This window comes from Sminthopsis crassicaudata, chromosome 2, assembly GCF_048593235.1.
Source record: "Sminthopsis crassicaudata isolate SCR6 chromosome 2, ASM4859323v1, whole genome shotgun sequence".
Taxonomy (NCBI): Eukaryota; Metazoa; Chordata; class Mammalia; order Dasyuromorphia; family Dasyuridae; genus Sminthopsis; species Sminthopsis crassicaudata.
This window is the reverse complement of record NC_133618.1, coordinates 255,611,653-255,667,814: the sequence shown is the minus strand read 5'-3', so window position 1 is coordinate 255,667,814 and position 56,162 is coordinate 255,611,653. Positions and strand designations below refer to the sequence as shown.

At 40.6% G+C, this 56,162-nt stretch overlaps 2 protein-coding genes across 7 annotated transcripts; both read left to right on the top strand.

The window, feature by feature from the left end:
• The first annotated feature begins 570 nt into the window (after positions 1-570).
• LKAAEAR1 (LKAAEAR motif containing 1) lies at positions 571-20,625 on the top strand. Its single transcript, XM_074288928.1, has 5 exons — positions 571-665; positions 16,640-16,705; positions 18,310-18,863; positions 19,295-19,417; positions 20,486-20,625. Exons 3-5 carry the CDS (start codon positions 18,321-18,323, stop codon positions 20,540-20,542), a joined length of 723 nt encoding a protein of 240 aa, XP_074145029.1. The 5' UTR covers positions 571-665; positions 16,640-16,705; positions 18,310-18,320; the 3' UTR covers positions 20,543-20,625.
• A 6,118-nt stretch (positions 20,626-26,743) lies between these two features.
• Positions 26,744-50,259, top strand: RGS19 (regulator of G protein signaling 19). Of its 6 annotated transcripts, none has more exons than XM_074288933.1 (8): positions 26,772-27,079; positions 36,233-36,398; positions 46,105-46,189; positions 46,598-46,705; positions 46,919-47,033; positions 48,351-48,425; positions 48,636-48,870; positions 49,343-50,259. In XM_074288933.1, the coding sequence occupies exons 5-8, from the start codon at positions 46,948-46,950 to the stop codon at positions 49,529-49,531; spliced, it is 585 nt and encodes a 194-aa protein (XP_074145034.1). In that variant the 5' UTR covers positions 26,772-27,079; positions 36,233-36,398; positions 46,105-46,189; positions 46,598-46,705; positions 46,919-46,947; the 3' UTR covers positions 49,532-50,259. The 6 variants fall into 6 exon arrangements, with proteins under 6 accessions (XP_074145030.1, XP_074145034.1, XP_074145032.1 ...); XM_074288931.1 differs by having other exon boundaries at positions 46,912-47,033; XM_074288929.1 differs by lacking the exon at positions 46,105-46,189 and having other exon boundaries at positions 26,744-27,079; positions 46,912-47,033.
• Positions 50,260-56,162: the final 5,903 nt, after the last annotated feature.

Below are 56,162 nucleotides of genomic sequence, written 5' to 3'. Positions count from 1 at the left end.
TGTGTTGGATTGGAGTTATTTGATTGGCTAGAGATGAGGGGAAACCCCTGAAGACTCTGCCCAGATAGCCCTGCCTAACCCTATCTATACTTCTTGGCGCTGACCCAGCCCCTTTCAGCCAGCCATAAACTATTGGGGACAAAGTTTGGGAAACAGAAAGGGCAACTCCCAGGAAATGTCTGAATGTCTGAGCACTCAAGTGCTGGAATATCTGAGACCTGAGGGTCCAGGTTCACCCTAGCACGGTGAAAACACCACTGGTTTAGCGCAAGTGACTGGATTCAAATTCCATTTCTGCCACTCATTGCCAGTATGGACTACTACTATTCATTTGATCTCTCTGAATTTTTCTCCTAGGATTATTTTTAACTCTAAATGTATGACCGAATAATCTCTTATAATCAAGCCAGGTACTGAAAACAAAAAAAAAGTGTAATTTTCGTGATATTCTCACTACCACCTCCACCACCACCTCCTCAAACTGGAGCCACTGGCAGGTTGGCTTGGGGAAAGCAAGGGCTCAGAGGCAAGGGGAAAAGGAAGGGGAAGGGAGGGTTGCTAAGGCTGGGGTTGCCAGGCAACCAAGCACTACTATCAACAGCCTGAGCCTCTGACCAAGGAAGGAAGAGGCTTCCTACAGACCAGACAGAAAGACACAAGGGCAGGTAGGGACAAAGGGATTGGTCTGGGGGTCACCAGGAAAGGAGTTTATGCCTTGTAGATTCTGGGAGACATTAGGGAAGATTCTTGGTCCTTTCTCAAGGCTGCCACCCTTTCACTGCCCAACCACAGAACCAGTCAGATTTGTCACCTCAGACTCAGCACAAAGGTTTCTCTCTCTTACCCAGTATCCAGAGGAATAACCATTACTTTCCCTAAAACCTCTTTCTCAAATCATCTCCCTGTTCCCAAAGTCACAAGCTGAGGGGGTCTCTCCCTGCTCCTCAACCTCAAGGACAATTGTGACATTCCTGTTCCATTGAGCCCCATCCACACTCTGTCCTTTTAGCAATTTTGCATTATTTTCTATTCTCTGTCCCCTCTAGTAAGAGTCAACAAAGAGTCATAACGTAATGGGTTTGATTCAGGAAGGTCTGGGTTTTCAATTTTCTGTGTGATGCTGGACAAGCCCTCTAACTTCCTAAGCCTCATTTTCAGAATTTGTAAAATGGGAATAATGATATTATAGCACTGAGCTCACAGAGTCATTGTGGAGCAGTTTGTAAGCTTTTAGAAAGGTCAGTCTTCACTACTACTCCAGCCTTCCTAGCATTGGGGTCCTCACTTTAATGCCATCTTCTCTCTGTACTCCCCAGAACATCATCTTTCCTATATCTCCATCTGAACTATCACAGCATCCTCCCCAAAATGACATCCTTGGAAATCTACTCCCTGCCAGTTCCTTCCATGTACTAGATTTCTTTTATGCCTTTCTCCTTCCCAAATACTCCGTAATTCAGTGACAATGGCTTTTTCGCTATTCCATTCAATCTCCTGACTCCACGCTTTTTTTTTTTTGGGGGGGGGGCTGTCCTTCATGCCTGGAACTCTCTCTCCTCAGCTCTTCCCTCTGGACTTCTTCAAATCTCACCCAAAGTTCCACCTTCTATGGAGGCCTTTCCCAATCCTCCTTAATCAGGGGGATCTGAGTTCCTGTCTGGTCTCACACACTTTCTAGCTGTGTGACTGGGAAAGTCACTCCACTCTGTTTGCCTCATTCTCCTTATCTAAAAAATGAGCTAGAGAAGGATATGGCAAACCTTTAGTATCTTTCAAAGAAAATCCCAAATGGGATCACAAAGAGTCAAAGATAACTGAAATGATTGAACAACAATGAACATATATATGGTATAAATATATATATGTGTGTGCGTGTATGCATACCATATATGTATGTTTATACATAATTGTTTGCATGATATCTCCCCTCCCCTTAGTATACCCTTCTTGAGAGTTATCTATTTTTTTGTATCCCCAGCACTAAGCATAGTTTCTTTTTTCTTCTTTTTCTTTTTTTTTTTTCCCTTTGAGGCAACTGGGGGTAAGTGACTTTCTCAGGAACACACAGCTAGTGTTGAGTGTCTGAGGCCAGATTCGAAGTTGGGTCCTCCGGGCTCCAAGGTGGGTGCTCTACCACTGCACCATCTAGTTGCCCCATTAGCATAGTTCCTATCACATAATTATTAATAAATGCTAGCTGACTTGATTATATAGATCATCTTTTTTAGTAGCAGATACAAAACAATCCACCCTGCACTGCTAGTTCCCTTCCACAGGAACAAGGTGATCTGAAATTCCGACACTCTTTTTGGAAGCAAGTGTGTCCATATCTGGCCAGTGACCTTATCCTTCCTCCCCCTGTTTCTCTGCCCTCACCCCAGAGGTGGGGCTGGGGATACTGCACAGCCTTCACTGAAATTTAATTCACTCTCATGCCACAGCATCACTTCTCTGATGTCATAGTCCTCTCTGAGAATGAAGGACAAACTATTCTCACCCCAAAACACCTTTTTTTTTTTTCAACAAATGCCAAGAAAATCCCAGAAGTTTATGCGTAATTTGGCTACAATGTACTGGAAAGAATCTGATCTTGGAACCTTTCATCATTGCTAACTCTCTATTGACTTTACAATAAGGAGAAACATTAAGAAGAAGTAAGAAGAGCTCTAGGAATTGGATGATAGCCCTATCCCCATGGAGTCTAATTCTAACTAGGTGGTACAGTTGATAGAATGTTGGGTCTGGAGAGGAAGACCTGAGATCAGATGGACCTCAGACATTTTCAAGTGACACTGGACAGGGAACTCACACTCTAATGTGATAATAATAGCATCTGCCTCTTAGTAATTTCTAAGAGAGTCAAATTAGGTATCCATAAAGCACTTAGCAAAGTACCTGGCATATAGTTGGTGCTTAATAAATTTTTGTTCCTTCCCTCTACGCTTCTCATAATTATACTCATACCAAGTCCCCAGGGCCCTGGTTCAAGCTACAAATTCACACTCCCCTAATTCTCTAGCCTTTTCCAATTCTGCAAGCACCATCCAACAGACTTACAAAATCTCTGCTCCTACACAGCAATCACTGACTCCCTCCAAATGCTATACTCAGAGCTCCCAAGTCAGTGTTTCAAACCACCAATAAACATCCACCAACCCCAAGGCTACTTCCTCTTTTTTAAACAGATCTAAGATTTCATCAGTGTAGGAAGTTTCGGGTGAAGAACTTCCTCCATCAAGCTCGGTAATTTTATAGTCTCCCAGAACTGCTTGGGAGTTTGGGGGTGGTGAGGCACTGAGACAGGCTGAGTGAATTGCCCAGGGCAACACAGTCATTGCTTGGCAGGAGCCAGATTTAAACCTAGTTTTCCTGACTCAGAAGCCCTGCTGCTTCCTCATCCTCCACAATACCCACCTCTAACCCCCCACATGAATCGCAGGCACTTCCTTCCCTTTGCATCTGTGCCCACTTGGTAGGAGATGAGGGGGGAATCTTCCATGATACAGCAGGTACCTGTCAAGCTTCTCTCTTCAAATCCTGGCCTCCCCCTCCTCTGAGAAGAGAGGATTACAACCTGAAGCTCCAGAGAGGAAGCAGACTGAGATTCCCACTTGCCTGATGGATCTGTCTGCTTGAGGAAAGAGTCTTACTTATCTGAATGTTTCCTTGTGCAGTATTTTTCTTCCTTCAGGTAAGGCAGCTACAACTTAAGAGTTCTTTACTTATGCCCTCCTGAAAAAATCTCCAAGAAGATTTCTTCTACCCTTATGTCCCCCCCCAAAAGGGTCCTAAAATGAATCTTTCATGCAGTCCAGCAAGGATTTCTTATACTCTCTAATATTGCAATTGCAGTAATCCATATTCAAATGAGTGAGCCAGACATTACCCAGAAATCTGTCTCAAAGTGTTGGCAGTTTCCCAGCAAGAGATTATCTTTCTCCAAATCACCATGCAATCAAGTATAACACCTTTCAGCCTGTCAGTGATGAACCCCACCCTCTGCTGCCTAATAAAAAAAGGAAAAAATTGCAGGACTGCATTATGGACACTAGATGACACTACTCCCAGAAGAGCCAGAGTACTCTCTGCTCCCCATGAAAAATAGGCAGGGCTCTAAAGACTGGCTCCTGTGACAATAATCAACAAAGATTTGGGGCAATTCTGTTACATCAAGAGTTTAACTAAAATGAAAAAAAAATGTAATGTGCAGAATTATAATAAAACACAGTTCTATCCCCCTTCCCCTCTCCAAAAAAAAGTTTAACTGTGAGGCTTAGCTTCTCCAAAATAGGTACCAAATCATCCAAGCTTACACGGAAGGGGAGTAATAACTAATGCATTTTTAATGCATTTCCTTCTCTCATCTTCTCATAGTCTGAGAATTCTTGCCCCTTCTGGCTAGTTAGGGCCCCCCCAATTTTACACTCTCTGCCCTTTGTTATTTGGGTGGTTACAGCAATGGTGGCCAGATGAGAAAACAGGGAGAAAGAATAGCTCTGTTAGCCTTGTTCTGATTCTTTTAATATTTGGAGGATACTATTCCACAGTCTTATTCTTATTTCTCAGACCAGCCCTCCTTTTTTCTGATCAACTCATGCTAGATTATTAATTTTATACCAGTTGTCATATACAAGGAGAGAGGCAACATGGTGAAGCATGTGTAGAGTCAGCATCAGAGTAAAACATGGCTTTAATTCCTACTCTCACATATCCTGGCTGTGTGACCATGGACAAGTCATGTAATCAACTCTGTAAGTCTACAAATTACAGAGAAAATGCAAATCTCTAATCAGTAGAGGGAGTTTCCTCACCTGGAAGTTCTAAACCAGTAAAAATCATTGGTCTGCTCCCAATATCTCACCTAAGTTGTCATTGGTGTAATCTACTTAGATTTAGAGTTGTAATGACATTAAAGATCATCGAGTTCAATTCCCTAATTTTACAGATTAAAAAACTGAGAACCAGAGAGGTTGTATCAGAGTTCGAATTCAAAGGCAGATGCTCTAATCCATATACATTTTCCTTGCCCTTTGGGTCATCTACAATTAACAGTCATAATCATAATAATTAGCATTTATATAGAGATCATTATATGCCAGGCACTGTAGTAAGTGCTTTACACACATTATTTCATTTGATAATCACAACAACCTTGGGAGGAGGGTACTATTATTATCCCTATTATCCCCAATGAGGCAAACAAAAATTAACTTACCTGCCCAGGGTCACACAGCTAGAATGTGTCTGAATCTTTTCAAGTCATAGTAGCACTGGGAAAAAGGCATTGATGTCAAAATGGTAGCCTTTTCTGTCAAGGACTAGCTCAAGATGATTAAAAATGCCACACCAAATTTAATCCAACTTGCTCTTCTCCCCCTCACTAGTTCTGGTCCCATTTGCAGTGCTTTTGCAAGGTATTTTCCTTATAAACTAAATAAAAGAGGTTTCCTCTAACTTCATGTGATAACCTTGGAGAAAGATGTTTTTCATCCACTTTGTTTCCTCTATGGATGACTAGGCTGATCTTTTTTTAAGAGTCTGTGAATTTCAAAAGAGGGAAAGTTACATGACTCACTTCGTACTTGCAATGTAATAAAAAAAAAACAAAAACAAAAACAAAAAAAAAAAAACCAGGTATCTAGATAGCCCCATAGACAATTCCTCTTCCATTTGGACTTAGCATAGGATATTCTCTCATAAGTGTTGCATCTTTAGTTAACACAGCTCTTTTTGGGGGGGCCTTGCTTGATATTGATAATCAAAGGATCACTGAACAAAGATAATCATAGAAACACAAGTCATTGAATATTATATGTGTGTAAAAAATTTTATATATAACTTTAGCATAGGAAACTAAGGCATCTTGTTTAAGGATGAATTTGAGGCAGTAGTTAACAAATAAACACAACTGAACTTTATATTTTTTAAATAGTCATTTATTTCTATAATTTAGTATATGGTTTCCCATAGAAAATTACAGAAACCTGACTATTTTATGTTTTGATCAAGTATATGTCTTTAACATATGCATATGACATTCTCATAAGGATTTATAGACAGCAAGATGTTTAGTGCTGAAATCTCCTTTTCAATCTTTTTTGGTCAGAATATCATTTGTGATATTTTCCATCTTACAGAATCTTGTTCTTCTTTGAAAAAACTTGTAAGTCAATACCATTTCTACTACCTAGACAAGTCATTTAACCTATCTGAGTCTCATTCTCCAAACTAAAAAAATGAGGAGGTTGGACAAAATGATCTTTAAGGTCCCTTCCAACCCTAAATCTGTGATCCAAAGAATTCTGAATGTCTTCTAAATTTCATTATCTGCAGCAGGAAGATTTTTGGTCAAGTCCATCATCTGGTCTCTCTATGTTATTGTGAACTTCTTTACATCAGATACTGAGAAATGGAGAATCCAAAAATGATAGTTCCCTTGTCCTTGCTAATGAGAATAAATTACCATGTAAGTGCTAGCAGAGTTGTTTTATTTCACATATATTTGTTGCCCTCTTTCTAGTTTCGATTACTTATGGCTATACTGGAACAAATATCAGTCAACAAGCATTTATTAAATGTTTGTCAGGTGCCAGGTACTATGCTAAGTGGTGAAGATGCAAAGGCAAAAACAATCCCTATCCTCAAAAAGCTCTACTTCTAAAGAGTGAGACAATCTGTAAATAATTAGGTACATACAAAAAATGTACAAAATTTGTGGATTATAAGCTCAGGAAGGCACCAGCAGCTGGGGGGGACAGGGAAAGGCTTCCTATAGAAGGCAGGACTTGAGGTGATTGTTGAAAGCCAAAGACACTAAGAGACAAAATGAAGAAGTAAAGTCATACAAGACAGGGTATGTGAAGGCAGAGAGATGGAAGATGAGATGTCATATGTGAGGGACAAGTATATCAGGGTTAGGATCTGGGAGCTCAGCATTAGAGAGGATTCTTTTTAGAGCAACCAACCAAGCTCTTTCTGTGGACTCATTTACCCTCTTCTGTTTTTCACTGTTTTATAGGATAAGACGACTCATAAATCTTTCCCCATCCTCCCCCACAATATTTTGAAAATGACCATTACTCTAAACTCATGCTATCCTTGGCTGACTGTCTCTCCACATACAAAGCAAAGGTGATTTCTGAGCTCATTCTACCTCCTCATTTTGGCCACTGTTTTGCATCAGTTTAATTTTTTCTAAGTATAAAAATTTTTTCTATCTGATAAACTATTGTCTTTTTCATTGATTTCCCTTTTTGCAATCAATAGCTTGTTTAACCAGTCCAATTAGAGTTGCTATGATTAACGGAAGTATCTTCTCATTTTCATCCTTTCTTCTAATTTGATATTGATTTTTGACCTTTGCTCCAATAAGCTTATGGTCTGACTACCCAGAGAGCTGACTCTAAAATTACTCCTGAGTCATTCCTTATTGTGAACATGTAGTTCAATTTCACTTTTTGTGACGTTGTTCCAGTCTTCACTTTCAAATTCTTTTTGAAGAAACTGTTTATAATGTACCAACTTCTGAATTTTATATGATGTTTTAATATCTTTTTTAATACTAAAATATATTTTCTAATATAATTTTCACTACCCTCACCTTAGTGTAAATGTTGATTTTCTTTAGAGGAATTTGTCAAAGTCCATGAAATATGCCCATATCTTCATCCTCTACAGCTGGTATTGGGATGTGTAAAACTTAGCTAAGATTTTGGAGTAGTCTGTTTGCTGACTGACACTCATTGTGAACAATGCAGTGAAATGATCATGTATTCCATGAAAAGATGTTTGTTATTGCCTTTTGGCACAGGATGGAACCAATCTTTTGTCTCTATTTAACTTCAACAACTTCTCTTCAGATTTCATTTCTAGCTAGAACATCAGTAACTGTGCTTTTGTTTCCTCCAAGAATGTAGCATTTCATTGGTAGTTGGCCAAAGATGACAAATTACAAGTGTGAATAGTCAAATGAATATAGTCTATCTTTGGAACGCCATCCTGGCAAGGTGGATAAAGAGCCAGTTTTGGAACCTCAAGTATTCAAATCCTCCCTCTGACGTGATGTTACCTGTGTGATCCTGGTCATTCCTTAATTTCCCAGCATTCTGTAAAACCCTCCTGTTTCTAAGTTTCAGAGAAGGTGCTGAGCTGCATGTATAAGTGAAATTACAGTGCCAGTCATTGTCATTATAGTCTAAGAGCTGTGTAACACAAAATATCTTTATTTTTAATTACCTCTTTAATTACAAAAGGATTCCCATATTGTTTCACAACTGTGATAAATAATATACACACATATTTAAAAGTGTGGCTCTATTAAAGGTCATCACCCAAAGAATGCATTTCACTATTTTACTATCATTAGTCAGCCTCAAAACCAGGAAAACTGGATTCAAATCCAACCTCTGACACTCAGCCTATACAGTCCTGAGAAGAATCACCGATCCTCTCAGTGGCCCAGCTAATTCTCCAAGGATATAGATCAAAAAGAAAGCCTTGCCTTGCATTGGTAGAAGGAGCTCCCTCACTTGTATATTTTTCTTTATGAAAAGTGCTGAGTTTGCCTGATGGCTTTCTGCCCCAGTTAGTTCCCCGAGGTTTTCTGCTCTTCTCTCTTAGACCTTTCCTCCATTTCCTGTTAACACAGGAAAATATGGGGAAGACTGCAGAGGCATAGGAATCCTGACGCTGAGTTCTCTGTAATCAGGGGAAGTAATCTCCCATTTTACTCTTAAAGAAATAGTCCTTATCCATCCACTTTTCCCAAGGAAGCATCTGACTCATAGTAACCTGACATTTACACAGAGTAACATTCCCAGCTAGGTCTGCTACATTGCTTCAGCTACTCTGCTGTTTGCTGAAGGAGCCTGTATTCCTCACAAACAACATAGCATTGTAAGTGGAATTTAAATAAGGAATAGGAATCACGGACTTTCAGAGCTGGAAGGAAACCTCAGAGTCCAAACTGAACTTGGAGAATTTTTCTACCTTGTAACTAACAAGTATGCCCAAGCAGCCCTTGACTGAAAAACTAAGAGTGGGAAAGAAGCCCCTCCTGAGGGTGCTTCATTCCACTTTAGAGCCACTTAGATTATTAGGAAGTTTTTCTGTATATCAAGCCAAATCTAACCGCTATAATTTTCATAAACTGCTGCTAGATTTCTCCTCCTGGGTCAAGTAAAAGAAGTCTAATACCTCTTTCAAACACTTGAAGATAAATGCCATAGCTCCCTACATCTTTTTTCTCCAGGTTAAAAATAATCAGTATTGCAAGTGATTCTCAGAAAGCTCCCACATGAGTCCTAGACCCGATATGATTCCTTTTTAGCATCTGTTCCATGTCTCTCACTACCCCAGTCTCCATGCTCTAAAATGTCCTCTAATTCATCAATATTCTTCCTAAAATATGGCATCCAGAATGAAACACAGTATCCCAAACTGACAGGGATCTGGCAGCTACAATGTAATGCAGTAAGTAGAATAGCAGTCTTGGGGTTACTATACTATTTGAATTCAGATTTGAGTTCAAATCCTGACACTTAATACATGATCCTGGACAAGTTAAATAGCCTCATTTAGGCATCAGTTTTCTCATCTGTAAAATGGAAATTATAATAGCACCTCCCTCACTGGACTTTTATGAAGATCAAATGAGACAAAGCACTTTGCAAATCTTAGAGGACTATGCAGATGCTAGCTGTGGTGATAGTGATGGTGTTTTTTTTATTGTTGCCAGGACCAAACACGATAGAACTTTCACCTCCCTGGTTTCTTCCAATACAACCTAAGATTACAACAGCTCTTTTGGCTACCACATCCCAACATTGACATATTCAAAATGAATTGGCCAGGTTTTTTTTTACATGACATTTTGTCTAGTAATTCCTCCCCCTTCTTGCTCTCATACAATTCTTAAAAACAAGTGTAATCATTATTACATTTCATCTTACTAGATATTCAGTTCATCAGTATAGATGATTGAGATAGTTTTCATTTATATTGTGTCATCCGAGACATTAGTTATTTCTCTACAAAGTTGATTGGCATGCCATTTATGCCTTCATCTAAGTCATTGGAAAATATCATGTGTAGGATAAGGTTGAGAACAGAGTCCTATGGCACTTCACTGAGACATCTCTCTCATCTATCTATATTAGTCACCATTGTCTGGGACTGCTTCCAATCCAATCTAGCAAGCATTGATTAAATACTTTATTACAAATGAGACACTGTTTGTCACTAGAGATAGTATTGTTTTGGGGTGTCCAGTTATTTCAGTAATATTCAACTCTTCATGACCCCATTTGAGATTTTCTTAGCAAAGATAGTAGAGTGATTTACTATTTCCTTCCCCAACTTATTTTACAGATAAAAATAATAAATAATAATAAGGTAAACAGGGCTAAATGACTTGTCCAAGGTTACATAGAGAACAAGTATCTGAGACTGGATTTGAGCTTAGGTCTTTCTGACTCAAGACTCAGTGTTCTATCTAACCAGTAAAGGCAATGCAGTGTTCATTTAAAAAAAAATCTTACTCCTGACCTCAATAATTGAGGCTTATTGTCTACTAAGAAGAAATAATATGCAAATAGACCGATATATATGGGATTATCAGAGGAAGAAGAATATTCCAACAACTAGAGAAATCAGAAAAGGTAACATTGGAAGTTGTTCCCTGAGCCTCTGACACTCAAGGCTTGAGACAATAATAAGGAAGGAATTAATTATAGTCTTGGGGATAAGTTTTGCAAAGGCATAGAGTTGGAAGTAGAAGATGGAAAAGTAGACCAGTTTGGTTGAAAAAAAGAGTGTACAAAAGGAGAATAATGTAAAAATAACCCTTAAAAAGCAGACTACAGACATGTTAGGAAGAATATTAAAGGTTCTTAAAAAGGAGAGTAATATAATCAAATCAATTCTGAATAATCTTGTCAATCTATATATCCTCCATCATTGGTAAGAGGCAGTTGAGAAAAATTTGAAATGTTTTGATAAAAGCCAAAAATGGGTCTATCAAAAGTCATGATGCAGTTTCAATCTATTAGAGCTGACAGCTTTAATATGAATATTATTCATCTTTATGTATGATAGTCTATCCAAGTTGTACATACTATATATTTACTTATATTATTTATGTGAGCTCTATATACTATTAGATATATAAATAAGCTTATGTATACCATGGATATAAATATGTATATTAACATATATACCTTACTACACTGGTATACCTTGCATATTATGTCTATGTCGTTCCTCTTATCTGCTAGTCTAGTGTGACTTATTTTTCTTGAGAACCAGTACTGATTTTTAGTGATTATCTATCCCCTTTCTTTATTTTCCTAAACTATCTCTTTAGTAAAAGCATTTTGCCCCAAAGCAAAATCAAGGTATATAGCATGAAGTTTGAAATCTCCACTTTTTCTTTTTTTGAAAATAAGGATAGTTTTTAATTCATCTGCAACCCTCTGACATCTCTCCTATACTCATTTCACAGTTTTTCAGAGCAACTTAGCAAACACATCTATCAAATTTTTCAATGCCATGCATTAAAAATGAGATAAGTTTATTCAGGTCTTATGGCTTGACTCATAGAAGGAAACTAGGTGTTCTGTTACCCTTTCCCCATTTGTCTTAGGTTTCAATTCCCTCAGTCAGCTTTACGATCTGAGGATCATTCATTCAATTCAACAAATATTTAAAAGTGCTGGTTATACTCAAAGCAATGTACTAGCTAGGAAATGAGAAGATAGATATAAAACAGAAAATAAAAGCTTAGTGTATAGTTCATTGGATTGGACACAGACTTCAATGAGTTTAGAATCCTAAACAGAGAAATAACTATAATAATAATAATATATATGAGTATATGTATATATGTATATATATATATATGTGTGTGTGTGTTTGTGTTTGTGTGTGTGTGTGAGTGTGTGTATACACACACACACATACAATATGAGGCAGAAAGGAAAGATTTAAACAATGTATCATGAGAATTGTGATGAGGAAGCTACAGGATCAGGAAGGCTTCAAGGAGAAGGTAGCAATAGAGATGGTCCTTGAAGAAAGGAAAGGGATTTCTCTAGAAATAGATGATAAAAGTAGACAAATAAATGAAAGAAAGAAAGAGAATAAAAACTAGGGGGAAAGGCTGATAATTGAGAACTAGGGAAGAAAGAGGGGAAGAAAACTTGTGGGAATAGGGTTATTAAATATAATCTATTCATCCCAAAATGGAGAACTATTAAAGTCAGTCAACAAGTCATTAATCATTTATTAAGCATCTACCATGCACTAAGCACTATTCTAAGAAGTGGGGATACCCCCCCAAAAAAAGGCAAAATACTTTCTCAGCTCACACTCTAACAAGGAAAACTACACCCAAATAACTAGGGCCTCATAGTTATGACTGTACAAACTAAGTACAAGATAAATGAGGAATAAGCAAAAAAGCCAAGGGATTAGAATTAAAGAGGATCAGGAAATACTTCTTTATAGAAGATGAGATTTTAGCTTTGACTTAAAGGAAGTCAGGAAAGCCAGGAGTCAAAGATAAAGGGAAAGAGCATTCCAACTCCAGGGGACAGCCAAGAAAATGATCAAGGTAGGACAATAGAGATGACTAGTTCAAGTAAGTAAGGAGTCAAGATGTCAGTGTTAATCAAAAATATGTGGGGGTTATAAAATGTAAGAAGACTGGAAAGGGATGAGGCGCAACTTGTAAAGAGTTTTAAAAACCAAATAGAGAATTTTATATTTGAGTCCAAAGGTGAAAGGTAACCCCTAAAGTTTATTATATGGGGATTTGGATTCTATCATGGTCAGACCTGTACCTTATAAATATCACTCTGACAGCTGAGTAAAAGAATTGATTGGAGTAGTGAGTATCTTGAAGCAGGGAGACTAAACAGCAGGTTATAGCAATAGTATAGCCATGAGGTGATGAGGGATTGCACCAAGATTGTGACAGTGTCAGAGGAGAAAAGGGAACACATGCAAGAAATAGTACAAAGATAAAATTTCCAGGACTTGGCAACAGACCTAATAGGAGGAAAGAAGGCAGGAGCTAGTAGTCTAGGGACCTCAATGATAGAAAGCAAGGAATCAAGCATGACACTCTGGTTTCAAGCCCAAGTAACTGTTAATTATCCTCAACAAAGGCTACTGAGTAAAAGAGGCATAATCAGAGCAATGTATTAGAAGATTACCCCAGGATTTTGTAACTGATTGGACAAAGAGGATGAATGAAAAGTGTCAAAGATAATATGAAGTTTAAGAACCTGGTAAACTGAGAAAACACCAATGATTCTGCTACCAGCATAACAGCAAATTCCATAAGCACTGTTTTCTTATATGTATGTAAATGTATGTAATGTGTATATAAAATGAAAAGATTTTATTAGATAACCTCATGGAGCCTGAGGTAGAAGGGATCCCTAACCTCAAGTTTTTCCAACAACTTGGTTTTGGAGCTCTATGGATATGGCATATAAATCAAGGTTGATGAGTTTAACCTCTGCCAAAGAATGGCTGTTACATATTCTTAACAATAACTAATATTTCTACTGTAGTTTTTAAAAAACACTTTCTTTGCAACAACCCTGGGAGGTATGGATTACAAGTGTTACTAATATTTTGCAGATTTAAAAGCAATAGAGTTTCGGAGGTCAAGTCTTATACCTTGTAAGTATAGCACCAAAAGTCAGATTTTGGGGCTATTCTTCTTGGCTCTAACTGTATTGCTTTTCCTACTGTATCATACTATCTATAATAACATTTTAGGCATCCTCAGGTAAGATGTGATTTTCCTCAAAGCAAGATTCTAGGAGAAGTGTGCAACTACAGATGCCATGAAGGAATATAATCATGATCACCAAGGATAACATGCTAGTGTTGGCTATGTAATTCATATATACGTATGTATATATACATATATATTCAAGTGATCTTACATTTTATTAAGAGATACATTGGGTTTCAAGAATAAGGAAGTGGTGATTCCACAGTATTGTACCCTGGTTAAGATTAAACTCTTGAGAATGGTATTTAGTTCTGAGTAATTTAATTCTTTTTATTTAATTTGGGGGGGTGGGAATTAGGATTAAGTGATTTACCCAAGGTTACACAACTAGTGTCTGAGGCCATATTTGAACTCAGTTCCATGAAATGATAATGCCAGTGCTCCAAGCACTGTGCCAAGGAACTACTCCCACCTCCAATTATAGATTTTTTTTTAAAGAATCAAGAGTATCACAACATTTGAGAGTTGGAAAGAACTTCAGTAACCATCTAATTTAAACCAGACATGAAATAATCCCAACTACTACATACCTAAAAAATGATCATCCAACTTCAGCTCCAAGATCTCTAAGGACAAGCTCACCTTTTCTCCTGGCAGCCTGTTTTTACCATTGAACAGCTCTAATTGTTAAGAAATTCTTCCTGAGATTAATATTAAATTTATTTCCTGGCAATTTCTACCCATTGATCTTATGTCTGCCTTTAGGACCAAACAAAACAAATCTTTCCTCCTGTGACAACATCCCTTTTACTATTTAAATACAGAAAAATCCTCAAATCCATATCATAAAAATAAACTAAGGAACTGGGAAGGTTTAATCTGAAGAAGAGAAGATTGGGAGTACATGAGAGCCTCAACAAGTATTTGAAAAACTGTCATGGGAAAAAATAGACTGAGCTTTTTCTGTTTGGTTCCAGATGATAGGATTAGGAGTAATGGAATTTGCAGAGGGAGGCGGGGGGGAGGAACCAATTTTTTTTTTTTTTTTTTTTTTATTAACAATTAGGGCTATCTAAAATTGGAATGGGATATCTTGGAAGGTAGTTAGGTTACTTCCTCAATGGAAATCTTTAAGCAAAGGCTAAATGACCACTTGTCACATGTACTAAATTGGAGAATCTTTATTTGGTATGCCTTGGACAAAATGGTTTTTGTCATCCCTTCCAACTTGCATGCTATAATCTTGCCAAATGTGAATTTCTTATAAAATTATTAAATAATGTGATATTATTCTTGTTACTTGTCTACTCCTTTCTCTACATCTGAGAAACTATCTTAGATTAAGAGCCCCAGGCAGCATTTCAGGGACTTGTCTCTTCAGAAGAGATTGAAAGAAGTTTTGCTTTTGGCCAAGACTGCTTCTTTTAGAGTTCAAAATACTCTTTCAATTCCCTCGCTTGACCCAACTCTATGCTCCAAGACCTGAAGCCCTCATTCCTGGTCCCTGAGCCTGCCTAGGCTCAGAGATCTGCCCACATTCAATCCCTCATTAACATTTCCCCTTCTCCTGCCACCATACCAAAAAATGCCATACCACCAGCATTCCCTTTTCTTCTGCCCTTTTTCCCTCTAACAAAAAAAGTGTGTTTTATAAGGTTGATACACAAAGGAAAAACAAATATAATCCCTGAATTTATGTTCAAGGACAAGAAAATCTAAAGTGTATCTACTTTACACTACCAGATACTTCTACCTTAGGATGGTGGGAAAAAAAGAACAAAATCATCTATGTAGCCAGATGGACAAAACACTAGTTCTAGAACAAACCCTACGACATCTTATTCTGTTGACAAACTTCTAACCCAAGCCATAATCCCTTCCCAATCCCCAAACAAGTCTATAATGAAGATACTGTGAGTAAAAAAAATCGCAAGCCCCCAATACAGTAAGCCTTCTACTACCTGCTCCTCCCACTCCACCAAATGGATCACAGAATTTTAAGGTAGAAAAAAGAATATTAGGGATAATCTAGCTCAGAGTTTCTTAGCCTTTTTTTTTTTAGTATCATGGATCCCTGTGGCAGCCTGATAAAGGCTGTAGACCCTTCCTCAAAATAATGTTTTTTGCATGCAGAAAATAAAATGCATTAGATTACAAAGGAAACTAATTATATTGAAATGTCAGAATACTGTTTTTTAAAAATAACTTCATGATTACCATGTTAAGAACCCTTCATGATCAAACCTCTTTATTCTCTATATGACAGGGTTGAGACAAAGAGAATTTAAGTGATTTGCTCAATAGTAGATAATAATATATTAATAATAATAATAATTTACAAATTACTACTAACTCAATTAAATAACAAAGCCAGGAATCAAACTCACTCCTCTGACTCTGTCTGGTGTATGTCCATTCTACACTTTTTCCTCTACACCAAACTGCCTGGCCTCAGGCTTCCTGCTCTTGTCCTGCTATGGGTCAATCTGAACATTAACATCTCCATTTCCCAATCTTCTATCCCCTAAATCTTCCTGTCAGAAATGCCAGCATGATTATCCTCCAACTGTTCTTCACAAAGTCGCTACATAGAACATTCCAGAGCTATTTCCCACTTCCAATGAGAAAGGCCTTATTCCCTGTACCCACAGCACTTTGCCATCTCCACTACATAGAAGCTATCACCTCCTTAAAAGTCATTCTCAACTTTTACTTTAGGGGGCAGAGGGAAGGGAGGGTTAAGTCTAGCACCTGCAAAAGGCTTTCCTTTCTTGACATTTTGTGCCATAGTAGAGCCACTGTGTCTTACTGAGCTGATGTCATTGCATGTGGAAAGGTCTCTGGGCCTGCCCAAGGGCATTTTTGTGCAATTCTCTATAACTTTTCTTCTAGAGAATCATGTGACTTTAGGATATGAAGCTAGAAGAGGCCCTAGGAATCATCTGGCCCATCCTTTTGGTCAGTCTACTTTTCTATACCTTACTACTTTATCTAAATGACCTTTTAATAACTTAAAAAGCCAAGATCTCCCATTCACACTTCTCCAGTCACACTGATCTATATTTTGACACTGGACTCAGATGGCTTTGGAGGAAAAAATGAAGCTGATGACTTTGTTTTTTACTTTTTAAATAGTTTAAGCTATTTTAATATTTTTCAATTATATGAAAAATTATTTTTAACATCCATTTTTTTAAAAAAATTTGAGTTACAAATTCTCTCCCTTGCTCCCTTCTTTGCCCCTTTGTTAAGAAGATAAACAATTTTATATAGGTTATACATGGGCAGTCATTTAAAACATATTTCCATATTAATCATGTTGTGAAAAAATATGGACCAAAAAAAAAAAAAAAAAAAAAAAGAAAAGAAAACAGAAAAATAAAGCTTTTTTAAAGTATGCTTCAATTTGCATTTAGATTCCATCAGTTCTTTCTTTGGAAGTGGATAACAGTTTTCATCCTAGGTCCCTTGAAATTGTTTTGGATCATTTTATTGCTGAAAATAACAAAGTCATTCAGTTGATCATCATACAGTATTGCTGTTATTATGCATAATGTTTTCCTGGTTTTGCTCATTTCATTTTGCATCAGTTCATATAAGTTTTTCCAGGCTTTTCTGAAAGTTTCTTGCTCATCATTTCTTAAAACACAAAAGTATTCCATTATAATCATATGCCACAACTTGCTCATCATTCCCCAATTGAGAGCATCCTCTCAATTTCCAATTCTTTGCCATCACTAAAAGAGCTGCTATAAATATTTTTATATATGTAGGTCCTTTTCCTTTTTTCTTGATTTCTTTGGGATACAGAGCTAGGGTGATATTGCTTTATAGCCCTTTAGACACCATTACAAATTGTTTTCCAGAATGGTTGGATGAATTCACAATTCCACCAACAATGCTTTTCCCACGTCCCATCTACACATATCATTTTCCTTTTGTCATATTAGCCAAACTGATAGGTACCTAAGAGTTATTTTAACTTGTACTTCTCTAATTAATATAATGATTTAGAGTATTTTTATGTGACTAGATAGATTCTTTGTTTGAAAACTACTTGTTTTCAAACAAATCCTTTAACCATTTATCAATTGGGGAATAACATATTCTTATACTTTGACTCCATTCTCCATATATTTAAGAAATGAAGTCTTTGTCAGAGAAACTTGCTTTAATTTTTTTCACAGTTATGATTTTTGTGTATTTCCTTCCATCCTATCTCCCACTTTTAGGATATGAAGTTGCTTAAGTGTCAGAAGAAAGGTTCCCTCTAGCAAGAGTAGGGATAGGAGAGAAGGGATAGTCAATATGAAGTCGGAAGAAGAAAGGAGAAAGTGAGAATTGGAAGGAAGGCTAGGGGTAGGACACTGGGTGGACTGAGGAGGAAAAACAAGTTTTGCTACCTACAAGATCAGCAAGTTCCTCTTAGGAAGAATAAAGTCTTCGACTTCAAATCAGGAGCTCCCTGAAGGCAGAGACTTGGCCCTTATTAATTCCATAATACTTACTCTTAAGCTAAGAGCTATGGAAGTCTTGAAGTCACACTCTTTTCTTTGATTTAGGGACCAGGAAGATGCCAGGAGCACAGTTGTTGTCAGAGAAGAGGAATAAACAAAAGAGGACAATTTCCATAAAGAAGGAAATAGAAAAACTGGCTTCAGCAGCGAAGGAGGCAGTGGCAGGAAATGAATCTGAGAAAAAAAAGGCAGCAGCAACTAAGAAATTACCCAAAGAATGGAATAAAATAATGGCAGCAAAGACCGCAGCGAAAACAATGCTAACCCAAACAAGAGAAGACGCCAGGATCCGAAAGCTATGGAAGCTATCTGCCTCCAAGGAGGCCACGGTTTTGAAAACGTACCCAGATGACCTACTGCCCAAGGACATAACTTCCTTAACACCAGCCGAGATAAAGCGCTTTTTGCTTTTTGTAGAACCCACGAAGGTTAGCGCCAGTGATTCGATTGAAACCATCCACAGCTGTCAAGAAAGCAAGCAGTGGGATCTGTTTGCGGAGCCAGTCTCAGAACAGCAGAAACGCCTCATTGGGGTGCTGAAAGCTTCTGAGGCTCGAAACCGAGTCCGAGCGCTTCGACTTCGATATGCACGGATGAGGGTAAGGGATGCAGGTTAGACGCCAACTACAAAAAAAAAAAAAAAAAAAAAAAAATCTACTTCAAGGGAGGCTTCTTAGACGTTACCAACAATGGGGAGGAGGAGGAGGAGGAACAGAAGGATGTGGTAAGCTTTGTCCATTTACCAACCACTCCAGGAGTTGTGAATCCTTGATTCTTCACACCAACCATTCCTGGAGAGCGTCAAGTTTGAGAGGTTGGGGAAGGGGAGTGGGGGCGGCGGGAAGAGGGTGGGGATAGGGGAAGGTTGGAAGGGGAGATGAAGAAGGTGGCTTGGAACCAACAGGCACAGAATTCAACTTGCCAGTCCTGGGAGAATTTGGCGAGGGATGTCCCGTACAGGGCGTGTGTCCCTAGGAGAATGGGGCACCAGATGCAATACTGTCTTGGGTGGTGGGGATTGGGTCCACAGGCTGAAGAGATAAAGCACCTAATTAGCAGGCAGAAAACAGCCCGGGCAGCAATCCGCCTTGAACTATTCCTGCCGCCTCATCTGAATCCCACGAAGATCCCGGACTGTCTGGACAGACGTGAGGTGTCCCAATCCCCAGGGAAGCTGGGAGGGGGTAATAAAAGTGGAACCCCAGTGAAAGAGGAAATAGAAGTTTTGGGGGAGGGGAATAGGTAGAACATGTGAAATAACTCCATTTATACAATTGGCAGAAATAATGTGTGAATTGTGGGGGTGGGGGGAGGAGAAAAAACCTTCTTCCCCCACCTCTACCCAACAAACACAATCCCATTCCTAATCTCATTGTTTCAAATCTGGTTTTCCTTTTACTTAAAGAAGGACCAACCTTTAACCACCCCCCAGAAATATCCTCTAGGACTTCCTACCTCAACCCCAATAAAGCCAAGCAGAATGGAGGGATGGGCTAGAATTCATAACTATCAGAGAGAGATATTTTGCTTTAATTTAGGATTCCCTGGGGCAAATTATCCTTCCAAGTTTTCTCCTAAACCCCAAGATTTCCACAAATCCATAACATACTGATTTGGGCAGGGGCATTCCCACAGTCACTTTTGTCCCTTCAGGCTCTCTGGTTTTCTCCCGGTTAGCCCAATTCCTCCTTAGTCCTTCTGTCCCCTTAATTAACTCTTATCTTTCCTAAGCCATTCCTGTTACCTCAATTACTCTTGTCTTTCAAAGAGATCCTCCTACTTCTGCTTCTCTCCCCCAGAATTATTACTGTCATCTCAATCATATCAATATGGTACCTTGTTGACCAGTCCCTGCTAGTTACTCCTTAACTCTCAGATTCTCCAATCTCACCTTATATATCCATGTTCTTTCTCTTTTATGCTCCTAAAACTCCAAATCACCTTTGTCACTCTTGTCTCTTCAATAACTACTGTAATTCCTTATTCATTCCTGTTAGCTTGAGCTATGCCTGCCTTCCAAAGTCATTTTTTGTCACTACAATCATTCCTGATTCCCTCAGTCACTTTTCCCCTCTTCAATTATTTCTGTCCCTTCTCAGTCACACCTACCTTCCTTATATACAGTTGTCGGACTTTAATCATTCCTATTCTTTAATCATTATTTTCCCCATCCCCATTTAATTTCTTTTCTGTCTTCAACTTCTCTTCTCCACCATCCTAGAGGCATCGAGTAGAGGCCATCCTGGAAGAAAAGAACAGCAATGCCAAGTTCAGATGATTTGGAGGAACCAGCTAGGGATCATTTTTCCTACCATTTCAAGGTCTGGATGAAAAAGAAAAAGTAAAAAAAAAACAAAGTTCTTTCCTCTGTGACTCTTTTTTTTTTATCTTCTATCATAGTATCCTTGATGGCATGCCTAAAATCCAAATTGATAACCATAAATTGGGTACCCATGCCCATATTCTGGTTTAGCATCGCACAAACAAGCCTCCTTGGTCCAAGCAACATCACAAATAGGCATAATGGATACAGGCATCAGGCAACACTTTACTGAAATCTAGATTAAGAATGCTTATAGAAAAAAAAATACATGCATTTCAACAGAATATCTGACAAAGTCTCTTACACTTGTGGATAAGGAGGAGAAATAAGGGCTAAATGACTGTCCCAAACTAAATTTGGAACTAATCAAATGACTGGGCCCAAAGGTTAGTTCATCTGATGGAAAGTCTCAAGAGAAATACTCTACAGATCAGTCCTGAGTCTTGTACTATTCAATATTATTATCAGTAACTTGAATAATGCTATAGAAGGCTGATTAAAACAAGCTTTGTAGATGAGCTGAAGTTGAGGGAGATAAGCAACAGGTTGGGTGAAAAAAGTCAAATACACAAATTCAGGAGTAGGGGAAACTTTTCTAGACAACAGTTCAAGTGCAAAGGAGTGAATACAACTCAATATGAGTCAAGAAAATGATATGGCAGCCAAAAAGGCGACTCTGATCTTGGAGCAAATTGATAGCAGAGTAGTCTGATCATCATCTACATCTGGGGCATTATGTGCTGAGCACCACATTTTAGGAAAGGCATTGATAAGTTAAGAGTATATATAAATGAATATGAAACTACATAAGGATTAGTTGAAACACCTATAGAAAAAGTGAAAACTTGGGGAGAATATAACTTTTCAAATATTTGAAGATCTGTCATGTCAAAGACTTGCTAAGCCAACCTTAGAGAACAGAACTAAGAATAATAGGTAGAAATTTCAGAGGCAGATCCCTGCCCAACAATTAGAGCTGTCCAAATGTTGAAGTGGTGCCAAAGGAGAAAGCATATTCCCTAACACTGGAAGTTTTCAAATAGAGGATAAAGAAACATTTGTGAAGTGATCCTTGCTCAGGTACCACCTGGATTAGTTGGCTTTTGAGGTCCCAACTTAAAGATTCAATAAGTATGATTTCCTTCATTCTCTGTATGTCTTGTTTTTTTTTGTTGTTATTGTTGAGTTACATCTAACTCTTTGTGAGTTAAACTCTTAGTAGCATTTTCTAGCATGGATGCTGGAGTGGTTTGTCATTTTCTTCAGTAAATTCAGAGATTCACACATAATAATGCAAAACTGAAGCCAGACTTGAATTTGGGTCTTCCCGATTCCAAGCCCAGCACTCTATTAATTGAGTCACTAAATGCTAACAACAACAAATTCTCTTCTTTGTGTGTCTTGGTTATCTTTTTGTTATTTTTTATTCAACTCCTTCACTCTCTGAGGCCTCTGCTACCTTTGGCCTCCATCCAAATCCACAGTTTTTTTCCAAACTGAGAAACAAGAGTATTGGAAGGCCTCTTCAGTTTAGAAAGGAGAGAGATTATTTTTATATCTAGGAGGAAGAGAGGAAATGGAAGGGGGGAGAATAGAAAATCTCTGAATTCAAGAAAACCTAGGTGGTGAGGGGGAGGTACAATTCTGTCTTCAAGGAGCTTCAAGTAAGAGGGAAAACCAAGTTAACCTAATTCAAAGAATTTGGTATGAAACAACTCCAGAGATTTACTATAAAGAGATTCTGTCCCCAAGTCTAGGTCAGCAAGCATTAAGTGCCTACTATAACAAGGTACTATGCTAGGCTATGAATACAAGAACAAAAGGACTTTTTTATACTCCCAGGCTTTGTATAATATTTACATAGATTAGTAAGTATAAATATAGATAAAGTAATATTAAAAAGTAAAAGAAAGATTGTGAAAGGCCTATATTAAATAGATGACACCTGAACTGCAATTTGGGCAAGGGAGGGAGAGAATGTAAAGATTTGGAGGCAGGCTAGTTTTAGTAGAATGGAGACTCTGTGGAAGGAGAAATTTCTGAAGTAAAACTGGAAAAACTTTTGAAAACTTTTAACTTTCAAGGTCAGGATTTTGTATTTTATTCTAGAAGAAGGAAACCACTAAACATAAATTTTGAGTAGGGCACTGACATAGCCTGATATAAACTTTGAAAACAATAGTGTGGTCAGGAGATTGGTTAGTTATAAGAAAGAATAAAAGCAAGAGAGAACAATTAGTAATGTATTACAATAGCCTAAAAAAAAATATTGTTCAGGCCTGGATCATGGTAAAGTGTGGGAGTAGAGAAAAAAGTAAAGTTTTTAAAAAATGAAAAGTTGTAGATGTGCATTGGATAGGAGCATAAAAAAAAGCAAAGAATCAAGAAATCCAAGATTGGGAAGCTGCATGCCTAAAAGGATGATTGTATCCTTCCAATGAAAAGGGAAATGTGGAGGAGGGATAGGTTTGGAAGAGAATGAGTTCCATTTTTGACATGCTGAATTGGAGATGCTGCTGGTATACCCAGGTAGAAATGTCTAGCAACCATTTGGTGATAGGGAATTCAAGTTTAAGAGATTGACTAGATAAGTAGATTTGGAAGTCTAATAAATGGAACCCATAAGAATTAATGAAATCACCAAATGAGAACTGAAAGAAGCCTGAGACAGGAGGGCTAGAGGATGGTATCCACACTTACTGGATAAGATTTGGGGAGAGGAGAGGGTAGACCAAGGAGTAAAGAATGAACAACTAGACAGGATTCTAGGAGAGAACAATGTCTCAGAAGCCAAGTTAAGATAGAAAATCTGCAGTCAGTGGTATCAAAAAATTCAAGGAATTCAAGTATAATTCCTGAGAAATGGCCGACAGATTAACCACTTAGATTTTGGTTATTCTTAGATGATTAAGGGTATGTTGAGGCCCCCTTTAAGGAGATGACAGGTAGAGGGGTTTTTTTGGTGGTGTTTGTTTTTTGTATAGAGAGGGAAACCTAGGCATATTGCTAAGAAACAAGAAACTAGAGGCTAAGAGTCTGAAAATAGAATGGGAATTTGAAAGTGTGAGTGAAGGGGTTGACTTGGTAAGATCAACTTTTTTTTTTTTCCCCCAGAGGCTGATGCAAATGGAAAGGATGGATGGATACTGAGGTATAGATCAGGATGATTTCTCAAAAGACTAATTCTTGGATTTAAAGCCCTTGTCCTTCCTTTGTTTTGCAATTACTCTCATCAGGCCAACTAGATCACAGGATATGTTCAAGCATCTGTATATAGAAAATAAACTATTTTACTCTAGGATAAATTAATCTCTCTTTTTTTTTTTTTGATAAATTAATCTCAAGGCATTGAAATGAGGCAGAAGAAAATTTGAAGGTGAACCTCAATTCTGGCAGAATTTGATGGCAAACTTGAGATACATTTGAAAGCTAGTAGAGGTGGTTCGAAAAGCATACGACTTCATAGAACTAATGGAATTGGCATAAAAAGAGATCAAATAGAAATGTACCTAGGAGAGAGCCTTAGGGAATGAAGTTCTTATTTAATAGTTAAAATTATAGTACATAAAGACGTGGCCACAAGTCAGAAAGACCTGGATTTAAAGGCATTATTTAAAGTTGTTTGAAGGGAAATGTTAGGAAAGCTGAGTTATATAATATAAATAATTATAAATATAATATAAAATATTATATTTTCTCATTCTGTCTTCTTGGCTTCACTTCCCAATTTCAAGTCCCTTTCTGACATATATTGGCTGCCAGACAGTGGGCAAGTCAACTTGTTAGTGTCCCAGAAAACTCTTGAGACTTTTAAGTTTAATACAGAGGAATTGTCTACCTGCTTTGGTGGAGAGAATTTTCTCACTTGAAAAGTTCTCTATGCCAATAAAATTAAAGGTCTATTTCATATCTTTAATGCTTTGACAAGCCTTCTCTGTCTAAACAAGTGACCAGAGACGCCAGCTAGTCCAACCCCCTCCTCATTTTCCAGAGAAGGAAACTGATAACTTATACAGTCACCCGGAGAGTAATCTACAGAGAGAGGATTTGAACCCAAGGCCTCTTTCCCTAGAACCATATAGTACTCACATTCCAAAGGCGTCTTAGATGTAAGCCTGTCCTCATCAAAGAATCTTGGAACCAAACTCTCTTACCACCAGAGAGAATCTGGAGATCACAGTAGAGTTCAGACAGATAGACTGAAATATTAGGGTCCCAAGTCAGAATACTGTGCGTTTGCCTCTATAAATCCTCAGTGCCCAGCATATCAGGCCTAGCAGTCAGACTCTTGTAAGTAGACATTAAATGTAATTTAATATTCTGCGCAGTGTCATACTAATGCAGCTCAACATTTATCCCCACCATGTGCAGAGAAACTGGGGAGTTTAGATGAGAACTGGGGAAGAGGGAGAGGAGAAAGGGACTTAGACTTGAGGAAATAAGAAAATAAATTCAATGAGTCAAAACAGTTTCTAAAAGCCTTTGTTGGAAAAGATAACCAATTCCTTTCCCAGCCGTTTTGGAAGAGAACTGTCTTATTTTTCTGTCCAGAAATTCATAATTCACAATCTGAATTCAAAAGATTTTCCCAGAAGGATGAGAAAAAAAGAGAGGTTCGACGACCAACCTTCCCTACCACTTTTCCTGCAGGCAGAGCAAGAAAAAAGAAAAAAACGTTCCTGCTGCACTAAGCTCTCCTCCCCCACTTTTTCCCTTAGCATCTAGAACTTTCTATAGTAAAGTTCTATATCTACTTTTTCTGTAATCTAGGGCAAGTAATTTCACCTCTACAAGCCTCAATTTCTCTATCTGTAAAATAAAGAAGTTGGGTTCACTCTTTAAAGTCCCACTTTCTGAGTTTCAGACTATCTGGCAAATATTAAGTCCCACTGAGGGGAGAAGAGGATGTGGATAAGCAGGCCCCATCCTGAAGTGATGTAAGGAATTACTGACTTGGACATCATTGGGATTAGGCCTTCTCCTCTCCCAAAAGCACCTTAGTAGAGGCATCTTAGATAAGATTTATTCCTAGAGATGGATTCAGTACAGGCCATAGGGAGAAGACAGCCCAGGAAAAGGTAGGAGCTTTGTTAAAAACCTGAAGGAATAAGTTCCTGCACAATTATTACACACACACACACACACACACACACACACACACACACACACACACACACACACCATCCTCCAGAGACCAGGTATTTTGAGCACACTGAGAGCAGGGTTTTGTTTTGGTTTTTTGGTATCCCCAACTTAACACAGTTAATTTCATATAGTTTAGTATTTATTGACCATCGCCAAACAAGAGACTTGGGATCAGTGTAAATTTTTTATCCTTGGAGAAACGAAGATAATTAGATCCTTTCCCCTCCCTGTGGAGGATGATCAGATACTGGCCGCTGGCTCCCCCTCTCCCTCCCTCTTCAGAGCTTCACTGTTCTCCTAGTGTGAATTGGTCACCACCTGCTGGGCAGCCCAGACATGGCAGCATCTGCTGTCTTCGCCCTCAGACTGTGGGGTATGCCCCTTCCCTGAAAAGATACAAAGACACGAGGATAAGGAGACCCGGACATAGAGATAGGGAGGCAGACGGAGAGAGTAATCCGGGGCCAGAGGAGACCCAGCCCCGAACAGGGACAGAGTCAGATTCAGAGAGACACGGACACGGACGTGGGATAGTTGGAAGACTGAGGCGAGAGTCAAGCCCTGAGACGTAGACCTCCGGACTCGCTCTCCCCATCCCGACTCCGGAACCCGCGATGCGGAGGGAGGAGGAGGAGGATGCTTCTGGCTCCGCTCACCTGGGGCTGGGGCGGGAGACCAGTTCCCTCCGCCTCTCCCTCTCCCACTCCACCCCGGCTCCTCCGGCTGTCTCCATGGGTCTCCTCCCTCATCTACCAGCCCGTCCCCCACCCACACACCTTCACACACCTACGCACCCACGTTAGCCCCTGGAAACCAGCTCGAGCTCTATTCCGAGCCCCCGCCAAGCTTAGGGGAGGATTGAGAAGGGGGAGAAGAAACTCCGGGGCGGCGGAACCTCGGAGGCTGCAAAGTGAAGTCCTTGGGCGGGGGCCGAGACGGAGGCGGAGGCGGAGGCGGGGGCGGGCGGGGCCCCCAGTGGTAAGGAAGTCTAGGCTCCGTCGCTTTTGGGAAGTCACTGGTGGCAGCCCTAGCGCCTGCGCAGTGAGCCCCCCACCCCCTCCTCCCCAACCCCGGGGGCGACTCCGGAGCCTGAATCTGTCGGCTGCGCGGGGAGCCCGGGATCCCGAGATCCTGAGACTCGGAGACTGAGCGACGCTAAGTAATCCTGAGAGATCAGGGCGCACCCTGAGCAGCAGACGGACGCCGATCCGCTGGGAGACACGCAGGCACCCCAGACAGAGATACTAAGGGCACACAAGGGACCCCGAGACACAGGGACTCTGAAGAAAGACCGAGAGACCCCTGAAACGGGGAGAGAGCGCAGGCCGTGTTGCGGACGCCCAGATGGTGAGTGCAGATCTGCCTGTCCGTGCCTGCGCCCCGCGTGTGTTTGTTGGGAGTGGTGGGGAGTCTGCAAGGAAAAGAAGGGTAACAGTGGGGGTCCGCACGGCCGAGGAGGAGGAGTCTGTGGGGGTCTTCAGGAAAAGAAGAGAGGCCTGTGGGAGTGTCTTTATAAGGAGGGAAAGGGGGAGGGGGGTCTGCATTGGGCGGTGAGGGCCCAGTGGGAGTCTGAAATGGAAAGGGGAAGATCCTGGGGAAAGCTGAGGGGGTGCTGCAGGGAGAAGGGGAAGATTCCGTGAGGGTCCGCAGCGGGACCGGAGGGGCGTAAGGTAGAGGTCGGGGGAACGGCGGGGAAGGGAAGGGCAGGCGTTGCTACATACTGGTCACAGGTTCCCCTTTTTCTGCGGTTGGGCCGGGAAATGATTGCAACAAAAGGGGTGCAGTGAGGCCCCAGGTTTCCGGACTTCCCATGTCCTAGCCCTAGTACCTTCAATCCCCCACCTGTGGGACAGGACGACAAGGTTCCTCCTCATCCCCGGGAAGTAGGGGTTCGGAGCCTCCCAGAGACACTGGACTCCACTTCGTTTCCACCAAGTTGGTGTGGGGGTGTCTAGAAAACCAATAAGTGGCTCTTCGGGGAGGGGGTGCAGTTTCATGTACTGGGAGAAGCACCATGTCGGGGGAAGGAAGGAGGTTAAGAGTCTATGCGGTCCATTCCGCTACTGTGAAGACATGTGCCCCTCCCCGCTGGCAGGAAGTGTTGGCTTTCCTCTGACTGCAGTCGGTGCCCTCAGCTAGAGTGCCTTTATGGCCTGAGCTGAGAGGCTGGAGCCCCCCTTCCAGGGAAGCCCCCAGGGGTTCTTTGCAGAATTGCTCTGTGCTTTTAAGCTTCTCTCGTCTTCAGCCACCCTAATTATGCTGGACTGTATTTCTGCTTTAATGTGGATCCCGTCTTTGCTGTGGATGCTTGAGGAAGGGGATAGGAGGAGAAGCTGGTAGAAGGAGCTCAGTTCAATCCACATAAGAGGCAGCATGGTGTAATGAATATTGGCTATGGAATCGAGAGGATGTGGGCTCACATTTGCCTGTGCTTACTTCCTACCTGAGTGATCTTAGGCAAATCACGTTGGGCCCTCATTGGGCCTCATTTTCCTCATCTGTAAAATGGGGCTGCTGCAGTAGATGATTTTTAATGTGGTTTACAGCTTAAATCTACCACCCCACGAGAAAGCATTTATTAATCACCTGTATGTGCCATCTTGTCCTTTCCTTCAAGAAGTTTACTACCCTAAAGGAGGATATGATATGTGCCTCATGTCCGGATAAAATATATAAAGCTGGGGGGAGATTAAGAAAGACCTCACAAAGGAGGTAGCCTTTGAACTGAGGTCCAAAGGAAGCCAGAGATTCCAAGAGACTGAGATCAGAAAGAAGCACCCACATTCCAGGTATAGCCTCTGCAGAGGAGATAGAATGTCCTTCGTAGAAAAGAGCAAGAAGTCTAATTCACCTGGATTACCAAGGGGAGTAAAATGTAGTAAGCCTGGAAAAGTAGGCAGGAGATAGGTTGTGAAAGACTTTAGATATCAAATAGGAGTTTGACTTTAATTTAGAGGCAATAGGGAACCACTCCTGCTTCTTGAGCAAGGGAGTGACATAATCAGACCTGCACTCCAGGAATATCACTTTGTTAGCTCTGTGGAGGATGGATTGGAGAAGAAAGATTGGAGAAAGGGAGATCCAATTATGAGACTGTTGCAGTAGTTTAGTCTAGAGGTATCATCCAGCTGAAATAGGGTGATCAAGTTAGTGAAAAAAGAAGGGATGAGAGAGATGTCGAGGAGGTAGAATCAACAAGATTTGGCAGTTGGTCAGATTTATGAGGTGAGAGAATATGAAGAATGGAATCAAAGTTGCAAACCTGGGTTACTCGGGTGGTGGAGCCCTCAACAGAAATAGGGAAGTTGGAAAGAGGGAGATAGAAGTATCCTGCAAGGACCCACAGGTCCCCACAAGACAGATTCTACTCAGAGAGCAACAAACTTCCCCCTTGTGTCTAGTGTGGGCAGAATCAAGAGTGAAAGACTTTTGTGGAGAGCTGTTGAAGGGAAGCGACACAACCCTTCTCTCTGAGAGCACTCGACCTAGAAACATAGACACTTAATCTTAGGTGCTAAGGGGACACAATAAAGCATAGCTCAGAGTTGGGTTAGGTGAGGTTAACAAAAAGACCCTCTGAGAGAAGAACTAGGAAAGATTTCTGTGGCGCACAGAGTGGACCTATCTCGGGGCAGCTATGTATAGGGCAGGAACCCAGGGCAGTTGAGGACAGTATCAGGCAGTCACGCCAACCCAAGTATCTGGGGGCCAGCCGGAACTCAGTTTCCAGAGGCAAGTGGGGACAGTCCTCCCAGGCCTGTCACATTTTACGATTTTATTTGGACATCGCTGACTCTAGGAACTTTCTTTTTCCTTGTTTGGAGCCAAAGCCTCCCCTGGGTATGAAAGCATCTCTCTGGGGAGACTTTCCCATCCTGATGTGCCAGGACTTTTTGGTCAGGCCAGAAGGGTTACCCAGGGATCTTGCATGTCTGGTCAGTTCTTATACGCAGGGATCCTTTGTGGTCAGATTGATAGTGTTATATCATTAGATTGGTACCATTATTCAGGTAGAACAGTGATTTTTACCCAGAGAACCCTTGTGGTCAGGTTGATAGTGTTATATCATGATCTTGATTGGGCTGATGATGTCACTCAGAGAACTCTCTCTCCCCATGCATAGCCACCACCGAGCTGGGAGGGAGGATGTCTCTTTCCCTGTTGTAGCTTCAGAGCTAGGGCCTCCTTAGAGTTTCAGCCAGGAACCTCCGCTGTTCCACTTAGTAGGAGGAACACTGAGCAAGGCAGAGAAGTAACAGAAAAAGAATCTGTCCTTGGATCTTTACCACTGTCAGAACCCATTTGCAGAAGGTCAGACCCTTGATTCAGCCTTGAGGATTTCAGGTCATTCCTGGCATTTGAAAAAGAAACTGTATTACATACAGTAATAAGATGAGGATTCTTGGTCAGACACCGACACCCATGGAAAAAGATTTTGAATTTCTGTGGACTGCCTACTCAATATAAGCAACTCAACCGTGGGCCGTGTCATCCCAAAAAGCTGTGACCTTAAGTACCATTGATAAAGAAGGTAATAGTCATATTCTGCTCTGTAGATTTTCACTGGAGTATTATATATTCAATTCAAAGTGCCATATTTTTAAAAGGTCAAAGACAAATTTGAATGTGTCAGAAAATATCTAGGGTGGCAAAGCTAGAGATCAGGCCATACAAGGCTAATTGGAAGAAACTGGATGTTTAGCTTAGAGAAGATTGGGAGCTAGAGAGAGAGTGGGAAGGGAATGATAGCTGTGCTTTAAGTGTCTGAAGAGCTATCAGAAGAAAAAAAGCTTTATATTAATTAGAACTTTTAGAAGGTAGAACAGATTGCTTTCAGGAGGTTGTGGATTTCCTTTTCCAGGTCTTCAGGGAAAGGTTAGATGTTAAAGATGTTACTTGATGTCAAGGATGTTGTAGAAGAGATTTCTATTCAGATACATATTGGCCAATGTATCTGAGATTAAGATTCTTTGATTCTTCAGGAAAGAATCGATTAGCTACCAGTGGTCTCTGATAGAGAAAGCTCCAAGTTGCCTAGGAATAACCTGATTGAGGGCGATCAATTGGCTAACTTCCACTGAAGCCATTGTTTGTAGAGGTTGGGTGCTACAGATGACATCAGTTCTGATGGATAACAACTTTTCCACTCAGCTTAGATTGCATACAAGATCTTAGGGCAATACCCTCTCATCCCTTCACTATTAGAGGTACTTTGAAGATTTGGGGGCCTCCAGATTTAAATGTATTCTCCCCCCATCCTGTGAGTTCAGAAAATACATGAATCCAGTTTGGACTCAAGTTGATTTGAATGAAAAGCTGGAGAGATTTGTTATCCAAGCACAGGTAAGGCCTTCCAAGGCAAGGAGAAAGACTTTAAAATTATATGTCATAGTACAGAAAACTGATTTACCTTTATTATTTGCCTTTTAAGGACAATTCCGTTTAGTATAATTCAACAGGCTTGGTCTGTTCTATTCTAGGTCCTATTCTAGGCACTTAAAATAGAAATAAGACCCATGTTCTACCTTTAGGAAGTTTGTAGTTTGTGGAAGAGAGAGAACTGACCTAGATCCTATCCTTAGGAAGTTTGGAGAAGGAGCAGACTCAGGCTCTGCCCTCAGAAAGCATTTAACCAAGTGAAGGATTGTGGAGGAACGGATCTGATCTTGGGATGTTCATATTTAGGGAAAAACAAAGAAGGAACAAGAACTTGGGTCCTTTCTTTAGGGAAGTCACAATCTAAAGAGGAACAAACCTGAGTCCTAAACTCCAGGAATTTAGGGGATAGAGATAAGAAATAAATCCAATCCTTGCCTTTAGGGAGATCACTATCTGGGGGTGATGAACACAGCCCACTTGGGTCCTAAACTCCAGGAGCTCATAGTCTGGGAGGAGACAAGAGAATAAGACTGCAGATTCTGTGCATGAAGAATGTACATCCTGGACTTCCAGAAAACAACAGATAGATGCAATTATAATTAAAAGGCAGGAGGTGAACATGGATGATGTCAATCTATGAAATCAGAGAGTAGAGATGAGCTGTGACAATCAGCAATGTTTTCAGGAAGAAGGCGGTATTGTGTGATAAACCAAAAGCATGCTGGACTTGGAGCCAGAGAATTGAGATATCTTGGTTTCACTGCCTTTTTCATGAAGACAGTATTAAGTGTATGTGTGGAAAATAAGTACAAAATAATTGGGGGAGGCAATAACAAGAAGAGGAATAGGAAAACTTTTTATACAAAGAACTGAGCTTTGAAGGGAGGTACAATTGACCGGAATTAAAGCCAAGAAGGGAAGCCATTTCAGGCAAGGGAGACAACTTATACAAAGGCATATAGGCAGGAGATGGAATGTCTTATTTGGTGAGCAGTGAGAGATAGTAATGTATAATCAGTCTGGCCAGATAGTCTGGAACCAATTTTTTTTTCTTTTTTCTGAGGCTGGGGTTAAGTGACTTGCCCAGGGTCACACAGCTAGGAAGTGTTAAGTGTCTGAGACCAAATTTGAACTCGGGTCCTCCTGAATTCAGGGCTGGTGCTCTATCCACTGCGCCACCTAGCTGCCCCCTGGAACCAAATTTTTAAGGGCTGTAAATGTCAAAAAAGCTTCTATTTTCTCCTGGAAATAATAGAGTGCCACTGATGCATATTGAGCAACATAGTGATATGGTCAAATATACTTTTAAGAATATCAAAATGGGTAGTTTTGTGGAGGATAAATTGGAAAGGAGAAAAATTGGAGGCAAGAAATTAATTAAGAAACTATTACAAGAGTTCAAGAGAGGTGATGTAGCCTTGACTTACTGTGGTTATGAGGTACAAGGAAGTCAGCAGGAAGTTTACCCTAAAGAATGAGGAAGTCAGCAGGACCTAAACCAGGGTACCTGATCTGAATTAGGGGGGTGTCCTGTACCATCAAGGCACTGGGACCATCAATACTGATCCAGTTGGAGTTCACCTTATACCCTGAGCCAAGTACCCCAGTACTAAGGCAAGAAAGTCACTGGCAGAAGGCATACCTGGGCTCCCATTTTTCTATGTTCATGACATTTCAGCTATTTTGACTCATCTGGGTCCTTCAATAGAGTCCAGGACACCAAGACCTAAGTCTCATACATTTAGACACACACCCCTTCATTGTTAATAGTCAGACAATTCTGAGAACTCATATTAAGTTGCCACACTTTGCCCATCAGCTCCTCAGCTGGAGTCCAAGACTTGCTATTCCCATGCGGAATACCATATCACCTAGCTCTCAGAGCAAAATATTGGGCAAAAATTTATTTTATGGCTCTGTTCCACTAGCAGGATCCAGAATCCCAGAAAATTACTGCTAGGACGTGACTTCATGCCCCCCCCCCCCATCCCTTAAAAGTCCCCATCTGAGCCTTGAATTAAAAATCCAGGTGTCTAAAATCACTAAGGGAGGTATGGCCACACCCAGGTCTAGCCCATAGAAAATTTCCCTCCAGGGCCCCAGGTGACTGAGCGTCTGAGATTTGATTGGCTGAGACTCTCCATCCTGCCCCAAAGCATCTGGGGATTCCCTTCTGATGAATCTCTGAATTCATTTCTCACAATGCTCACCCATTTTTGGTTGTGTTATGGATTATCAGGGTATCTAAGTGGCATTGTGGGTCGAGCGGACTCCGGAAGACTCATTTTCCCCAATTAAAATCTCTGTGACCCTGGGCAAGTTAGTTTGCCTCAATTTCCTCATCTGTCAAATGAGCTTGAGTAAGAAATGGCAAATCTAGGAGAGTGGATGGAGGAAAGGAGAGGAAAATTTGGAACACAAGGTTTTCAAGGGTCAATTTGAAAAAATTATCCATGCATATGTTTTGAAAATAAAAACGATTCAATAATTTTTTTTTTAAAGAAAGAAACGGCAAGCCACTCAGTATCTTTGCCAAGAAAATCCGAAATAGAGTCACAGAGTCAGACATGACTGAAAAACATTCTAGTGTTGACCCAGCTGGCCTTTAATACCCAGATTTAAAACTTGGGATACCCATGGACCCCATAGGCGGCTTGTGTCTCTAGCCCCAGGTTGACCTGGAAAGAGAACACACTTTCTGTCTAGGCTACCTGCCCCCCTCTCAGGCCCCTATTTTTAGGGGATGTGGGGAACTGTGATAGAAGGAAAGGTGGGAAGATAAAGTCAAAGCAGGCATGTGGCTGACATTATGCAAATCAGGAGCCATGGGAGGGGAGATCCAAACTAGGAACCACTTTGGGGAGTCTTAAAAAGAAAGCCCTAGCTCAATCCGGATGCCCCAGTTCCCTAGGCCCCTCCCCTAGCCTGGCAAGCCCCCACCCCCGCAGCGGATGTATCAAGTTCCACTAGTGGGGGGGAGGGGGGACTGAAGAAAGTAAGATCCTGGTAAGGATGGACCAAACAGACTGGGGGAGGGGGTGGTCCGAGTCAAGATAAGTGAAGGGAGGAGTCATCAGGATCCTGGAGCCCTACCTGAGAGAGAAGGCCTGAGCCTTAGGAATGGATTGAAAAATAATAATAATGAAAATAATTTTGACTCCTCTTTTCAAAAACCTTAAGGGAAAAGCTCTTTGATCCAGGTTCCTCCATCTCACAGAAAGAATGTCTAACCAGGTTTCTCCTCATGCATAAATCTGCATTGCCACCCATTTCTCTTAGGTTCAATGCTTTGTTGATAGTAGATGGTTGGCAACTTCCTGGGACTATTGGGAAACAGTGAACTTAGAAATAACTGCACCCCCCCCCTTTTCTTTTCTCCATCCCCTCCTCTCCCCTGGGCCTCTGAGATCAGAAGGTAACACACTTGGCTACCTCATGCATTCTTTGGCCCCTTCCACAAGGAGCCCAGTCTCCTTTGGCTTCCTTAGGACTTGGTCTTTCTGGTGAGTGATGTCCCCCTCCCCCTAATCTCCCCTCCTCAGAATAGGATCAGGGAGGGGCTGAGAGCAGGAAGCCAGGAAAGAGGAACAACCCTCTCTTCCGGGTTTCCGGCAGAGAAATGACTGAGCAAACCCATGGGGAGGGCGGAGATATAATCCAAGAGGCTCTAGAGAGGTCTCAGGCTGAGGGGGAAGGGGTAGTAGTATAAAGCCTACTTTATAATCCATCTCAAATAATAGCCTTGGTATATCAAGTGGGAGGACATAACAGTTCAGCAGTCAGGTTGGAGAATCATCTGAATGGACCTGGGAAGTCTCCCTGAGGAAGGTGACCTCTCAGCATGAAGAGATCCTTAGCAGCAGCTTAACACTCCTATCTCAGGTTCTGTTGGTACTGGAGTTTTAACTGGTCTCCTTAAAATAAATTATATCCACGTGAAGACCCTGGCTCTATGAGGGGAGGCCCAGGAGCTCTGAGAGGCCCAGTCATCAAACCAAAAATATTCCTTAGAGACTTAGAAAGCAAGTTGGGGGGAAAAAGTCCTTGACACCAGATTGCAGGATCCCCTTTTCCCAAGGCTCCAAGCAGCTACAATATCTGGAAGGTGACAAAAAAAAGGGCCTGGGAGGAAGAGAAGGGATATTACTAACCTAAGAGTGCTCCCAGAGTTGAGGGAGGAGGAGAGAGTAGGACCAGTCTACTTCTGATTTTTCCTGATATAAAACCTCTATTTGCCTCTTTGCCATTTCCATTCAGTTCTGCCTTTTTGGGGCCAAAGAGAACATGTATGATCCCTTTTCTATATGACAGTTTCCTCTTAGCAACTCTTCCCATGTTAAAAACTGACTCAGAAGTCAGAGGTGTATTGAAAAAGGCTAAGTTAGCAAAACTACTCAGTGACCATTATTTGTAGGTTTTCTGTAACCACCAACTTACCGAGGCAGCCAATTCCACTTTTGTACAGATCTCATTGTCAACAAGTGCTTCATTGTATTAATCTGAAACCTGCCTCCCTCTTTTACTTAAAGTACCTAACTTCTGACTGAGCAACACCAATTTAACATATTATTTACATAGAGTTCATCAGCTATTTGGAAGACATCTTGTAAAATCTTCTCTCAGTGAAACACACTCACTTCATCAGTCATTCCTAATTAACATTGTCTCTAGTCCTCTTATGTTTCTAATCAATCTAATTCAGAGGGAGTCCAGCTTGCTAGTATTGCTTTTTTCCCAAATGAAATATTCTAATGTAGCCTGACCAAAACAATACAATAAGCCTTGTCCATTCACTCATTCTGAACACTAGCTAGCATGTTCATCTTGATTCATCTTGAGCTTGCAGTCCCCAGATCTTTTTCATTTGAAGTATTAAATTAGTCCACACTACCCCTAATCTGTACTTGCACAGTTGATTTTTTCAATCCAAATTGAATATAAAAACAAAGTTTACATTTGTCTGTATTAGATCTTGCTATATTAGAATCAACCCATTGTGTAACCTATTGAGGTCTTTTTGGATCAAGATTCATCAGTCCATTAATCACCACTTGGGGGAGGGGAAGGGGAAGAATGAATTGTACCATCATCAAATCCTCATGTCTCACTCTTGTCTACAAGAATAGGATGAAGGACTTCATCAAATGTCTTGCTGAAATCCAGACATAACATGGCATTCTTCTGATCTATCGGCCCAGGAACCCTATCAAAAAGAGAAATAAAGCCTGGCAAAACATATTCTGGATGAAAATTGTGAGTGGTGGTGGTGCAGCAAGACAAAAAACAGGTAAATGTTCCAATTTTCAAAAAGTTTAAAACTTTTCATTGACAGGCCTATGAACTTGAGTTTTATTCTTGGCAAAATCCTAAAAAAATGACCAAAGGAAAACTTTTTTTAATCTTTAGAGTGAGACACTAGGAGCATGCTTATTTCTAATCCAGACACAGCACTGCCAACTTTTAGTCTTTTGGGGAGGCTTGGTAATCTCACCTATAAATCCTTTTGATAAGATATCATTCATCTTGATCTGATAAGTTGAACTCATAGAAAGTAGATTGGTACTCTCTTCCTATTTCTTCATTTCCATATCAATTCCCTAAGTCATCATTTTTCTTCCCAATCTGTAATCATTCTCATTGGCAGAGAAAACAGAAGTAAAATAGGAATTATCACAGAATTTTTGAGAGTTGGAAAGTACCTCGGCTACCAGTTAGTCCAGCCCACACCCAAAAAGGAATCCCCACTATACCATTCTTGACAAGTCCACCATAACATTCTAGCCTTTACTTGAAGATCTTCATTGAGGGGAAAGCCCACCATCTTCCAAAGAGGGCTGGCCTACTTCTTATTTCTTCCAATATCAATGCTTTTTTGCCATTTTTATCCATTAATCCCAGTTCTGCCCTTTAGGCTGCTAGGTAGTACAGTGGATGGAACTAGGCTTGGAATCAAGAGGACTCATCTTCCTGAATTCCTCAGACACATTAGCTGTATGGTTCTGAGCAAGTCAACTGTTTGCCTCAGTTTTCTCATTTGCAAAATAAGCTAGAAAAGAAAATGTCAAACCCCTCCAATATCTTTACCAAGAAAATCCCCAAAGAGGTCATGAAGAGTTGAATATAAGTGAAATGACTCAATAACATAATCATGTGACATAGATTCGTTGCCTTTCACCATACTGGCTACTCTCCTCTGGATGCTCTTCATCTTAATCAATGGCCTTTATAAACTTGGGCACCACACTGAACACAGGACTCCAGAAGTGATTTAACCAAAGTAGAATATAGTCAAGCAATTTTAGTTTTTTCTCTGTCATCCATTATCATGGACCCATCTACCTCAAGTTTTTTTTGTACCTCTTCTTGTCCCCCAACTTAGCTTTTTAAAAAAACATTCTTGAGCTTAGCATCCATTGCCAGCCTCAGTTGGTCTCTCCTGGATTTTGCATTCTTGATGCTTTTAAGAGGACCATGACATCTGCAATTTCTTGCACTTGTTTCAGTCTTATAAACATCTTTTAAAAATATGAGTTGCTCGATGATTCCTCTGAATATCCACATCAGTCTTTTTTTTTAATGCTTTATTGATGCCTTTGACTTCATTATGACTTCATTATGATGCATTTAATTGACTTAATGCTTTATTGACTTCAAAGACATTTCCCACTACTACTCATATTGAATCCTCCCTTGTGACAAAAACAATAAAAATACCCAATAGCCAAACGTTGACCAACAAAGTATAAAATATCTGGACTCATAGAATCCCATCTCTAATATGATAGGAGGAATCTTTCACTACCTCTTCTCCAAGACCTTTATTGTTGTTTTTTTGTTGTTATTCAAAGTTTAACTTCCTCTTGGTCTTTTCACTTACATTGTAGTCACTGTATAAATCATTCTCTTGGATCTGCTTATGTATCTGTTCACATGGATCTTCTCATGTTTCTCTGAATTTTTTGGCATTCCTTACATTAATTTATACATCCTAACTTTTTAACCACTTCCCAATCTATGGATATATATCTTTGTAAATGCCCTCCCTTTTATATTCTCATTGGAATAATGTATTTATATTCTCAGAATACCTATGTGGACTTTGTCATGCTGGTTATAGATAGGAAGAAGAGGGAAGGAAAGCAATGGGGGTGAGGACAACAGGTAGGACAATGTGGTAGAGGAGATAGGAAACTTGGGTTGGAATTCTGCCTCAGACAATTATATGCTAATGGACAGGCCTGTCACTTAAATACTCTCTGCACCTTAGTCTCATCTATAAAATGGCAATCATATTGGCAATCATATTCCCAGTAGTATTTTCTTCACAGAGCTATGGGGAAAATCACATGAGAGAATGTATGTAACTATACTAAACTATAAAACAGCAATCTTTAAATTCAGCTTTTAGGGTTAGTGGGATTATATTTAGAGTAACAGAGAATGAGGTTATGGGAAGAGAACCAGACTTCAGTTTTCTCAGCATTAAAATGGATTCAAGTGCTCCTTTTATATAAACTGGCTGCATGTCAGCCTAAGCAGATCAATCACTTAATAACCTCTCAGTTCTTCTGAGACAGGTTTAGAAGACTTTAAATTGTTGAACATGTGCAATGCATGTGATAAAAGGAGCTTCCTTATTAGGAGTTCCTTGGGCCAAGAAGTCACAAGTCTAGACCAGAAACTTTTTTATTAAGTAGTTAACCTTTATACTCTCAAGAGTCATCATGGAGAAGGTTGAATTTATTGGAGACAAGATGATGATTCTTGGTATGCTTCCAATTCTGTTGATAGCAGTGCTTTTTCTCTATCTTCTTCCTAATTTGAAGTTAAAATCATAGCATCTCAAGACCTTGTGGGGACCTTAGTGATGATAATCCAAGTCCCCTCTTTTTTACAGATGACCTCGAGAGGAGAATAGACTTCCCTAACCTGATACAATAGAGCTGAAATTCAGGGGTCTTATTTGGCCAATCTTTGGACTGTGTCTGACTTGGCCTAGGATTTTTGAAATTCATTTAAATTCATTCAGAAATATTTGTGAATGAATAAATGAGAGTAACAAAACCACACTGACTTCAAAAGCAAGTCCAAACACATTGGCCTACTCCCTAATTAAGGATGCTGCATGTCCTTTTGGGCCAGCTTCTCTTATAGAGTTTTAGGCCACAGAGTCTTACCTTACTTCCTTACTTCCTTTTGAAGTCTGCTCTCCCAAAAGCTTGTTCACCAGATTGTATCAAGTTTTTTCGTCTATTGACTATTAACTCTTAAGATGAAATGGCCATGTCTCCCCCAAGTTCCTATGCGTCAGTCATTGAACTTTTCATGATCTCATTTGGGGTTTACTGAGAGACACTGGTGTGGTTTACCATTTCTTTCTCCAACTCATTTTACAGATGGGGAAATTGAAGCAAATAGAATTAAGTGACTTGTCCTGGGTCACACAGCTAGTAAGTGTCTGAGGACAGATTTGAATTCAGAAAATGAGTCTTTCTGACTGTAGACCTACACTCTATCCATTGCACCTGCTCCTTCCTGTACATTACTAATTAAAAAAAAAAAAAAAAAACCACAATTTCTCTCATTGCTTTTCCTACCATCTGAAAGCTAAAATTATCAACAAGAGAATTTAAGAGTGTTATCTCCTTTGATTTTAACAGAGAGCTCCAACAGTGGTGTATTCTCAACAAATTCCCCTATATACTCAGTCAAGTAGCATCTTTGCATTTGGGGGTTTCAACTATAACATGGATCTTCCTCCAAGTATACCACATCACTTGAAATTTTATATTGGACACTACTTTTCGTATCTACCCTAATTGACAAGGCTTGAGATCTGTTATAATCTATCTATACTATCTTCTTCTTATTTAACTGTCATTTATTGACCTTCAGAACACTTTCCAACTTTCTCCATTAATCTGATATCAAGCTTTGGTCTTTTATCATCATTTAAAGAGATTTCCTTTTTCATGCTCAGAGATTTCCATATTCATGCTGCTAACCATGGGCATGCATTAAGCATAAGCCTGTGTCAGCACACTTGATCCATAGTACATGTATGCCTTTCTTCAGTACGCCTGTAATACCCTGATTTCTGAATTCCTCAAACACCTTAATGCGAACTTCATCATCCTACTTCTTACATACTTTGACATAATCATATACTGGCCTTTATTATGCATCAAAAGTATACCATACCTATCTGTCTACTTCTACTCACATTAAATCAGCTTTTTGCCATTTCCTGTGACTTCCAGGACCTTATTCACTCTTTTTTCTCAGTCCATTTCCCCAAAAAATAGTTTCATTTCAATGTTTCACCATCTGTTATCAAATTTATTTTCAAATTAGTACTAATTAAATGACATACTTGCAAAGTGTTTAGCACAGTGCCAAGAATGTAGTATGCACTATATGCATAATTATTCCCTTCCTTCCCCTATTCTTCTTGAATACCTTGTTCCCCTGACTTTCCGTTGTTCTAGATCTGACTTCTCAACCCTGAGTACTCCTTATCATCCAATTGTTCAGACTTAAGCTGAACGTGGAGGGAGAAACATATGTGCTATTGTGGTATCTTGTGTTATTGTGGATTTTATAGCTGATGATTAGGCCAGGAGAAGAAAATGGCCAAGGATGCTGGGGAAAGAGATCTTAAATCTTACTTGGAGGTATGATTGTAGAGATAGGGGACAACTCCCCAAACTTATATTCATAGGATCTAAAGCTAAAAAAGGATCTTAGAAATCATCTAGTACAACTTCCCTCATTTTACAGATGAGAAAACCAAACCCCCAGGGTGAGGTCAAGTGACTTGAATAGAAAGTCCCACAGTAAGCAGCAAGGGTAGGATCTCAACCCAGGTCTTCCAAATCCCCATCCAGTGATCTTTTCACTCCAGCATGCTGTTCTCTCTGCCAAAAGCAATATTCTTGACATGCCTTAATGATAATTTCATACTTCAGAATGTGGAAGGGAAGAAGTAGAACTGCTATTCTGAACCAAATTCTGACCAATAAGGAAAAACTAGTTGCTAAAGTTAAAAAAAAAAAAGATGTGAACCTTAGGAGAAAGTAATTCTTTGTAGACAAGGAGAAAAAACTTGAGAATAGTCTGAATGCAGCCTAAATCACTTAACCCTATTTTCCTCAGTTTCTTTAAATACAAAATGAGCTGAAGAAGGAAATGGCAGACCACTTCAGTATCTTTGCCAAGACCACCTCAAAACAGGCACAACTGAACAACAGCAACAACCTTAAATTTAGGGAGAATTAATTTCAAGGATTTTGGGGGGGAAAATAAGCTTTCATGTTACTCAGGGGTGAAAAGTTTTCAAGAATGCAAATCTGAAGATATAAACAATTTCAGTAAGGAAGAAAAGAGGAAGCTGCCTAAGACTAAAGTGGATACATAGAAAATTCACTGACCATGTTATAAGCAAGGGCAATTGAGAATGAACACAAAAAGGCTATCACCCTGTAAAAAAAAAAAAAAAAAAGTTTCATTATTGCTAAAATTCAGTCTGTCCAGGCTATTAATTAATGCTAAGGACAATCAAAAAGCCTATAATCTAGGGAACTGAATGAATTTCCAGTTGTAATTGCTGAATCTTTGTCAATAATGTTTCAGAATCCATGGAATCATGTGTCACTTTAGGATTAGGAATAGGAAAAATAAAAAATGGGTTAAATTCTTCCAGTAGTTAGGCCTTCAATCTGTAGCAAAATTCTAAGAGAGCATTGATCACCAAGTGTCAAAATAGCTTCATTAAAAACAAGCCATGGCTGATGAACCTCATTTCTTCTTTTGACAGGATTACTATCCTAGTATCATAGAAATATGAGATACCTGGGTTTCAGCAAAGCATTTGAGAAAGGCTTAGATAATATAGTTAGATTAATTTAGAACTGATTGATTAGCCAGATCTGAAAAAAAGTGAGCTCTTAATTGGTTCTTGCCAGCTTTGAGTTCGGTTGCCAGTAGAGAACCCAAGGATCTCATTCTTTTCACTGTACTGTTCAGTATTTCTGTCTTTGATTTTCATAAAGGCATATATAAACATCTTTAGTTGATGTGAGACTTGGGCTTTGAATCAGATTCAAAGAAAAATGGCTAGAATGATGGTCTACATCTAATCAGAATATATAATTGAAATGAATGTAAAGTCCTACATTGGGGTTAAAAAAACATCAACTGCATAATTATGGGATATGGGAAACGTGTCTAGACAACAGCTTTGTGGGGGTAAAAAAATCTGAGGGTTTTAGTTGACCTCAATATGAGTTAAAGCAATGAGGCAGTCAAAAAAGTAGAGGCAATCTCAGGCTGCAATGAGAGGCCAATGTCTATAAGTATCCTGGAATTGGAAGAGACTTTCATTTCAAAGAATTCAAAGACTATCTAGCCTAACCCTAAATTATGTTGTTGAGAGAACTGAGGCTGAGAGACCAAATGACTTACTTAAGGTGTCTTGGCTAAAAAATGATATGGAATTCGAACTCATCATTTCTGACTATCAGGGCTCTACTATCCCACATGGGAAACATAATTAGTTCTGTCTTCATCAGACCACATTTAGATTATTGTTGTTTAGAACTTTGCACTTGGTAAAGAACATTTACAAACAGGAACTGATCCAAATTAAGGTGATCAGAATGGTGAAGGAAATGGAAATCAGTAGGTACAAAGATTGATTGAAAAGAACTAGGGGTGTTTTGCCTGTAGAAAAGGAAGTCTTTTGGAGATATGACAACCATTTTTTAAAAATATTTGAATAACCATCATGTGGAGCATATGGTCAGACCAATATCTTAGAAATGTTCATTTGGCAGCTGTATGAAAGATGGATTGGCAAGAGAAAGAGACTGGAAGCAAGAAAACAAATAAGGAGGCTATTTCAAATAGTCCAGATCAGGGTTAACAAATAGGAAATATTAGACAAATTTGAAAAGCTTTGTGGAGATAGTGCCCACTAATTAATTAGATGGGATAAGGGAAGGGTAGGGAAGAAAGAGAAGTGTAAACCTAATGACTGGAAATATGACAGAGATAAGGAAGTTTAGAAGAGAGGAGATGAAAATGAGCTCCATTTTGGAAACTTTTGAGTTCGAGGTTCATATGAGCTATTCAAATAAAAGATACCAGCAGACAGTTGATGATGCAAGACTTCACATAGGAAGTTAGGAGTGACTAATAGAGATTCCTATAATTTCTACTTTGTAGAAATTATCACTGAACCCATAAGAGGGACTCTTTGTCAAAGATGTGATGAATATTCCTGTTCCTGTATGGGCTGAACTAAATGGCCTCTGAGGTCCCTTTCATGGCTGAGATTCAGTGATTTCAGTGATAGTGATGGACCTAGTATGTATTATTGTGTGCTTTTATATTATGTTGCCCTCCTAGATTTAAGTTTCATGGGGGTGCAGACACTCTCTTCTCTAAGCTTTGTCAATCACTCACCACCACCACCTCCATTAGCTAACAGTGTTCTGCAAATAGTAGAGCTTGGTCAGTTCTCAACCTCTATTAAATGAATTGTCTAAATAATTGAAATCTCCTATTATGACTCTATCCTGCCTCTACACAGAGGCAGGTCATCTGTCAGGAACCCATCATGCCCTAATAGCCTGTAGTACAGTGTGCACTGTATCACCAACTTCTCTCTCCTTTGATCAGTAACCAGAAGTTCCCTACCAGGCTTCCTCCCCTCAGACTCATGCTTTCCCACATAGGATCCCACATTTTTGAAGTACCAATCTACTGACCCTTCACTTTTATCTATCACTCTATCTATACATAGATAATCTAAAGGTATAAACATAAGATCTAGTGATCTTATTCAGTATAACCCTTCATAACCATATTCTAATCATAGAGCCACATATCACCAAATCTAAAATCCAACAGAGTAAAAAGTTCTCACTGATACCTTTGTCATCATCTCCAGTTCATTGTTTTTACTTCTCATATTCTTGTGTATAACCTAACTCTGGTTTTAGTGTTGTTGCTTTTATTTGATGTTGTCACATTACTAATCCTTTTCTCCTGTGTTATACCTGCAGATAGAATGGCATATGTGGTAGCTAGGGCAGCTAGGTGGGGAAGTAGATAGTGTATGGGGCCTGGAGTTAGGAAGACCTAAATTCAAATACAGCTTCAGATGCCTACTATTGTGTGATCCTGGGCAAATCACCTAATGTGTTTGCCTCAATTTCCTCAACTGTAAAATGGGACAATAACACCTCTCCCCCCACTTTCCACCAAGGTTGCTGAAAGGATCAGATGAGATATTTGTAAAATATTTAGATTATTACATCTTATTATTATTTTACTAAATAATATAAACAATTTGGAAAATATTTTTCCTCTCCCTCTCTAGTTTCAATGTAAAGCCCTTTTCAATAGAGCGGCAAGAAGAGATATAATTTATTAGTCCACTTTAGATATTTTCCCTTGGAGCAGCTAGGTGGCGCAGTGGATAGAGCACCAGCCCTGAAGACCTGAGTTCAAATTTGGTCTCAGATACTTAACACTTCCTGGCTGTATGACCCTGGGCAAGTCACTTAACCCCAACTGCCTCAGCAAAAAAATTATTATTTTTTGAAAAAAGATACTCTCCATTCTTGGCCATCATTCTTTACCTTTAATCTGCATCCATGATGAAAATGTGACATACATACATACATACAATGCACACACACATACATACACACGCACACATACACACACTAACTATTGCCCAGGACCCCATAATCCTGAGTGGTGTTTTAGAGGTTTTTCCTGTCAGTGTCATTCATCTCTACACAAATCAGCAAAAAAAAAAAAAAAAAAAAAAAAAAAAAAAAGTGGTTACAAGTGTGAATAGGCTTCAAGAAGGGTCATAAGAACTAGATTGACATATTTTGTTACTTTCAGAAGCTATATAATGTCATGGCCTCAGTTTTCTCACCTGTGAGTGAGGAGATTCAGCAAAATAATCTCTAAGGTTCTTTCCAAGTTTAAAGATCTATGTTTCATGGTGCCTCCCAATTATTTATCTCAAGCTGACCTGTGACCACCTTGACATCCCTCAGAAAGAAGTCACCAGCTATTAAGACTCATCTCTTCTTCCTAGACCAGTACAGGTTGACATCCTTTCCTGGAAGCACCTAAACGTCTTTGCCACTATTCAGAAGAACACTGAAAAGTGTTCCCCGCTCTGGAGTTGTCTCAGCTTTATTCTTCCCATTTTTCTCTACCACCTTTTTTCATTCTCTTGACACTGATTAAGATTGCTTCTTGCCTCTGACTTCTTTATGCCCATCTCCTGAAGAGTTTGTTCAATCTTTTCATTCTTTGTGATAAACTAAAGAGTATACAGAGAGACTCCATTCTTCTCACCTTCTCCTGTGGTAATGAGATCAACTCACATTTTATTCACAAGAATATGCCCTTTGTTTTCCCTACCTGTTGAAACTGAGATAACTTGTTCTGATATAGCTCTTGCTGTTTATCTTCCCAATAGCCTCCAGCTTAAAGAGGCAAAGGGGAATTGTGGGGAAGAACTCTGAACAAAATTTTTTCTAGATTTTTTTTTAGACATTATTCACCTTTTTCTGGGGCATTTTAGCTTTTTCTGATACCTTGTGCTAGTCAGGTGGCTTATTTGTAATTAGCAGCTTCTAGCCAAACCCTTTTGCTTAATTATAGGAATTGTCCTCATGAGGAACTCTCCTGAAAAAATTAATAGTGGACATTTATAGCTTAAGTGTTTCATATATGTTGTCTCCTGATCCACACAATACTTCCTGTAATGTAAGCATACTGACTTTCAGCTACTTCACATCTATTTCTTTCTCTTTTCTCTTCTCACTGCTAATCATACATCAGTTACTTTCTATTTGTATTTTGCTTTCTCACCATGTCAAAGCTTCTGGAGAAAGGAAAATGGGAGAGCTAGCCCTGAGAGGACAATGGGGAACCAACCTAAGCATTATTTGTCATTTAAGGATCAGGGATGTGTCAGGAGTCTGAGCTGAATAACCAGAAGTCATTTCTAAAGAACAGTCATGAAAGAGGGGGAGAGAGAAGAAGGTAAGGGGTTATGTGGTCCCTTCCTTCTCCTGCAAGACCAATCCTGGGTCAAATACAGTCCACTCTGAATTATCCAGACTAATGAAGATGGAATAAAACAGCAGAGCCCAAAGTGCCTTCTCCTTATCTCTAGAAAGTCAGGCTGATCACATTCTTGGCTGGGTATTGGGAAGCCCAGGCTAGGATTGAGAGTTTGCTCTAATAAAGGTTAAATACTATCCCTCTCTGCAAATCCAACCCAGACTCATTTCTCCTCATTATATGTTTATTTTCCCTGTAAAGCAAATACAAATTGAAGGTAAATTCTATATTTGGGGGAGAGGTAGAGGTCCTTATTCACTGGTCCCTCTGCAAAGGGAGGATCAACAAGGTAGGTCAGTATTAAGCCTATTTCTCTATTTTCCCCAGAACATCTAAGCAAAGAAAGAGTGTGGACGTTTTGAGACCCAAAGTGGAAGGAGAACTAGGGGCAAACACAGTCCATTCATGCCGACAGCTGATGAGGCTGGGAAGCAGGTGAGAGAACAGCTTCTTGACCTCAGATTGCCTTTTTGAGGAAATAGGAACAACATACCTTTGGGATACAAAGAATAAGGAGAAAGTGGAAAAGATTCACTGTTCAGAATGGGAAAATCCATACACTGGGAAGGGTTAATCCCGGGGTTGTAGGGGAAACCATACATTAGGGCAGGGCCCCAGGTCTCCTTACTCTTGTTTTTCAGCATACAGGGCCTGAGGAGGCAGACAGGCCCCCATCTATGTCCCGAAATGACCCAGCCCCTCTGGCTCCTTCCCGGCCCAATGCCTGCTGCTTCTGCTGGTGCTGCTGCTGCAGCTGTTCATGGTATGTGTTTGCATACGTGTGTGTGTGTGTGTGTGGTGTGACCTTAATCAATGAGTGGTCTTATTCTGACTTCCTGACACCAGCACCTCCTAGGTAGTACTTACTCTCCAACATCTATGAAGCGGCCGCTTCTTTACGCTCTCACGTAAAGCCAGAAGTCATCCTCCTTCTTTGGGTAGGACAGCCTCTAAAACCCTGATCCCAGGAGGCACAGTCCCAACAACCATCCTGGATCCCAGGACACTTACCCTTAAGGTCTCTTGACTGACAGCACAGCAAGAAAGCCATGCTATACTTAAAACCAACTTCAGTAGCATTTGACCTTGGGAGTCTCTAAGTGGCAGCCATCCAGCCCCTTCTTAAGCCCTCTCATCCTCTTTGCCACCATCTCTGGCCATGATGGGAGTTAGGGGAGACAGAGAAGAAGAATACTCTTATCTTCACCATTGGTGAGCTCCTAGTCCTGGGAAAACAGGAAGAGCAGTTTGGGGTCCTGTCCTTGGGCATTTGCCAATCTTGGGGAAACAGATGAGGAGCAGTAATCATCCCTGTTACCAGGAGACAGTAAGTGAAGAGCCTGGGATCTCGAAGATTTAAAAGGAAAGGGTAAGATATGATTAAGTCCTACATCATATGGTTTTGCCTATGGATTTAAAGCCCATCACCACCACAGCTAGTAAGCTGTGAGATCTTAGGCAAGTTGTCTTCTTTCCTCAGTTTTATTTTAGCCATCTATAAATGAGTTTAGACCTAGGTGACCTCCTAGACTCAAGGTCTGACATTTTATAACTCCATATTATATAACAACTTTAGAATATAAAGATAGGAAAAATCACAAGTTGGAGAAGTCTTCTTAGAGAAAATAGGCTTCTCAGGGCTAAAGGGCTGGGCCCTGCTTCTGTGGAAGGAGAAGGCTAAGGAAGGAGGGGTTAGCCACACTGAGGCTAGATGGAGGGATCAAAGCTTACTGATGGCAGAGGCAGAAAGGCATATTCCTTTTCCTCCCCTGGAACTCCAAGTTCTCGGAATCTTCTAGGAGTGGGGCCTGAGTCTAGGGTTCCAGGACTTCCCCCTTCCAGCTTAAAGTATTTACAGGCACTCTGAGGTAATAAAAGTATCTGGGCCTAGATTAGGAGCCCAAAAGTGTGAGAATATGTGCAATATGTCTTGAATTTGTGTATCACTATGTATATGTATGCTTACATTTGTAAGCATGTGTCTGAATCCATGTGGCCCAGCTGAGGAGGGATTGGGGGGAAAGGGATGACCATGTTAAATGTGTCATGTGCTGGTACTACCTTTCAATCTCATTGTTAGGAATGAAGATCGGCAGCGGGCTTGGAAGACCTCTAGAGAGACCAGACTGGAGACCATCCCCAACTGTGAAACTTGGTAATTCCCTCCCATTACATGCCCACAGTCATGGAGGAGGAAGCTCCTTTCCCTGGGGGACTTCACAGTCGGGCTAGCAAGTTTCAGCAGTCAGAAAGCTTGACTTTGGCTCTGAGGGGTGTGAGGGAGAAAGGTGGTGATGGGAGAATAAAGGTCAGATGATACCCTCACAAATGTCTCTCTCCTCCATGTGGACGTACACGTTTGCAGCACCAAGCCCAGCCAAGAGGAAGTCCAAAGCTGGGCAAAGTCTTTTGACAAGCTAATGAAGAATCCTGCTGGCCGAAATGTGTTCCGAGAGTTCCTCCGGACAGAATACAGTGAGGAGAACATGCTCTTCTGGCTGGCCTGTGAGGAGCTCAAGGGAGAAGGCAACAAGCAAGCCATCGATGAGAAGGCTCGCCTTATCTACGAGGACTATATTTCCATCCTTTCTCCCAAAGAGGTGCGGCCCAGGGCCCCCTGAGCCCTCAGTAACTTCAGTCTCCCTCTCTCCTCCCCAGCCTAAGATCCTACCCTCATTCCCTTGTCCCTGTATTTCTCTTATCTCCTCCACACAGTCACCATGCCCAGGATTAAGACCACCATTAATGCTTGGCACGTAGGGCATGTCCCCCTACAGAGGGACTGGGGCGATGGGATGGATGGTGCCGTTATCTGGCAGATGTCTTACCCATGTCCTGTTCCCTGGGAGATAAGCGCTGGTCTGACTGATCCAGAATTAACCTTCCCCTTTTGCTAGTGTGGAGTCAGCTAGAGGGTGGCACGGGAAGCTACAGAAGAGCCAGTAAGGTTGAATTCCTGCCCTTTGCCCCCGGGAGGGGAGGGGAGAAGAGGGGCGTTCTGGCTCTGGGGAAGGTAAGCCCCAACCCTCAGGGTACCAGCAGTGCATGCTCACCTATGATCCTCATACTCAGGTGAGCCTGGACTCCAGGGTACGAGAGGTCATCAACAAAAAGATGCAAGAGCCATCATCCCATACATTTGATGATGCCCAGCTACAGATCTACACCCTCATGCATAGGGACTCCTACCCTCGCTTCCTGAACTCAGCTTTCTACAAAGCCCTGCTCCTCAGCACCTCGAGATCCTCCTCTGAGTCCTAGGGCAGCCTTCCCTCCCCATGGAAGGGATGGGGGCGGCCTAGACTCTTAGCTCGACAGCACCCAGAGGGACACGATCTGGCCACTTTGGAAAATGGGACCAAGGGGGCAGTTATGCCCCTGCCCCCACTCTTAGAGAAACCTCAAGTTTTTCCACACAGAATTGCCCTCTTTCCCTTGAGGTCACTGCCCACTACTTGTACTACAGTATTGGACCAAGTTATCTTCACAACCTCAGGCCTGACTTATTGTTAATAATAATAGCTCCCATTTCTATAGCGCTTCATGGTTTACAAAAGTGCTTCCCTCACAACAACCCTGGGAGGTAGGTATTGCAAGTATTTTCCCCATTTTACAGATCAGGAAACTGATGACTTGGCCAGAGTGACACAGTTAACAAGTGGCAAAGAAGAGACTCGAACCCAGGTCTTCTGCCTCCAAGTCCAGTGCTCTTTCCACAACACCACAATGCCTCATTTACTACTGAACCCCCTCAGAGGGGTCCACAGGACTCTCAGGAGAAGAACTGGGTATTCAGGGCAGAGTGGGGCTGTGGAGGGTGTTGTAGGGTGGGAGGACAGCCCTCACCAGCAGAATCTGCTGCTTTTCTTTTTAAATGGTCACTTTATGCTCCCTCCTCTCATCCTGTCTTCTGGCCAACAGCCTCCCCCCAGGAAGGGAAGGTTTAGTATTATTTTTTTAAGTCTCTGTATAAAGAAGTGTCAAGTTTACATTGCTCTTGCTGAGACCAGCACCATGCTGATAACGACACTGAACTTGGGATGTGGAAGGTTGCAGCCCTAACCGTCCTCCCTCTCTTTAGCCCCCACTCACCCCATCTCCATGTTAGAGTGATTAGAAACAAAAAAAGGACCAAGCCCCTAATATTATCCAATGTCCACTTGCACCCCTAGAGCAGCATCAGGATGTTGGTAGGAAGCAGGTAAAACAGATGTGTACTCAAGCGTGGTCCTCTAACAGAGAAAAGTCCCCAGGACAGTACCCCCTCCACACCTCAGATTCCTAGCGGTAATTTCTTGTGGCTTTGAGATCCTGCTATATCCAAGTGACAGGACCGTCAGTCCCCCTTCCTGGCTTCCTCCTGTCTGTCCTCTTTAAAACCTTGGATAAAAAAAGAGAGAGCTCTAGGGAGGCAGGAAAAAAATTGCAATGGAGAAGGGGGGAGGAGGAAAAAGGCTTCTGGAATAGAAGCTCTGCCCAAGCGCTGAGCTGAGAAGTCTTTCTTTCTCAGGCTGGTCAGCAGGGACTGGATAGTTCTAACTAACCATTTTTGGGTAAATGCTTTGGCACTCCTTCCCCCCCTTCCAGTCAGGCTCCCTGTTTTCCCTACCCCCACCCTGTGGCCCTGGACTCCCTTCCCCCATCCTTTTACTGCACATGGGTAGTGTCTCATACCTGGCTTACAAGAAGAGGGCTAGCAGCCAGCCAGGCTCTTGCCCACTTTACTCCCCCTTCCAATCCAAGCCAGCCTAGAGTCCTGTGCCAAATCCTGAGAGGCCATCAGAAAGAAATTCAACTCTTGAGCCAGATGAACCCAAGCCTCTGAAGATGTCTCTCTGGAGCTCTGAGCCTGATTCTCATAGACCCTGAATGCTTTGCTTGGGGAAACAACTTGAGGACACAATTATGGGGGAGGTGGGGTAAGGAAAGAGACCATGGGGCCATTAACTTATAAATGAATATACAGGTTCCCCCTTTTCCTAGACTTAAGAGGGGAAGGAGCCATGTCACTGAAGAAATGTCTTTGATGAGGAATATATTCTACATAGGATATATTTTTGTAAGGTAAAAACCACATCTACAAACTCAGTCTGTCTCTAGCAACACTCCTGACTCTCTACCCCATGCCAGCCATTCCAGGAAGAAACCACTGATCCCCTAATCAAATCCTAGAAAATGATTGGTCTCTCAAGTATGTTTTGTATTTTCATAACATTTCTAAGTCTGCCAGGCTGTGAAAACAATAGTCTTTCCTGTATGTTTTAGGGGGGAAAACCCCAAGGTTTTAATATTTATCACCCCCAAGTTTAGGATGTTCTTTTTATTGAAAATATTTTTTAAACAAAAAGAAAAATAGCTTCTTTCTTTCACCTTTGGCGGATTATAGGAGGGAATGGAAGACAGGGTGAGGAGGGAAGACTGAAACAAACACACAGAAATCCTTTGGGTTTGGGCCTAAAATCCCCCAAGAGAAGATGTACCTTTACTCACTAGCTTACTGAGAACCTATCTTTCCCAACACTACCTCCAACTACCACCAGGGGGAAGACCTTCCACTCCCCTAATTTAAGTCCCACCCTAAAGCAATGCTGCTCCTGGTCCTTATGTTATCAAACCAAAGACTCACAGATAACTTTTACAATGGGGTAAGAGAGGCTTTCATCTATCTAAGTTAGATATAGTGTGGCCTCAAGGCAAGAGAATGTCCAGGAGAAACCTGGCTTATATATAATTTTATAATGCCTACCCAGGGCCACATAAACAGGCCAGAGGTTTTATTAGGATCCTTCATTTTCCAGCAAGCACCTTAATCTTGGAGGGATCTGCCTGGCTAGCTATAATACAGAAGACATTTAGGCTGAGTAGATCCAGAGCAGTCACACACCCAAGGCAAGAATAAGCCCCAAGGAACTGAAAGACATGCTTTTGTTCAGATGTCTTCCATTCAGAGCTTTAGATATATTTTAATTGCATAAACAATTTCTTTTCTCTGGGTCTCTGTTGCTTTGATGACCCTTATCTGACATCCCAGCTGGTATGAACAAGGCTCTTGTTCACCTTTGCTACTCAACTGGAAAAGGGAGAGAGAACAAGTATGTCACTCTTCCTTTAATATTATTTGAGCCCAATTTTCAACTGAGATAATAGCTAACATATAGCACCTACTATGTGCCAGTCATTATACTAAGAGCTTTACAAAAATCCAAAATACATTCTGAATAACATCTGAGAGAGCTAAGGAAAGTCCACTTTAGATTCAATGCTATTACCTTCTCATTTAATTTCAAAAAATATATATTTTTAAGCATCTCAGTTTAGGTAGGGCATCCTTTCAGCCTAGATGAAATGTTCCAGGGACCTTTGATGTTATCAGCCTATCACTCCCTCCATTCACTCAAATAATCTCAATCCCTTAGTGAATTGCAGATCATAGATTGAGAATAGCAATGACCTGAAAGATTATCTAGTCCAATCATTTCACTTTACAGATGAGTAAACAGACCCAAAAAAGTTAAATGAGTTACCCAATGTCCCATATGAAGTAAATGGGAAAAACAGAATTTAGACTAAAGGCCTTTGACTCCAATGCTCCTTCTATTATGGCACAGTGCCACAGTTTTTGTGAAATGCTGATTGCTATGAAGAAAAACATTAACTCTCTGGCCAATATACTAGTAATAAGCCTCTTTGAATATTGACAGACTGGTCCTTGAGCAAAGGAGAGTCTGCTATTAAGCCTGCACTCAAAAGTTTTTATTAGTACCAGAGCTTGGGGTTCTTACAAGACAGCCATGCAAAATCAGGGTCACTTCCATGCCACAAGGAGGCATCAAAGCACCATAGTGGAATTTCATGAGGATATCTCAAAAAATATTTATATTGGGCTTAGGAACTGAGAATTTCAAAGCTAGAAAGGACCTTGAGAGGGCAACATCCTATCCTATCCTATTCCAAGTATGAATTCTATCTAGAATATCCCCAACAAATGAGGATCCAGTCTGCTTAAGAGACTGCTAATAATGGAGGGAGATCACTACCTATTCCACTATAGCCCATGCCACTTTAGGACGGCTAAACCTCCATTACTAAAGCAATGAGGTCCCAGAAAAAAACCCAGCCAAGTTTGATGAGCCATGTCCCTAACTGTAGCCAAAGCCAAGCAAGAATTTGTAAGTTATCACTCGTCACTGATGAGATGGCCAAAAATTAACATTCCCCATAAAGTTTTGGGCCAGAAAGATACCCCAGGAAGATGTGTGGCAATGAACTTCTATTCAGCCACTCTGAGGTAAAAGTGGGCTAGTTTCCTTCAAGACACATTGGTGAGGAAAAGCCATAACAGCCATACTTGTAATGATAGGAACTTTTTATTCTGACTCAAAGTCTCCACACCCTTTAATGTGCCTACCTATAGATCAGCCTGAAAAGCACACAGCAGATCTTTAGGGGCAAACAGACTCAAAAGAGAAACTTTAGAAAGACCTGAACCTGAGAGGTCAGTAGCTTGAGAACTCCTAGGTTTTGATAAAATTTCCATTCAACCCCCAAAAATACTTCATCTAATTTATTTCTTCCATGACATCTTATTTTCTCTGTCTTTCTCATATATACATATATATATGAGACATATACACACATATGTATATATGTATATATATATACATACATATATACACAAATACATACATGTCCATATACATATGTACATATATTCCTCACATGCAGGCTGGGCCAATTGTGACAAGCTCACAAACCACAGCTTCCTGCCAGCCCTAAACTGCTAAAAGATACAACAGCTGCTGGAAAATGCCAACTTCAGCCCAATTTCCTGCCGGACACAATGGCTACAACTCCAGACACTTCCTCATATTAATGGTTACTTCAGGACGAGAACTTACGTGTCATATGTCAGGAGAAGGGCAGTTGCTTCCCAGCCTTGGGCAAGCTAAAAAGGGGCTGCTCCTGGATTCTGCCACTATTTCCAGGCATTCTTTGAGAGGCTAATAGTGTGGGCAATTTGCAGGGCCCTGGGAAAGTGCTCTAAGAAATGACCATTCAAATAAGCTCTGTCCATTGATGATGATCCTATTTTTTCTGACCAAGAGATGCCTCTAGGATGCTCAGCAGACAACAAGCTGTGGTACGTTCCACACTTTGCAAAGGTGTGAAGGGTGAACAAAGAAAAGAATGGTTGAACTCTAGAAAATGACAAAACTTCACCGAAGCTGAACCTGAGGCTGACTCTCAACCTTCCTATAAATTCATTAGATCGCACCACCTTCTCTTTCCCAATGTATTCATTGCTTGGATTCTGGAGCAATTTAGTGGTTCAAAAGCAAAATACAAGAGGATGAGGCAACTTGAATCATCTACACCTAGATAATTCACCACTGGAAAAATATTTTTCAACAGAACTAAAAACATTCATTCTCCTTGTTCCTAAATCAGGAACTGGCAAACAAGTCAACATGAAGCCTAAGTCCTCACAGACCTTCAGCTCCGAAGCCAGCTTAGCCCTGAGCAAAGTAAATGTGGGTGGTGCGTAGTGAAGGAGTTGATCCCTCATTTCCTGAAACCAAAGGCAAGCAACAAAGGCAAGTTCCCTGGGGCAAAGATGGACTTCAGAAACACTTGGGATAACTCTTCATTCCATCCCTTCTGTGATTTCCTCTGTGCCAGTGTAGGAGGTTTAGAACTGACACATGGCTTGCCTATTCTGCAACCTATGGTAGCAAGAACTATTCTGGCTTGATCCTTCAATGCAAAATTTCTCTTATTATTTAAATACATTTATGTTTTCTTAAGGAACCTAGTTGGCACTCTGAGGTGATACTGAATTAAACTGAACAATAATTTTCATGCGAAGGATCTGAATATTCTAATCACTCTATTCTTTGCAAGAGTATACAAGTCTTATAGATTATTATAATAATCTGATTATTATATTATATTATTATTATAATAATCTGGCCCAACAAATTCCCTAGAGCTGGGCAAAGTGGATCAGGTAAAAGCCCATCCCTGGCAGCTCAAATAAGTGGTGCTAATGGCACAGCCAGATCCTGTTGTAACACCATATGCTACTGCTATTCTGCATAACTGTCTTGGGCAGCAGCTTTGGAGCCTCCTGTTATAAGAGTAGAAAACATGTCAGCTTTCTTGAAAAGCAAGTGGTCTCAACTCTCTGTTGCACAGGCAAAGGGTGTCCAAAACAGTCTAATTCCTAACATATTGGTAGAGGTTCTGAGTATCCCCATATGTCTATTTTCCTTCTATGCTGCTTCTCCTGAAAAATATTCGAGTTGTGGATTTCTGGATCTTATCTTGTCCACCATTCCTGCACTGCTCAGGACATAACTCTGAAAAACTCTATCAAGAATAACTCTCCCTACACCCTCATACCAGAGGAATAACAATGCTTTCCCAAGAAATCTTCACATCCTCAATCTGTCCCTGTCCTTGAGGATATATGATTAACTTTGGTATCAACAGCTTCTCCCAACTTCCTGAGTAAGGAGGGGTATTTACCAGGAGTACTACCAGTGGAGTATAGCATCTTCAAATTAAGCTGTACAACATCAGAAAATCTAAAAGAGAAATGAAACAATCCATCTATGATATCTATCTCTCTCACTCTCTTCTCTCCTTCTCTTCTTCTCTCTCTCTATCACACACACACACACACACACACACACACACACACACACACACACCCTACCTGCCCAGCTATGAGTACCTCAATTCCCAGTTTCAATTTTAAGGGAAGGTAAAAAGGACAGATGGAAAAAATGAAATTCCTGATACTTGAAACCTCTATAATGTTAAAAAAAAAAATTAGTTGTGGAGCAAAGAAGCAATACACAAACTGATCCTCAGTGTCCATGTGCACAAT

Coding starts and splice junctions, on each gene's coding strand:
- LKAAEAR1 (XM_074288928.1), top strand. CDS start 18,321: ATGCCAGGAGCACAGTTGTTGTCAGAGAAGAGGAATAAACAAAAGAGG. Junction 18,864..19,294: donor TTCGATATGCACGGATGAGG/GTAAGGGATGCA, acceptor TTGGGTCCACAG/GCTGAAGAGATAAAGCACCT. Junction 19,418..20,485: donor ACTGTCTGGACAGACGTGAG/GTGTCCCAATCC, acceptor CCACCATCCTAG/AGGCATCGAGTAGAGGCCAT.
- RGS19 (XM_074288929.1), top strand. CDS start 46,676: ATGCCGACAGCTGATGAGGCTGGGAAGCAG. Junction 47,034..48,350: donor TGCTGCTGCAGCTGTTCATG/GTATGTGTTTGC, acceptor TCTCATTGTTAG/GAATGAAGATCGGCAGCGGG. Junction 48,426..48,635: donor ATCCCCAACTGTGAAACTTG/GTAATTCCCTCC, acceptor ACACGTTTGCAG/CACCAAGCCCAGCCAAGAGG.